General features: G+C 40.9%; 1 protein-coding gene across 3 annotated transcripts; it reads left to right on the top strand.

Moving 5' to 3' along the window:
* Positions 1-30,781: 30,781 nt before the first annotated feature.
* Positions 30,782-66,001, top strand: gprc5cl1.L (G protein-coupled receptor class C group 5 member C like gene 1 L homeolog). 3 transcript variants are annotated; one of them, XM_041577427.1, is made up of 5 exons: positions 30,782-30,930; positions 60,836-61,884; positions 62,729-62,823; positions 64,395-64,538; positions 65,709-66,001. In XM_041577427.1, exons 2-5 carry the CDS (start codon positions 60,843-60,845, stop codon positions 65,733-65,735), a joined length of 1,308 nt encoding a protein of 435 aa, XP_041433361.1. In that variant the 5' UTR covers positions 30,782-30,930; positions 60,836-60,842; the 3' UTR covers positions 65,736-66,001. The 3 variants fall into 3 exon arrangements, with proteins under 3 accessions (XP_041433361.1, XP_041433362.1, XP_018090550.1); XM_018235061.2 differs by lacking the exon at positions 30,782-30,930 and adding an exon at positions 31,306-31,541; XM_041577428.1 differs by lacking the exons at positions 30,782-30,930; positions 64,395-64,538 and adding an exon at positions 31,278-31,541.
* The last annotated feature ends 6,088 nt before the right edge of the window (positions 66,002-72,089 follow it).

The raw sequence follows: 72,089 nt of genomic DNA, 5'->3' as shown, positions 1-72,089 counted from the left end.
TTCTGTGCCAGAGATCCAGATGGTCCCAGCTTCGCTGCCAGTGGTCCCAGCTTCGCTGCCAGTGGTCCCAGCTTCGCTGCCAGCGGTCCCAGCTTCGGTGCCAGTGGTTCCAGCTTAGGTGCCATCACTCCCAGCTTCAGTGTCAGCAGTCTAGCCGGTCCCAGCTTCAGTGTCAGCAGTCTAGCCGGTCCCAGCTTCAGTGTCAGCAGTCTAGCCGGTCCCAGCTTCAGTGTCAGCAGTCTAGCCGGTCCCTTGAAAAAGGTCCCAACAGGGACCGAAACGTTGGAAATAGATACTATGTAATAAAAATTAAAATTTTTCACTAAAGGGAGTGCTGGTTTGGAAACCATACCATACTGCTATTGAAAAATGCCTTACCCTCTAAACAAAACAGGGATTGTTTGTCCATATATTGCAATATATTTAAGCTGGCCAACTACGTCAAAGTCATCCCATATCTGGCCAGTCCTATGCTCAATTTTCATCTGATTCATTAAGAATTCTATAGTTTCATTATACATTTTATAAAAGGGACGAATACGTTTTACCTGCAACTTACTCGCTGCTCTCAAAGTAAAACTCCCAAACTTGGCTGCCCTTTTATTAGACACCAGTGTATGCACAGAGGGCAGTTCAGGGTTAAGGAAGCTTGCAACATATCCTTAATCAGTTATCCATTCATGCTATCCCGAAATTCCTTTCATGGAGTACTCAGGTCACAGACAATCATAGGCATTGGAACCGGGGGGGGGGGGGGTGCCACGCCCCCCCCCCAAAAAATTTCTCCCAATTTTTTTTTTAAGAATTTCACTTAACTGCAGTGTGACCAGGTTTCCCACTAATGCGCACCAAAAACCAGCGCCATTATACTTTCTTTAAGAGAGAGAAGAGCCGATAGTTGTGATGTTTAAAATTGCCTATAGCGTTCAGCCTATTTGCATAATGGTGCAAAATGTTAGGCAGTAATAGGCTAACGTGTTTTATATAAAAGGCCTTTCCGGGTCTGGCTCGTTTCATATGCTGAAGATTCTAGCTTTGAGGGGAGGTACTCTACGATACACAGACAGACTCTACATAGAATGCATATATATATAGACGGAGCAGGAGAGAGTGGGAGGTGGGGCTGTTGCAGCTGGCAGTTCAGGAGCAGGAGGCAGCAGCGTACTGTAGTATGCAATCAGCATAACTTGAGTCCCAGGTAGTGAGGGTCGGGGTGATTCCCCCCAAGTCCAGACAACAGGGAGGGACTGGATTTAGGTAATTGCAGGAGCGGCGTGCATGGCTCTCTCCCTGCTCCTTTGCTGCCCCCTCCCTTCCTCCACCTTTAGCCCCACCTCTCTCCCTCTGTCTCAGAAGCAGGCAGCTCCAGAACAAGGCTCACATTAAGTGAAAATACGCTCCTCACCTCACATTGCCCAGCCGTTTGTGATAGCAGTTATCACAGCTCTGGCCCACTTGTAAAAAGAATAGAACGGCCCCTCTGGAATTTGCCCGAACTGACAGATTGCCAGCCCGAGCCTGCTTTCCACCCTGTCCAGCACATTTTCCTGCCCAGCTTTTTTTCTGGATTCCGGAGTGGCAGGAAATTTCATTGATAACTCCTTCGCCAAGTCCTGTGGTTTGAAACCCATACCACTCAAGATTCCTCTTTCTGCCCTGGGTGTTCTTTCTTCTGCCACAGCTCCAGTCCTTATCCGAGTGGGCAGTCTTCATGTAGAGGAGTTGACCTTTTTGCTCATCGACTGTCCTTAGACTCCTATCATTTTAGGGTTTCCTTGACTTCGGTTCCATAACCCTTCTACTGACTGGTCTTCTGGGGAACTTGGAGTCCATTTTGCCGTTCCAATTGCATTTCATCCTCTGTAATCCCTCTGGCCGCCTTGTCTTTGCTTCTTGCGTCTGATCCTCTCCTTCCTGATGTGTTTTTTGCAGATGTGTTTGAAAAGAGAAATGCTGTCTTACCTCCTCATCGTCCATATGATTGTCCTGTTGATCTGATTCCCAGCTCCATTCCTCCTAGGGGAAGAGCATATCCCTTATCTGTGCCTGAAACACAAGCAATGAAAGAATATGTTCAGGAGAATCTTTCTAAAGGGTTCATCAGGAAGTCCACGTCTCCTGCTGGAGCTGGTTTCTTTTTCGTCCAGGAGAAGGAAGGCACGCTTATACCATGTATTGATTATCGTGCCTTGAACAAGATTGCTATAAAGAATCGATATCCATTGCTTCTGATACCAGAATTATTCGACAGTCTAAGAGGAGCTAAAGTCTCCACCAAATTAGACTTACGGGGCACATACAATCTCATTCAAATCCGTCAAGGCGATGAGTGGAAGACGGCCTTCAACACCCAGGATGGCCATTGCGAGTATTTGGTCATGCCCTTTGATTTGTGCAATGCGCTTGCTGTCTTTCAAGATTTCATCAACTATGTCCTCCGTGACTTTTTACAGACTTGTGCCATAGTCTATTTGGACGACATTCTGATTTACTCTTCTTCTATATCTGATCATCTTTTCCAAGTAAAACAAGTTCTTCTCAAATTAAGGGAGAATAGCCTTTACGCCAAGCTCGAATAGTGTGAGTTTAACAAGTCCTCAATCTCTTTCCGGGATACGTAATTTCTCCTGCCGGTTTTGAGATGGATCCTGCTAGGGTGTCCGCTGTTCTCGATTGGCCAGTTCCTACAACCTTGAAGGCCATCCAATGTTTCTTGGGTTTTGCCAACTTCTACCGCAAATTCATCAAGAATTTTTCTCAGACAGTGGCTCCCATTACGGCTCTTACAAAGAATTTTTTTAGATTTTCTTGGACCCCACAAGCACAGGAGGCCTTTTTGACTCTTAAAAGATTGTTTTGCTCTGCTCCAATTCTTCTTCATCCTGATCCTGCCCGGCCCTTTGTTCTGGAGGTCGATGCCTCGGAAGTGGGAGTTGGGGCTGTCTTGTCTTAACGTGTGGAGTTCCAGGGGACTCTTTATCCTTGTGCCTATTTCTATCACAGACTGTCTCCTGCCAAGAGAAATTATGATGTGGGTAATCATGAACTTTTGGCCATTAAACTTGCACTAGAGGAGTGGCATCATTTGCTTGAAGGAACTGAAGAGCCTATTACCATCTTAACGGATCACAAGAATCTCAAATACATTTCCTCAGCTAGAAGACTCAATCCTCATCAGGCCCGTTGGTCTTTGTTCTTCTCTAGGTTTAATTTTTTCATCTCTCATCGGCCCGGTTCTAAGAATACCAAAGCAGATGCATTATCCAGATGTATAGTGCAGAAGGAGGGGGATCCAATCCCGCCCGCCCCTATTATTTCCCCTGACTTAGTTGTGGCACCTACTTCTCTGTATTTGCCTGGGAGGTTATTTGTACTGCAGTCAAGGGTGGCTCAAGTTCTCAAATGGGCTCATTCCGTCATCCAGGCGTCAAGAAAACTCAGGCGTTCATTCAAGGTATTACTGGTGGCCCTCACTCGTCAAGATGTCAAGCTCTTTGTTTCAGCATGCACGGTCTGTACATAACAAAAGAGTCCTCGCTCCTTACCTTGTGACCTTCTTCAACTCTTACCCATTCCTACTCAACCTTGGTTAGATGTGGCTATGGACTTTATTGTGGACCTGCCTAGATCTTCTGACATGACGACTATCCTAGTAGTGGTAGACAGATTATCCAAGATTGATGACTTTTCTGCCCTAAAGATCCCATGGATAGAAGAGTAGAATCTGACCTTAGAAAGGCTTTTATGGTGGCAGCGGCAGCAAGCAAACCAAGCAGTAGCCTTAAATTTGGTGGCCAAAGCCATGTCCTGTTGGATCGACTCAATCGACAAAGCCATTAATGAGGGGGCAGATGAAAAAGAAATTTCAGCCAGTCTGGCAGAGCTGAAGATCGCGGCAGGTTTCATTTAAGAAGGTGCAGTAGAACATAAGAGACTGTCTGCCTGCTCTATGGCTATTTCAGTGGCAGCTCGACAAGCTCTTTGGCTTAGGTCCTGGTCTGCGGATACTTTGTTGAAGATGAATTTATGTACTCTACCTTTTGAGGGTTCTCGTCTATTTGGAGCAAAACTGGATGAAGTCATAACTAAAGCCTCAAGGGGAAAGAGCCAGTTCTTGCCTCAAGATAAAAGGACACCAAGATATCAGCCATTCAGGTCAGTCATGTCCCGAGGATCGGCGGTGGCAGTGTCCTCCCACTATTCTTCTAGAGGAGCTAGTGAGAATTTCAAGATGTGATAAGTCCAGACCGACCCAACAGCCTAAGAAGTCTTCCTGACTATTTGTCGGCAGAAGGAAGAGTTCCATTTCAGACCAATGGGTTGTAGATAGTCTGACGAGGGGTTATTGTCTGGAGTTTTCTGCAGTCCCAGTAAAAGACAGATTTGTGGTGTCACCTTACCCGGCTTTGGGAGAGAGGAGAAGGGCCTTGGATCAGTATGTACAGTGACTGGAAGTAAGAGCAGTGATTCCAGTTCCAGCTCAGGAGTGGAACAGGGGAATTTATTAGGTCCTGTTTTTGGTAAAGAAGACTTCAAGAGGTTGGAGACCAATTATGAATCTTAAAGAGGTCAACAAGTATCTGAAGTTTCAGAAATCCAAGATGGTGTCCATCTTTTCCATCATTTCAGCAATACTACCAGAGGATTGGATTCTCTCTATAGACCTTCGAGATGCCTACCTCCACATTCCAGTCATAGAGGCTCATCAGCACTTCCTTCGCTTTTCCTTGGCAGGAAAGCATTTCCAATTCCGTTACCTGCCGTTTGGCCTGTAAACTTTTCCAAGGGTTTTTTCCAAGGTATTGGTAACCCTGATCGCGAGGGGTTACCAATTGGATTGGAGGTGATTTCCATATGGCATTACCTGAATTACATCCTGTTGTCAGAAAGGAGAATGGAGACCCTCATTTCTCATCGGGATCGAGTTTTGAATTTTTTTTTTGGTTGGTTAGTGAACTGGGAGAAGAGCCATCTTACCCCCTCTCAGTCACTACAGTACCTGGGAGCTATGTTCGACACCTTGGGGGGGCGGGACAGTGTTGCTTCCTCCACAGAGAATTCAATCCTTAATTTGCCTAACATCAAGTATACTGGAGAAGTCTCAAGTCTTGGCTCAGGTATTCCAGTCATGAAGTAGGCCAGGTGGCACATTAGACCAGCCCAGTGGCTCTTTTAACACCATCTGTGGTCTTGTGATAAAGGTGCCTTCCTGCAGAAGGTGCTTGAGTCTCTTAACCCCTGCACCTGCCCATAGTAATACATTTGGTAGATTTTGGAAGTGTGCTAGTGAGCTATTAAACCATAAAGCGGACTGATATGTTATTCGAGTGGGGGTCCGCTAGCTTCTGCGTCTGGTCCCATGCTTTCTTTGTAGCCGCTAACACTGGAATTAGAGGTTTTATATCTTTCTTTGGTCTATACAAAGTATTTTTAAGCCCCTGCATTGAATCAAATTATAGAGCTTCAAGTAACGTAGCTTTATTATCAGACTCAAAGTGTAGCCAGGAATGTGCATGGCACAGCTGAGCCGCTAAGTAGTACACATAGCAATTTGGGGCTGCCAACCCTAGTTTTGAGATTGGTGCATTTAGAGTGCTGTGTGATAGTGTGGGATTTTTATGGGCTCATATGAAAGGGAAGATAATCTTATATATACGGTGGAATAGTGTCTTTAGTACCTCTATAGGTGTATCACATAGTATATATGTAATCTTGGGTAAATATATCATTTTTATTATATTAATCCTTTCTATAAGGGATAGGGGCAGTTTATCCCTGTATGTTAGGGCTGAAGATAGTTCTTGTATTATTGGCTGAAGATTGTGTTCAATTAACATTAAGGGGGATTTTTCTATAGTGATTCCCAGGTATTTAAATGTAGTCACTATCTGTAGTGGGCAATCTGGAGGTAACATTATTGATATGTGTTCATCTAGTAGGAGACTTTGAGATTTACTCCAATTGATTAGAATTCCGGAGTACTTCCCAAATTCTGTTATTATTTGGAGTGCAGACTTCAGTGAGGCTTCGCCATCACCTAAGTGTGTCGTCCGCATAATAGTGTTTGGTGGTTTTTATAGCAAAGACATGTGATCTGTGGGGATGTTCGAATTAATATGGCCAGCGCCTCTATCGATAGGGAAAACAGGGGAAAGGGGGCAGCCCTGCCGCATACCTTTGTGGAGGGGGAAGGAAGCAGAGTAAATATCATTGACTTTGATTTGGGCTTTGGATTCTTTGTAGAGTAATTGAATCCATTTTAGTATATTAGGGCCAAATTCCACCCCCCATAGATACCCCCCCCCCACTCAATGGAGTCAAAGGCCTTAGCGGTGTCTAAGGACACCACCAACCTTGACCCAAGGTTGTCATGAGCCACTTGCAGATTTAGGAACAGTCTGCGCAAATTTATATCTGTCATTTTGGCCGGCAGGAAGCCTGACTGTCTATGTCTATATCGCCACGTCTTTTGCGCGACTATCTCCCCGAACTGCCTCAGCGTTTTTTCCCCATAGGCTAGAATGAAAAGTCGCCTGCGCTAATGCACACGCGGCGATGCGTTTTCAATAGTTGCCCAAAGTTGCCAGGCGACAAAATCTCCCCGAATCTCCTCGTCTGGCCTTACCCTTAGGGATGAAAGGACTGTGGCTAGCCAATTCGCTAGCGCCTTTGCCAGTATCTTAATTTCAGCATTTAGCAAAGATATGGGATGGCAGGCGTCACATTTAAGTGGGTCCTTACCAGGTTTGGGAATTATTATTATGGTGGCCTCAGTTGAGGACAGTGGTAACTGAGATTTGTCAAATGCTGAGTTGTAGAGTTTTAGTAGTTTGAGAACTAGAAATTTCACATTGTGCCAGTACCAGTCAATCGGCAGCCCATCAGTCCCCGGGGTCTTATGTACTGGCATTTGAAGTAGAGCTTGTGCTATTTCATATTCTGTAAGAGGTGAATCTAGATATAGTCTCTGGTCCATCTCTAGTTTTGAAAATTGAAAATTGAAAATTCTTTAGATATCCGTCTAGTTCTTGAGCCTTATATTGCTGTCTAGATGTGTACAGGTCCCTGTAGAACTGTTCAAATACTGTTACTATTCAGTTGTGGTCCGAGATTATTTATTTGGTCCATGATTCTAGGGATTGAAACTGTAGTATCCAGTGTTTTGGCGAGGTAGGCAAGCGGCTTACCATTTTTGTCGCCTAGTATACAATCTGCTTTTTTTGTAGCATTTCCCTAATGGCTGCTAGGTAGGTAGTATGGGATTGTGTGGAGGGATGAGGCAAATACTGGTCTTCTGCCTGCCTAACTAGGTGCTCTAGATTTTGGTCTTTTTCTTGCCTTTGTTCTTGAGAACTCGCTATAGCTGCTATAAATACCCCTCTGCTAGGTGCTTTGAAAGCTTCCCAAACCATTCCCAACTCCGCTGAACCTTCATTTTCCACCCAATATTAAACCATTGCCTCTGATTCCATGGCAATCTGCTGATCTTTCAGCCACATGGAGCTTAACCGCCAAGGTTTAGGAGATAGGAGTGTTAGTGAAAGCATTAATGGAGAGTGGTCTGAATGTGCTCTGGACAAGTAATTTAACTCTCTTACTTTTGAGAGCAGATCCCCTGAGGCAAAAGCTAGATCAATTCTGAATCTTTTATGGTGTGTGGAGGAGTAGCATGAAAACTGGACTTACTCTGGATGTTTCCACCTCCATATTTCGGTTAAATTGTGGACTTTAGCCCAGTCGGCTATACCACTGGGGAAGTAAGGGGATGCTGAGGTTCTATCTTTAGTTGGGTCTAAGGTACAATTAAAATCTCCCACTATACAGGCTGGAGCCGGCACCATAGTTGAGAGTCGAGATATTATTTGCAGTACCTCCTCTGTAAAGGGAGGGGGACATACACATTTACCTCTATCATACATGCTACTATAATAAATCTGCCATAATGGTCTAAGTGTAGATCGAGCAGTTCAAAGGGGAACCCTTTTTTCACTAGTATAGATGTACCTCTGGAGTGGGTCGAGTACGTTGAATGATAGGTATTGAATACCCAAGCTTTCTTGAGAGACAAAATCTTCTGCCCTGTTAAGTGTGTCTCTTGTAAAAGTAATATATGGGGTGTATGCTTTGGGAAATAATTGAAAATGAGTGAGCGTTTATACCTATCATTCAATCCTCTGACGTTCCAGGAGATTATACGTAGGTGGGACATAGTAATACTGGAGATATATAATTGACAATACCTGTTGTGACACTGACTCTCTGGTACATTATATGTGCTTTGTCTGCCATGAACATTAACATAACAACATTTGTTAAACTAGAAAAACATACTGTTAACAGTGATAACATAAAACATAGCCCATTTCCTTCCCCCCCCCCTCCCCACCCTGCCCAAAAGCGGGTGGGTCTTGACCAGGCCCGGGCTGGCAATCTGTCGGCAAATTCTCAAGGGGCCGCTCTATTCTTTTTACAAGTGAGCCAGAGCTGTGATAACTGCTATCACAAACGGCTGGGCAATGTGAGGTGAGGAGCGTATTTTCACTTAATGTGAGCCTTGTTCCGGAGCTGCCTGCTTCTGAGACAGAGGGAGAGAGGTGGGGCTAAAGGCAGACGGAGGAAGGGAGGGGGCAGCAAAGGAGCAGGGAGAGAGCCATGCACGCCGCTCCTGCAATTACCTAAATCCAGTCCCTCCCTGTTGTCTGGACTTGGGGGAATCACCCCGACCCTCACTACCTGGGACTCAAGTTACGCTGATTGTGCAAGGAAACTACAGTACGCTGCTGCCTCCTGCTCCTGAACAGCCGCAACAGCCCCACCTCCCACTCTCTCCTGCTCCGTCTATATATATATATATATATATATATATATATATATATATATATATATATATATATATATATAGTGAATAAAGTACCCCCTTTTGTAAAATATAGGGATATTATAAGTTACCGAGGAGTTTCATGACCATATAAAAACACGAGGCCGAAGGCCGAGTGTTTTTATACAGGTCATGGAACTCCGAGGTAACTTCTAATATCCTCATATTTTACAACTGGGGGTACTTTATTTATTATAATACACAAATTTCAATGAGTCATGTGACAGAAATGACATCAGAACTCACCGTTTATAACTGATGACATCAGAACTCACCGTTTATAAGGATTTAATTTACAGGATATTCATGGCTTTTGTGTATTATATATATATATATATGCATTCTATGTAGAGTCTGTCTGTGTATCGTATAGTACCTCTCCTCAAAGCTAGAATCTTCAGCATGTGAAACGAGCCAGACCCGGAAAGGCCTTTTATATAAAACACGTTAGCCTATTACTGCCTAACATTTTGCACCATTATGCACCATTAGGCTGAACGCTATAGGCAATTTTAAACATCACAACTATCGGCTCTTCTCTCTCTTAAAGAAAGTATAATGGCGCTGGTTTTTTTGTGCGCATTATATATATATATATATATGTGTGTGTATGTATAGAGCCTCACCCTAAGGTGTCACTGACTTCCAGTGGCGTAACTACTCGCTAGTGGGCCCTATATATACACATATACACATAGGTATAACCTTGGGGTAACTAATAATAATAAATTAATAACTAATATTTTACATAAATTACAGTTAAGCGAGAAAGGCAGCTCTTTATGCACATAATTTTTGCAGTTTTAAGCCAATATATGTATTTACATGTGGGCTGCTTTGATTTTTTTGCCCTGGCTGCTGTTTACTCCCAGTCTGGCTCCGGTCTTGACCCTTAACCATGTAAAGCGGGGGGGTGAAAGACTTGGGGAGGGTTCTCATACACTGTTGGCTCCCCCATTGTGACTATAGATTTCTGTGGCTATGTGGGAATCTTCCTGGTAGTGTTAGAAGTCAGGATTATAGACCCCCAGAACCCTTTGGATGATGGCCAGCTGTGCACAGCATAAATAATAAGACTGTGGAGTCCTGGGATTACCGATGTACTTAACATACCAGCGACTGTGGGTTTGTGGTAGTTAGATGGCTGGTCGGGACTCTGGTTGGCATCAATTGTGGTTGGCGTTGCATTACGCCCCTCTGGTGCACCTTGATTCTAGCCATTTACTTGCCTCTCCCGGTGCTGTGAAAAAATCCTGGACGAGCAGTTTAGCCAGATATATCATGGCGTACTTTAGGTCTATAACTCTTAGGCATCTTTTTACTCAGATGAATGAGCTGCATTGTTTCTGCACTCGTGTAGAGTAGTCCGGGTACAGGGAGACATTTGCGACATTGTACTGTAGCTGTTGTTCTTCACGCGCTGCTGACAGAGCTACATCCCGGTCTCTATAGTGTAGGAGCTTGATGAGAAAGGGACTCTGTGGGCCCTTTCCACCGAAGAGTGTTGCGTGAACTGTGCTTTTGGCGCCCTTCGCTCCCTCCATTAAGCCAACCACTCTGAAGTTATTTTGTCTCTGGCGGTTTTCATAATCATCCAAACGTTCATCCTGCTTCTGGATCTGTTGCTGAAGGTCTTTCATTTGTGCTGGTAAGGGACAGCAGGAGTCCTAAGGCGCCCACTCGATTCTTCACCTCGGTCATGCACTCACGTATCTTTTGCAGGTCTGTTTTTATTAGGGAGAGAACACATTTAATCTCGTCAATGCGAATGGAGAGAGTAGTTTGGCAGGTTGCTATTGCTGATAGTACTTGTTCCAGCACTTCATCCAGCGAGCAATTGGGTGGGTCTTGTGGTTGTTGTGAGGAGGCCGCCTCCTGCTCTAATTGTCCCGTGCCATCTTGTCCTGGTCAGCGCAGAAAGCGCTCAAGCCTGCTGCTTTGATCTTGCAGCTTTTTTTTGCCGATTTGCCGTCCCCATCATTTGCCAACCATACCTAAGTAATATGGGTGCTGATTTGTGGGGTTCTGTAAGCAATAAATTGTGCGGGTATACCCCTACAGGATAATTTGCCACGGAGAACAAGGGATCTGTGTCTTACTCCCTCAACATCCTGACATGCCTGGACAAGGAGGAGGTTTACCAGAGTAGCATCCCTATCATTTTGTGTCACTAGAAGGAAACAACCAAATAATAAACAGCTTGCAGAAGCACAATTAGCGCACCCTGAACAGGAAATCTGAGCCTGCACCACCACTTGAGAAAGGAGAAGAATGCTGGTACCTTCCATTTTCTGGTGTATATCACCCTTGCAAACTGGACCTTTGACTCAAGAGCTAGATATAAAGGTGTTTCCCTCAACAACCTTCTTCTCACTGGGCCTGTAAAGTTACTAAGGGTCTGACTGTGGGACTAATTTTAAAGGAGCACAAAGAGTTGGAAACTACAGATGAAGCCACTTGGATTTGTGAGATAAATGCGTCATGACTCATGGTTAATTGAAGAAACTGCGTTATCTAAAGTCATCTTAACTCATTTAATGCATTTAACCTTTCCATTAGCATACCAAAGCACCATTGTGAACAATGGTGAATGCTTTAATTAGATGGGATGTTGTGATGCAGTTTTCTGTGTTAAATGAGATAAATGGGATATCTGTGTTTAGTTATTCTGTGTCAAACAGACAAACCAAAGTGGCTGCATCTGTACTTGAGCGACATCAAGTGTAAATGGGAATTCAACCAGCCTCACTTACCTCACATGGGAGATGTTGTAGGTCATTAAAGAAGGTCCCCCCAAACTCTTCTTCAGGCCCATTAATGAACTGGTGCTTCTTCTATCCAAAGATGAGGATGCATCTTAAAGATATACATGAACTGCTCTCTTCTTGGCACCGTCTTCAGGACATGGCAACAAGTATTAATGTTAATGTTTGCATTATCCTCTTTTGTTTCTTCCCTTCCCTCTTGTTTTCAGATGCCAAGGACAAAGCGATGGCCATGCACATTAGGACTATTAACTAATGTTTGTCCATTATTTAAAATCTAAAGATTTCAGACTGGGAGTGTCATGTTACACATGCATCATTTGTTTTATGGTTTGCTTTAACTTGTTTTGGCCCATCTCTCCTCCTGTTGTCCTCTCTTATCTCTGTCTGTTGGTTTACTCCGCTTGTCTAGTATTATATGCTAGGCTCTGTTTTGAACTGCATCTATATTGCTAGAGTGTATAATTTTATAATCTTTTGACATATCAGGATGTTTACTGTTGTCAAGATCCTCACAGTTTTGAAATAAACTACTCAATGATCTTCAAGGTGCCATTCTGATTGAGTTCAGACATTCTGTTGACATTCCTGAGTTTGTAGACAACTTGATGATGCTTAGAAAGGGAGGCAGAACAGTTCCTAATCACTAATATGACCCCATATGACCCCATAAACACTGTGGGCAGATTTGTTAAGGTAAGAATAGTAAATTAGAATTATTTTTGTTTAAAACTCTCAAGTTTGAATTTTAAACCACCAACTTGAACTTGAATTTGAATGTGAAATGTATAACCTCTCAACCCTGGAAACAGCTCAAATTTGATATTTGCCACCTAAAACTTGCAGAGTTCATTTAGAAGTCAATGCCTTACTGACATTCGAGTTTTTTTTTCGGAGGAAAACTCTATTTGAATTCTCTTTGAATTCAGTTAGAATTTTCGGGTCATTCCTATTTGATTAAATGTGAGACGTTCTAGTTTTTTCATAAATAACCTCCCATTCAAGTGATTACATTCGAATTAGAGTTAAAAAAAATTCACATAACTTCGAAATTCGTCCTTCAAAAATAACCCTCTTAGTATGAAGACTTAAATTTTCACCACAGATGAAGAAAACATCTGCAGATGGAAGAAGCCAATGAACAATTGCACTTGGACGGGACTTGTGAACTTTCACTAATATGCTATACATACTGTATATGCTGTGTCAAAAGAGTGCAAAATAAAGTAATAATAACGATAAAAAATGTCAGAATAATACTGTATATAAAGATACCTACAGATCATGTTTAAAATTTTTCACTGACAGGTGTGATTTTGTATGTAATTCTTACTTGAAACACAGCACATTTCAAATACATAAAAAGGTTACATATATTTATATAAATATAAATTTATATCAATTATATATCCACTCAAAGGAGCCCTTCTATTGTTAGATACCCAAACAATGAGAGGAAAAATTGTGGTTGGGGGCTGCTAATCAGTCACCCAGTATATGTTGCCGGGCATATATGTCGTGTTTGATGAAAAAACGTTCAATACTGGCAAATGCTTGTCACCATAAGTGCATTGCCTAAGCGTATTGTAAAAGAATTGTGTGCTCTGTTGTAATGCTTACTGTGGTGTGCATAAGCGGTTTGTTTCTCATATGCTGTGTGCACAAAAAAAAAGATACCAGCCCCAGATATGCAAATATAGCTAACCATACACATATCTTTCATATATAGTAGATCTGATGTACAACTGATTTCCTATGCGTATTTGGCACACTCTGGGGCAAATTCAGGACAAATTGTTGCCTGTGAAGGCTTTGCCACACTTCGTACAACTTTGTCAGGCGCAAATGTGTTACCACTGTGCTAATTCACTAACACTGGTGGAGTTTCCCTAGTGTAAATTCGTCAGTGTTAGCATTTCATAGCGAATTTTCGCTAACGTTCGTTTCTGCCTAGCAAAACTTTCTTAGTACACTTACTTAGTGCTTAGCTTAGGTCAATCTGAATATGGCATGTACATATAGTAGGTCATATGTCTTTATTAGTGATGGGGAAATTGCTTGAAGTGGCCACTTATTATTAAAAAGGTTCACGGTTCCTCTATTGTCCTAGACATGAGGCCACCCTAAAACAAATGTGGCATGCCCCTCAAATGGTTAAAAAAAAGTTAAAACAAAAATTTTTGACATTTACAACTTTTAAAAACAATGTATGAAAAAACGCCAGTGATTTTTATTTTATTTTTTTATGACTTCAGCATACAGGACAGGATGTAGCCTTATCTTATCCGTTCGCCAAGTCTAAGCTGGAGAAGGGAACTTCGCCATCTTATTTCTGGCAAATTTTTGCTAGCGACAGCCACTTTTCCCTTTAGTAAATCTTCCCCTCTGTAGGAATCATTTACAACTACAAAGTCCCACAAAAACTACCCTTGCAGTCAAATAAAGGTTACAGGGAATACACACACTACTGTGGCCTATGGAATATACTATGGCCATTACTTTAGAACATAAATGCTTAGTGCATAGTACATAGCCTACTATAAGTTATAGTATATAGAATGCAGTATATGATAAGAACAGCAAGCAGATCGGCTTTTTTGTACCTGTTGTTAAACATCACCCTACTAAGCACTGGCCGTTTCACCTATGTAGAGTTCAACGGTCAAAACATTTTATTTTCTATATTATATGAACTGTGTGGGTGTATCTAAAACTTTTGCAAATTGCAATTTCTACCCACAATGCAGTTTTCCCAGAAATCTGTTGTAATGGCAAGCGTCCACAAAATAATATGAGCTTTTTTTACAGTATACCAATGTTCATGGCACCAGAAATGGCATAAATGTGTTATTAGGTACAAGTCAGAGTCAGAGTTGTGTGATGTGTAGGGGCAACAGGCAACAAGTAACATCTTTTCATCTAATAGATGTTATTCCCAGGGTTCCTTTGCACCCCTTCTATGTAAATAAATAAACTTAATCTAAACCAGTGGATTGACAAGGTGCAAGGAACATGTATTTGATATGGTCAAATACTTTAGTACAGTGGTGCCCAACTGGAGGCCTGCCATCCCCTTTGTATTGCTGCCTACATGAAAGTCTGCCTGCTGACTGCTTTGCTTGTGTAAGCTTTGAAAGGTACTGATGTATCGGTACTGAGAGTAACTGGCCCTGCATTGTTTACACCTCAAATTCAGACTGTAAACTCTTGTACTGTTCACACCTGTAACATCTCTACTGTTTACACACCTAAAGACCTGTACTGTTCCTATCTCAAACCCAGACTGAAAGTGTCCACATTGTACACCTGTTTACACCTCATACAAACTGTTGGAGGCGCACCATCATTGTGTCACTTTATGTAGCATAGTATGAACTGTTCATCTTAGAGTGGTCCTGATAAGTTTCCCTGTCTCCTGCCCTATGCTCCCTGTGTGTGCCATACTCTGCCTTTCCTATGCTCCCTGTGTGTGCCTGTCACGGTCGGCACCCAACACCAGAGCAAATGCCAAGTACCCTGGTCTCTGCTCGTGCTTCACCTGTAGTGTGACCGCCTTTGGCCACGGGAGGAACCCTCAGCTACTTGGATGCCACCAGGACTTAAACGAGAGGTGCAAGGCTAGAGGTTCTGGATAAGCAGAGGGGCACGACTGTTAGCAAAGTCTTTGGGGCAGAAGGTCATGGTACAAAGTGTCGTAGTCGGAACAGGCCATGTCGAGGCAGGCAGAAGAAAGCGTAAACAAATCAGGACAGGTCTGGGCTGGCAGCATTCAAAGCGAGGTCAGGCAGGCAAGGGTCAAAACCGTGAGATCAATCAGAAGGATTTAGCAGAAGGGATAGTTAAATTCAGGATACAGAGGTCAGAATCGTCAGGAACAGGCAGGGGTCACAACAGATAGTCAAAATCAAGCTCAGAATCCAGAATAGCAAAAGCTAAAGGCACCAGGAACAAACCTATAACGGGCAATGAAAACCAGTAAGATGGCCCTTTAAATTTTTGAATTTTCGCGCCATTGCACGCTGGCGTCAATACGCCAGTGTGCATGCGCATTGAAAAACAACAGAAGAGCGCCGCGCGCGCCCTTAGTTGACAGTTGCCTAGGAAGGAGGAAGAACACGCGGGGGGCGTCCCCGCCGAGGGGGGCGGCAGGCGTCCCTGCCGTCCCCCCACTAGACCACCAGGGTAAGCTGTTACAGTGCCATACTCTGCCTACCCTATGGTCCTTGTGTGTGCCATACTCTGCCTGCCCTACGCTACCTGTGGGACATAAGCCTGGTAGGATGTGTTGTTAGGGGCCCCTAAGGTGTTTAATTGTGTGCTGGGAGATGCTCCACAGTGGAGGAGGCATATGGATTTAAGGGTATGTTTTAATATGACTTAAATTTTTCACATATAAGTGATGAGTCAAGTCCATGCAGTAAGCACCAACCATTTGTTTTTGTGGTTGTGCTGCCACTATTAATGTGTATATGGTCTTAAAAGTTCTTGTGGTGTGGGTGTGATTTAAAGTGGGTGTGGTTAAAGTGGGTGTGGTTTTGTAAAAAACAGGGCATGGTCAACACAGCTTCCATTATCGGCCCTCCACCATGTAGGCCAGAAAATTTCCGGCCCTCACTGAACTTGGAACTCTCGCTTTAGTATATAAATTCCTGTTCTTTTTTTTTTTTTGCTGCTGTGTGTGCTCACAAGCTTACACTGTGCCGTCAGTGTACTTAAGTAAGAAGTAACGCATGGGATCGTCTTTTTTCCATCTGTGTAGAAGACAAAAGCAGATGAATAGCAGTGTACCACTAACCTTAGGCTCTCATCCATTCAGCACTGTATTGTACATGTGCTAATAATAGCCCTTAGGACAGAACTGAGCTGAAAAAAGCCGTTTTGTATACATGCCTGCCATGAATTGATTTGTACTGTTAATGAATAATCAACATGGCAACAAAACAACACTTAGGTTAGGTGGGAATTCTGTAGTATAAATTCTTTTTCATTCAGGGCTAAAAAGCCAAGTATAAAAAAGGATGTTTAAAAATGCAGGTGAAGTAATTCACAATAACATAATGGTATATAACATTGCTATTATTCCTTGTTAAAGGAATTGTGGCTAAAATGACTTAGGGTAATGGCACAGAGGGCATTTACCCAATATTTTGGAGTGAGGGCCTCATGAACATGTCGATTTTCACCCAGATATCCGACAGGTACGGGCAGATAAACTGCTTAATCTGTTTGAAGGGTCCACATCAACATCTTAAATCTGCCATATTAGGCACCTTACATTCAGCATCAGTCAAAACACCTATGCCAGCCATGCACTTGTAATCAAAGGAAAGCGCCCTGTCTGACGCACCTCTGCACAAGAAGTGAACCAATGATAGGCTATTTTCCACCAGAAAACAGAAAAAAATTGAAAATTTTTTGCCTTCCTCTTCTGCCTCTTTGCAGCTTTTGGTTGGAAGTCACTGGCCGCAGCAGCCAAAGTCAAATACCTATTGCAGGCAGGCCTGGACTGGCAATCTGTGGGTTATGGCAAATGCCAGAGGGGCTGCTATAAGGTGCCATAGAAAGTCAGTATTTAGCGGGCTGGTGGGGGCTGATTGGGCCTCTGTGTGGGCTGATTGAGCCTCTGTGTACCTGAAATAACAGGGCCTATTTTAATTCTCAGTCCGGACCTGATTGCAGGGCCTGCTTCCTCTAAAGTTACGCAGAAGATAAGGAGACAGAGCAGACCGGCACTCAAACAGATCCACAGGACCAGAGATATTCAGTTAAAAAATATTTTTATTAGTAGAAAAATTAAAAATATATCTGCATCTCCATCCACCCTACGCGTTTCGCACCTTTTACGGTACTTAATCATGGGCTAAAGTTACACCACCGACTGGTTGCTAGGGTAAATTGGATACTAGCAACTAGATAGCTGCTGAAATTCCTACTGGAGAACTGCTGAACAAAAAGCTAAACAAAACACAAAAAGTTCAAAATGCAAATCAACTGCAAATCTCAGAATATCACTGACTACATCATACTAAAGCTTTAAGAGCACTTTACCAGTCATCTAATACTTGCCCTTCCTTTATTTGTATAGGTCTCTCCCACCAGCATAAAACAGTTGTAACTTGCTGAATGTTTATTTCAACAAGGAAAGGAATTCAATAGATAGGGTGTGGTCCAGGTGAAGTCATGGAAATGTCAGGGAGAGACAAGGTGCTTATATCCATTATTCATCCCAGATCCTACAGAGTGCATACATTTTTATGCAACGTGCATGATTTACCCAGGATGCAGTTGCTTCCCTGTTTACTGACATGTGGCACCTTTGTGCATATGTTGCTTGGTGGAACTTGGCTAGAGGATAAGCAGTAGTTTTCCATGGGTAGAAATTACTTACCATTGCCGGGCCAGGACGGCCCGGCCAGGAACCCAATAGGTACATGTGTGTGGAAAAAGATGCGTGTGCGCAAAAATGACATGCATGCATGCTCTCAAAAAGGACACGCACACTTGCACTCAAAAAGAAAGCGCGCATGCACAGAAAAGAACGCAAAAAGCATGTGTGCGCATGAGCAGGCCCGGACTGGCAATCTGTGGGTTCTGGCAAATGCCAGAGGGGCTGCTTTAAGGTGCCATAGAAAGTCAGTATTTAGTGGGCTGGTGGAGGCTGTTTGGGCCTCTGTGTGGGCTGATTGGGCCTCTGTGTACCTGAAATGCCTGGGCCTATTTTAATTCTCAGTCCGGACCTGCGCATGAGGATGCAGACGCTAGCTAGAATGCAGAGACGGGACCGGACTAGGGGGTAGGAGGCAGAAAGGTGCGTGCATGGCAGAAAACAGGGCTATCCAGCACTAAGGTAGTACCTTAGGGGTACAAAATGCGTAAAGGCCTTAGGAGATGTATGTACACTTTTAACTTTGAAAGTTTTTTTTGATTTTTTTAACTGATATTTTGGCCCTGTGGATTCCTCTGAGTGCCGGATAGCCCTGTCTTTACTGCTGTACAATTCAGTTTGCTGCTTGAAGGTCTGGGGCTGGTGAGCTATTCACATTGCTATTTATATTGATATTCTGGAGCACCTTTTTTTCCCTTTGCCATAGAATATACTTACCTCCAGCTTTAAGCTTTATTATTGGGTTGTGGTCAATTTGTGTACCTTGCAGGTAAGTCACCAAACTGTATCCTGTATACTGGGTACGGTAGGCTAGTCACGCCTGCCCATTTGCCAAGCTAGAATTACCTACATGCACAGGGGGCTCAGCAGATATGTACTTTCAATGTTGAAATAATTTTCTTATAGGTTTGGGGGAAAGACTGCTCTAGAAAGATTGGTGAGAAGTTTTTGGTAACACTTTTTGTTAAGCTAATGTTGCCACTTTTCTGCCTCATTTCTAGAAAGATTGGTGAGAAGTGTTTGGTAACACGTTTGCTTTTAGTTAAGCTAATGTTGCCACTTTTCTATCTCATTTCTAAAGCCATGAGTCCTATGTACTACCAGGAGGAGTGTGCAGAACAACCGTCACGTGACTTGGGGCAGCTGGGAAATTAACAATATGTCTAGCCCCATGTCAGATTTCAAATTTGAATATAAAAAAATCTGTTTGCTCTTTTGAGAAATGGATTTCAGTGCAGAATTCTGCTGGAGCAGCACTATTAACTGATTCATTTTGAAAAAGTTTTTTTCCCATGACAGTATCCCTTTAATACAAGGGAATGCCAGTTTAGATATAAGGTATCTCTTTGATTAGATTATAAGAAAACTGGTGTTGATCCTGCTATAAAGTATTCATTTCAAAGGGGATTCTCATACAAATGGAGGGCTATGGGGGGGAGCAAAAATAAACCATTATTAATGTATTATTTGTAGGACATAAAATATATGCACGATGAAAAGTGAGCAGCTCAATCAAGCCAAATCATATATAACAACCACAACTCACTTAAAAGGCATCTATCTTAAAAAAATGGCTTACCCTGTTGGAGGTGTGGGCCCCCTCACAAGTGCTAAGTCACACACACACACACTGAGAGGGTTCTCCCAGTGGACAGCCATGTTGGGGCACACACGCATTTCCATAATGTGTGAGTGCCTCAGATGTATTGTAGAAGCTGTTGAGTGAGAAGAGGAATAATAGTTTGGAAAGTGGGTCCACGGTCTAAGGTTTTGTGGTGGGCCCCTAGCATCCCAGTCCGACATTGTGTATATGAAAGTCTGACCGAACTATTATCATAAAAACTCATTATAAACCATTTCTTAGAAATGACCTCCTGTACTTTCTGCGTGTACATCACTGCTGGCCTTTGTCAAAATGACACAAACTCTATTATAAATACAAATCTGGGTGGATCTATACACTGTGTACTTAGGAATTTACAAGGTATGAGGAAAACAATCTTTGTGTAAGTTGGGGCCAAATGTGACTAGGTAGATAAGCAGAAACCATGAGAAGAGAAGGGATGAATGAAGATTGCATTTTAATTGGTGTAAAGTGAGGTTTGCTATTAATATCAAAGTGAAAGTCCTGGAATTTTACTTGTTAAACATACACCAGCCCCCGTGATAAGTCTTAGCTTGGAGCCACCGGTCCGTACTCACCGCCTACCGGAACCGAATGAACCTTTGCGCACCGAAGAACATCGCGGAGATCACAGACTGCACCATCGTAAGCCCGATCCCCGCTGCAAGGAAGCATTCCGTGCTACAAGTAAAAATCTTTAAACGCTAATATTTCATTCAACACTCGGTGAGTACAATTAACCCTTAGAAAACATCCGAAAAACAAGGAAGTATCACACTATTGCAGCCATTCATTACAGGTTTTAAGACAAGGATCCATTCCAGCGGTTAACAAGTCTATTCAACGCCTGATAAGAATTTCAAAATTGTGAGTAGCTCTGAGTAGTATTCCTTAGCAAGATTATATTGGCCGTATTGCACTATATATTCTTTCTATCCTACTTAGATATTGGGGACAGATCGTCGACTTAGCGCACCAAATCCTTTTGCCTTCCTATTGTATTATTAATTTGCGGACCAGGTGGACCCGCATAAATCTTTTTGGTGCAGAAAGCAAGAATCTACACCTATTTGGGACTGAGCGCAGCACTTACAATCTTTTGATATACTGACTTTTTCCACACCCAAGTGCAGCTGCAACTTTCCGAAGAATGGACGCCTTCCAGGAATGGAGAAATAGAAGCATTGATATTAATCACATTTTTGATCATAAAGACGATAAAAATATGAATGGAGAATTTTTGATAAATGATTTATTTAAACTTTTAAACAAAGAAATGAGAATTTGGTGGGACACAGTAACTCTAGAAAAATATCTGGAAGTAGATTTAATTCCACAAGGTTTACTAATCCACAAACAACCCACATTTACAAGCACTGATCCAACATTTATAGAAAGATGGAACTTTATTTTAAAGAGAGCTTCGTTTGATTTAATGAGTCTGATAGTAATGGATCACAAAACACAGCTTAAAAAAATTGATTCGGAAATAAAAGAAATACAAAGCAAATTAGATCCTATTAAAAATATACCTGAATATAAAGAACAAGCTAAACATCTACATACAAAATTAGTTAAGAACGAAAAAGAATTAACAGATAGAAAAAGGGCTAAATTCTGGAGAGATAAAAACAGACCAGAAGGAGAACTAATAAACAAAAAAAAGGATTACACTCGTAAAACATATAACTATAGGCCCGATTATAATTCAGAAAGAACAACATATAATAGAGTTGTAGAAAATAAAGAAGATAGGAACTACATAGCAAAAAAGACATATATACCAAAACAATACTTACCATCATATCAAAACACTAATAGAAAATCGAACCAGGAACCTAGAGAATATGGGAAGGATTTTCCCTGGAGGAGAGAACGAGACAGAGAAAAGCGACCATACAAACAGATAGGAGAAGATACGAGAATAGGAACACCACACAAAAAAAGAAGAACCACAGAAGAAGAACGAGAGGTAGAAGAGGAGGAAGAAATTCAAAGATTTCTAGAAAAAACAGAGAAAAGGAAAATGTGGATCCCCTTTTAGGAATTTACAATTTAACAGATAAAAAATTGGAAATAAATCAGATTAAGGTATTACAAAAAGGATTAAAATTTGCCCCGACTAATCCAATTAATAAATTTCAAACCTATATCGATACGCACAAATTCATACGAAAATTAAGCCTTAAAAATTTTTTTTCAAAAAATACAGTTCATAACACTAACACACAAGAATACCTACAGTACATACTGATTTAAAACCAAAATCACTATTCAATCCTTCTTTCGCAAATAGCCATTTTATTAATACCTTTAAAGAACTGGTATTAGCAGACATAGAAACATTAGAAATCCCTAAAGAAACGAAGAAACATAATTTAACAACAAGTGAGAGAAATGCACTAAAGAATCTCCAAAATGACAAAACAATAGTAATTAAGCCAGCTGACAAGGGTGGAGGAATAGTCCTAATGACTAGAGATAATTATACTAACGAAATTAGGAGACAACTTTCTGATCAAGAGACATATAAAAAACTAAAGAGCAATCCCACTGTCGGATATAAGAATGAAATGATATGCCTTTTAGATAAAGCTAAAAAAGAAGGAATTCTAATTAAAAACGAATATGAATATCTAAAAGTGATTCATCCGAAGATCCCGGTGATATACATCTTGCCGAAAATACATAAAGATGCTCAAAACCCCCCGGGACGTCCCATCATATCCGGATGCGGTTCTCTATCCTCCAACTTATCAGAGTACATAGACCTGTTTTTACAGAAATATGTAGTAAAATTACCCTCATATTTAAAGGACACAATTGATACAATTCAGTTCGTAAACAACACCCCCTGGAAAGAAGGATACATCATTGGGACTTGTGATGTAACGTCTCTATACACAATTATCGATCACAAATTGGGAATTGAGTCAGTAAAATATTACTTGGAACAGGATATCTCTTTAAAAAACGTTCAAAAAGAATTTATATTGAAAAGTATAGAGTTCATACTCACCAAAAATTATTTTTGGTTTGAAGGGGACTTCTACTTACAAACTAAAGGGACCGCGATGGGAACGCGTTTCGCACCCAGTTATGCGAATTTATTTATGGGAATGTGGGAACAAAATAACATTCTACCACAACTAAATAATGATGTCGGTCTGATCACATGGAAACGCTACATCGATGACTGCTTATTTATTTGGAAGGGTTCGGAAAAAGACCTAACTACATTTTTAGAAGGTCTGAATAACAACAGTTCGAATATCAGATTTACCAGCAATTATAGCACTTTAAATGTAAATTTTTTGGACCTAAATATCTTTGTGGAAAAAGGCAAATTCGAAACCAGTTTATATAGAAAACCCACTGACTGCAACGGATATATCCTACGAACTAGCTGTCATCATAAAAAATGGTTGAAAAATATACCGTATAGTCAATTTAACAGGATAAAGAGAAATTGCAGCAAAAACATAGACTACGAAAAAGAAAGTGCAATTTTAACTAAACAATTCAAAGAAAAAGGATACGAGGATAACGTAATAAAAAATGCTAAGATATTATGCGATAAGAAAAATAGAGACGAAATATTACTGAACAAAAAAGAGAAAAAACGAACTAAATTGGATAATAATTCTATACAATTCATCACAACTTATAATAACTCTAACAAAGAATTGGAAACAATAATCAAAAAACACTGGCATATACTACTTAAAGACAAAGATCTCCACGACCATCTATCTGCTGATCCACACATAATCTATAAGAAACCACGCACAATTAAACAAATGCTAGTACCAAGCTGTTTGCCGCTTAATAAACAAAAACAACCACTAGATCCTTTTAAGACTGGAATATCTAATGGATTATTTACTTGTAGAACATGTAAAGGGTGCAAAACGAGCAAAGTAAATGAAAGAAATGTTACTAATTTTAAATCAAACATAACCAATGCAGAATTTGCTATTAAAGATATAATAACTTGTAACAGCAACAATGTTATATATTTATTACAATGTCCCTGTAATCTGCAATATATAGGAAGAACGAACAGACATTTAAAAACTAGGATTGGGGAACATATGAATAACATCAGAAAAGGACTAATGACACACAGTGTATCTGCACATTTTAAAGTTCATCATAATTCAGACCCTTCATTACTAAAATTCATTGGAATTGTCCAGAAAAAAACAAATTGGCGTGGAGGCGATATAGTCAATGCAATTTCGAGGGAAGAAACACAGTGGATACACAAATTAAAAACACTGACACCACTAGGTTTGAATATAGACATTGATTTAAAATGTTTTTTAAATGACTGAGCCACTATTCAATGTCCGTAACATTTTTTAACATAAATGTAATATATTTATCTAATGTATATATTTAATGTATGAATTCAATGTAATTTTATATGTAATTTTATATGCAATTTGCAATTAGCAATTCAGCTGTAACATAACAATCATGTAATTAAGCTAATGAGCAACTATGGAAGCTATTTATATTATATTAACTTTTTTGACTTCCTACCTGAGTAGCCTTGAAGAACCGCCGTCAAACCAACACGCCGAAAGACTCCACGCTGCAAACAAAGACGTGAAGAGCATCCAGAAGGGCACGATCGCCACGCCGACAGCCCCCGTGATAAGTCTTAGCTTGGAGCCACCGGTCCGTACTCACCGCCTACCGGAACCGAATGAACCTTTGCGCACCGAAGAACATCGCGGAGATCACAGACTGCACCATCGTAAGCCCGATCCCCGCTGCAAGCATTCCGTGCTACAAGTAAAAATCTTTAAACGCTAATATTTCATTCAACACTCGGTGAGTACAATTAACCCTTAGAAAACATCCGAAAAACAAGGAAGTATCACACTATTGCAGCCATTCATTACAGGTTTTAAGACAAGGATCCATTCCAGCGGTTAACAAGTCTATTCAACGCCTGATATGAATTTCAAAATTGTGAGTAGCTCTGAGTAGTATTCCTTAGCAAGATTATATTGGCCGTATTGCACTATATATTCTTTCTATCCTACTTAGATATTGGGGACAGATCGTCGACTTAGCGCACCAAATCCTTTTGCCTTCCTATTGTATTATTAATTTGCGGACCAGGTGGACCCGCATAAATCTTTTTGGTGCAGAAAGCAAGAATCTACACCTATTTGGGACTGAGCACAGCACTTACAATCTTTTGATATACACCAGGTCATGTAGTTTATATGACTAAAAGGGCACATCCCGCTTAACAAGATTTAAGATAGTCATGTGTTAAAGATATCCATGCATTCTTTATACAGCTTTGCAAACAAAGGTTATATGGGTTTTAACCAATAGGTTATACCCCATTAGCATGTGGCGGAGTGTGGTGTGTGGCTTTATCATACAATAATAAGAATGGTTCATTGGCACATAAAATCAGATGGGAACCAGGTATATACACCTTCTTCTGGCTTGCACACTTTCCACTGGCTTGCTTGTCACATCCAGCCATAAGGAGAAGATGGTTAAGGCCCCTAGAACACAGACCATTGTGTTGTCCACTGCCACTAGTCAGAGAACAGCGGTGGGCAAATGCCCCTCTCTGTCATCACTCTAAATACTACTAAATGGCAAAAGTCCAATTGAAAGCAGCTGTGACAGGAAGACCAACGCACCAATGTCTGCCTGGCTAAGCCCCTTGTGTGTCTGACAAGGTTCTTGTAATTCTGTAGTATTTGGAATGATAATGTTCAGAGATGGGTGTTTTGTTTGCTGTTCTGCCTGAGGGCCCCAATATGCCAGAGGCCTATTGGAAAAAATAACTATTATAGGCCAAAATAAATAGGCTTTGGTGGAATGCATGTTCTGCTTGTTTTCTCATATTTCATTTGACTTTTTAGAAAGTTAAAAATATTGTGATTTTTATTTTTAATGTGTGACCAGGAACCAGCAAAATGAAGGTGGTCCATACACACAGATACAATTGTATGAAACAATGTTTGATATGATTCGCTGTTTGTGCATACTGGCCTGCCAATGCACACCAATATCCATGTACTATGGATAGCACAAATGATTAAAACAATAGAAGGGCAAACATATTATGTCTTACCTATCGGCCAATTGATTCGAGATTGACCTGTGCATGGCCAGGGCTGGATTTACATAGTGGGCGACACTAGGCCCAATGAGGCATGGTGGGCTAGCGTCCGGTGGGGGCCCCTGCCGCATCTCCAGCGGGGGTGCCCATCGCATGGGTCCTGCTTCCTCCTGTGCCGGTTCCCCTATGGCACGTGTGGCCGCAAGCTTTCGGGTTTATGCACCGGTGTGATGACGTCATCGAACATTGGCGCGAAATTCATAAGTATTTAAAGGGATTTCAGTACTGAATACATTGCCCGTTGTTAGGTTCAATTTAGTTTGTTCCTGGTGCTATTTCTAAGTGAATCCTATTGATCATCTGTATCCCGACCCTTGCCTGCCTGTTTATTCTGACCTCTCCAAGCTGATCTGTGCCTCTCTGATTATTCTATGCTCTCCAATCCTGATTCCGGTCTGTCTCACAATTCTTAACTCTGCTTGTGCTGGCCCAGCCTGTCCGTCCATGCTGCATAGTCTGGCCTGCCTTCCAAGCTGTGTTGTCTTCCTTGGTGAAACGATCGTGCCCCTTTGCTCGTCCAGAACCTTTAGCTTTGCTCCTCTCTTAGTAAGAGAGGCATCCAATTAGCTGAGGGCTCCTCCCGAGGTGAAAGGCGGCTGTTAAAGGCAGAAGTAAGAGCCGAGACCAGGGACCAGGGACTAGCAGGTGTCAGGATGTCAGGCTGAATGGTCGGCCCTCATTGCAAAAAGTTTGGACACCCCTGCCTTAGACTCTACTTGATCACTTAGCCTTCTGCCTTAGCCTCTTTTTTCCAGGTCAAAGGAGGCGGAGGCAAAATATTCCCTCTACCCCAACCTTAACTCATATGCCACTAGAGGGCATACTAATTGCCATTGCATTTATTCATAATAGAGATTCCCTATGTTAAAAAAAAAAAGACATTAAAACTGGTACACCACCCCAGGAATTGCTCTATATGTGCTGCCTATAACTCTGGAAGAACTTAATGGAAATCAAATGTAGGGTTAAACAGAGAGGATTGAGCCCAGAAACAGAAATAAGAAATGAGGTATTACATATTAGCTATTTCGGATTACAGTGTATTAATGAACTATATCAAGCAAATGAGCTTTTTAATTGCTTCTGCGACAGTTTCTGAAGTCAGAAGCAGTGAAAATAACCAGCCATACTGCTCTCAATTATTACAAATAACTTTAAAATCACTTACATTTTTTAATTTAATATACTTTTGAAAGTTGTTAAAGTGATATTTTCTTTAATTATGCAAAAACAGTGTGGCGTTTTTCCCCTAGACCAGCAAATACAGACATCTGTTTGCTATAAAATATGAACACAATAGGTTAACATTCAACAAAGCATGAAAGATACTGTACTGTGTGTGTTGGCAGAGGGATAGCATGTCAAGGAGACAATAGCAGGGGAAAGTGACAAAATGCCATAAAAGAAAAGAGGACAACATAAAGGAACAACTATAGAAAACAAATGCACCAATTTCCTTGACTGAAGGGTGCTGTTTCACTTGAATCTTTACATAAGATTTTAAAAATACTTCCCTAGGCAGACAGTATGGCAGCTTCTTCTTGAGTGACTAATCCCAAACATAGATATAAATAATGAAGAATAATTGATGGCAACATGAAACATTTTTTAAGGTAATATTTTCTTGGTTTTTGAAAAACATAAAATGCACACAACACTACAAACAATTTCTGAGGCAACCAAGTACAGAACATTATTATATGGAAGGACATTTTATTTGGCCCATGTCACACCATGGCCCACTGTGTAACTATAGAGGGAGCTGTGTAGAGACTCTGTGATTGCGGGTGAGGGGTCAGGGAACAGGGGGCCCAGACTTCAGGGTCGGCTTTCTCTATGGTATTAAAACCTGCCCTCCCCACTGAACCTCTTTAAATTGTTGCACTTGTGCCCACATAAGAGTGGGAAAGGGGGAATGTGGCAAGGGTAGCTATGTGCGCTGGACCTCCCAGAAGATTTTTTTGGGCGAGGGGTGCCCAGCATGCTCTTACTACACCACTGACAGGGCCCCTACACCTTATTAAATTTGTCAGAGGCGCCTCTTATCTCGTAGGTCAGCTTGAAGAAGTAAACCAGTTTATTTATTAACTGTTACCATACCTTGAGATGAAGCACCAGTGTAAGGAGATAAAGTTGTGAAGCTAATGTATGTTCAGAAATGCCAGCAGCAACATGAAAACGTTAAAAAGTAATGAGAATAATTCCCAGTTATAAACTGTAAAATACATGTATTCTGCCTAGAGTAACATTACCTTGAAATTGTGTACCCTGTATTTGTATGCTCAAGTGGCATGTTTGCTGAATTCCCCTGGGGCATTCCAGCAGAGATTAGGGGAGGCATTTGCAGCACAACAGCAAAATACAAAACAAGAACAGATTTGAGCTAACTGTATGTAGTAAGGCAGGCTTTACTTGTTGGATAGAATTGAATTGCTGTTGTATATGCAGGCGTTTTGTATAGGATAAAAGGATCGCATGTATAGGAAGGTAGCATGGTGTCAGAGGGAATGGATAGTGTCCTTAGAAAAGCAAGATGGTATCATCTGAAAATTGAACGGCTGTTCAATACTAGAAGCACTTTATACATACATACATAAATACATTTTGGTGTTAGTAATAGGTTAAACTTGATGGGGGTGTTGTAATAAATGGTCCAAAGTTTGCTACTTACGTAAAGTAACGCAGAACAACTAATCAGCAGGTAGTATTAATTGGTAAACTGTTTTAAAACAAATTGGTTGCTATGGGTTACCATATGTAGGCAAAACTAAGACTTTTTATGACATTACCCTTACTAGTAATTCCTATGAGACATTTTGGGGGATTCAGGGGATTCTGAGAGGAATAGTTCAGCCATCGTGGAAGAGTCCCTGACTAATTTATACATAATGGGGCCTCACACCAATAGGGGCAGCTAGATGTTTATTTTGGTTTATAATAGCTATAGATCCCAATAAAGTACTGAAACTTGGATAAATAAATATAATGGCTGGTTCGGAGAGTGTCAGCCTGTAGCTTGGAATAAAAACTATGGGGCACATTGAATAAAGAGAGAATTGTATTTTTCTGAGCAATTTTCTCTAAAAAAACAATTCCCAGCAACATCGCCTATTTACTAAAAAAACGAGCAACACACTTTGCTAGTGAATTACCTTAAGAACTTTCGTTGCGTTCCAGGGGTTATTTTCGCTCAGGTGAACGATCCTGAGTCTGATAATTTATCAGAGTGTGAAAATTTTAATTCGCTACCCTTTTCACCAAAATCTATTTCGCCAGGTTCTGACTGGCAAATTAATAAAATGAAGCTACATCCTTAACATTATTATGTCAGTGACATCATATCCTGTATTCTAAAAAAGTTATAAGCACATGTCAAAATGCTGGCATTTTTTATATTTAAAGGAGACATATTATGTAAAAACAAACAAAACTGTAACAGTAGATTATACTCTTTTAGATATAGAAGTTGTGTTTCTGGTTACTTTATTGAAAATTTATGCAAAAACCCTACTAGTCCCAACCCATCTGTTCCACATCCTGCTGCCTCCATTCCCAGGGAGAACTGGCAGCACTCAGCAAACTGCAATGTAGGACTGGAATCAATCAGCAGCAAGGCTGATCTGATAGGGAACTGAAGCATGTCTTGCTTGTGTGACTGCAGGGCTGTGCTTAGCTGTCCCTCTCTTACTGTGTTTCTGGCAGGGACCATTAGGACACACCACCCTTCATTTGAAGGAACAGGGGGCAAAGAACATCTATGAGGCGCTCAAATAAAGGGGTTAATTTTGAAAACAATATTAATTTAGAGTCAAAAGTAACACTGTTAACATATAGTATATATTATATATATCAAATTTGGGTTTGTTATATTTATTCTATATGTCTCCTTATGTTTACGAGTTGTAACTATTAAAAATATCTTACCTACACTTTTAACAATTGAAGCCCATGCCACATTTGTTTTAAAGTGGGTTCATGGCCTAGGACACTGCTGTCCAACCTCTGTGGTACCGAGGGCCAGAAGAGGGCAGAAAATTACCACAACCCTTTTTAAAACACACCCACTTTAAATATCACCCATGTTACCGTTAGAACTTTAAAGACCATGTCCACATTAATGGTGAGAGCACACCAAAAACACCTAAACGTTGGTGTTCACTGCATGTGTATCACTTAGTACTCATATGTGAAAAACACAACACACAGGGGGCATAGGGCAGGCAGAGTCCATACCTTTGCCCCCCCCAAAATATGTAAATCTGTTGATTTTGTGGTAACGGAAATGACAGACCATATGGGGGTCTTCATTTTGGGGTCCCTATATGCCACATGCTTAGGTAAACCTATACATATTGGGCATCAAACTGTTCAGAGGACCCCAGGCTTACATATTCGTAAAACTATATATATTTGGTATTGCCACGTTCAGGAGTCATAGACCTTTCCAAATCAGCTGTGTTCTCGTACATAAAATAAATGATGTTTCTGATATACGTGATTGTTCTTTTTTCATTTTATTATACACTTAAAAAACTATGTTTTTTTTACAGAAGTAGAGTTACACCAAAATTCTTGCATATTTTCAAAGCTCAGGTTGTCCTGAAAAAAAAACAATATATTGTTTTCCTGGGTAAACTAAAAGACCGCCCCAGGAAAGGCCCCTAAATTGAAAGAGTACAAAACGTCTAAAAACTGCTTGGCAGTAGAGGTTCGCATTTAGGACATAACGGCTGGCAAGGAAAGGATAAGGGCACATTAAGATTCAGGAAGATTTAGTCGCCTGGTGACAAGTCGCCTCTTCTTTTTGGGGCGACTAATCTCCCGAAAAGCCTTCCCATGGGCTAGAATCTAAATTGCCGATTATGTGTGACTGTTCTGCAGCCCTCCCCTTTGGACTCCAGCTTCTACTTGGCTTCAAGCAAACAGGCTACGGGATTCTAAGCAGCAGCAGCTGGTGAGAGGGAGGGGAGGTGGAGGAGTAGGTGGGCTCTTGCCTTTCCTGGTTTGCCAGGCTAAAGAAGGGGCTGAGAGTAGAAGAGCTGAGCTGAGCAGCCGACTGCTGCCTGGGAGTGATGCTGCCTCCTCCTCCTTTACTCCTCAGCACGTCTGCTGCAGGTAGGGTTGTCTCTGTCTCATTTCCCTCACTTCCTAAAGCTCCTTCTTTCCTATACCCTACCTTCCTGGAGCTCCCACCAACACCAGCAGCTCCATTTCATGCGAGGAGCAGCTCACTTTCCCCAGTGTACAGCCCAATTTGTTTGTGTACAAATTGGGCTATTTTAAGACTACTTTTTAGCTATTTTTTTAGTCTTTGGCAGCTTTTTAAATGTAAACCTGGCAACCCTGCCCAGCCCTGTTACTGTATATGATTCATATGTAATAACGTCACTTTAAGCACAGATACCTGTTATCTTATCCTTGCCAAGCACTGAATGAGTTAAGGCGGGACTATAAGGAGTGACTGTACCTGTACCTCCTGAGGGGAGCCCGAATGACGTCATTGTGATGTCAGGAAACTCGGGCTTGACTAACCTCCGAAGAAGGAGGAGAGGGGTGGGGAATGAGCCACTAACGCTTTCTGCTAACGTGAAACAGAAGTCATTTATCTGCGGACCCTGTGCTGGTGGCTTAGCCAGTTAGCGCAGACAAGCGTCCACTTATACTCCCCGGCGCTTGGATTAACCCACGCTTCTTCGGGAAAACTTTTTGGAGAGCTCACGTGTCAGGTAAAAGTCTCCCTGTGCTGCTTTGCATTATATCTTTTGGTGCCACTGCCGTAAGGTGCATCCGTGGACATAGGCTTGACACGGATCTGCAGCCCTTTGACTTTCCGTGCCACCTGGGTATATAGCCATGGGGCAGATGGCCTCTCAGTGTTGGCAATAAGCCAAGCTTAATATAACTGAAAAAGGTTATGGGGAATTCGCAATATATGATTAGGGTTATTTTGCATACAGATATTGTTATCCTGGGCAAAAAGTATTTTTTGTGCATATTTAACTTTATTATAATTGGTAGGGGCTGTCATAACGCTTGTCCTGGTAAGGTAAAATGGAAATTAACAGTGCTAAATAGGAGTACAGGTTATCCAGAATGCTTGGGAGGTTTTCTAGGCAAGGGATCTTTGCATTATTACTAAATATAATTTAAACATTAATTAGTTAATAGGATTGTTGTACATCCAATGAGGACCAATTACAGTGCCTTGCAAAAGTATTCACCCCCTTGGCTCTTTACCTATTTTGTTACATTCAAACCTGTAATTTAAATGTTTCTTAATCTTATTTTATGTGATGGATCTGCACAAAATAGTCTAAATATATATAAAAAAGAATACAAAACGGAAGTGTCACATGATCTGTCAGTATAAACACACCTTTTCTGAATGGTTCCACAACAATGTTACCACAACAAACCTGCCAAGAGAGGGCCGCCCACCAAAACTCACAGACTGGGCAAGGAGGGCATTCATCAGAGAGGCAACATAGAGCCCAAAGGCAACCCTGAAGGAGTTGCAGAGTTCCACAGCAGAGACTGGAGTAACTGTCCATAGGACGACAATAAGCTGTACACTCCATAGAGCTGGGCTTTATGGAAGAGTGGCCAGAAAAAAGCTATTACTTAAAGTTAAAAATAAGAAGGCACGTTTTGAGTTTGCCAAAAGGCATGTTGGCGACTCCCCAAATGTATGGAGGAAGGTGCTCTGGTCAGATGAGACGAGTGGTTTAAGGGGAAACTTTTAAATGTGTTGGAATGGCCTAGTCAAAGTCCAGACCTCAATCCAATTGAGAATCTGTGGTCAGACCTGAAGATTGCTGTTCACAAGCAAAAACCATCCAACATGAAGGAGCTGGAGCAGTTTTTCCTTGAGGAGTGGGTAAAAATCCCAGTGGCAAGATATGGCAAGCTCATAGAGACTTATCCAAAGCGACTTGCAGCTGTAATTGTTGCAAAAGGTGGCTCTACAAAGTACTAACTTTAGGGGGGGGGGGGTTGAACAGTTATGCACGCTGAAGATTTCTGTTATTTTGTCCTATTTGTTATTTACAATAAAAAAAATACAACTTCAAAGTTCTAAGCATGATCTGTAAATGAAATGGTGTAAATTGAGGCAACAAAACATGAAAAATGCCAAGGGGGGTGAATACTTTTGCAAGGCACTGCGTGTCTTTTTTTTTTTTTAAGTACAAAGTACTGTTTTATTATTACAGAGAAAAAGGGAACTGTCTTTTTAAAAATTGGAATGATTTGATTAAAATGGGCTTTATGGGATACGGGCTTCCAGAAAATACTTTTGCTGTGTTGCTAGTAACTTCTAGTTATGCCACTAGATGACTGTGTGATCTCTGTCTATATATTACACAGGAGAGAATGTTTAAATCCATGGTATTGTTTTTTTCTTAGGAAATGACAGTTTTTTTGTTGGCCAGAGTTATTTGTATCTAATAAAGGGCACCTTCAAATCATTACAATCGTTTTTGCAGATAAATGGTTTACAGCTTGAAAAAAGTTATAGTCATAGTAGATGTGAAATTCCTTACCTTCTCTCCCAGATAAGCAGTTGTGTCATATTTTATAAAAGAGTTTTCTCACTCCATTTGTTTCAGATTCTGTAAGAAAGATGAACAAAGATACATTAACCATTGCAGACCAGTTATGGAATTATATGATACTTTATAAAAACTGCTTGGGAAGGGAAGTTTTTACATTGTATTCCTGATGGCTATTAGAGTTTAATAGAAATCAATTAGTAGAAGTATATCTGAATTCTGACATTCTATATATAAATAAGATGTTTTCTCTTTATATTATCTTTATTATGATCTTTCTGGGGCTTGTGACAAAAAATCTATTTCAAGAAAGCAGAAGCTAAATGTTATTTGTTTTGAGGTGTGTGTTCAATAAAGGTGTGCAGTGCAAGGGAGTGTCTCTAATTTACAGTACTTGTACTGTAGGGATTTGATAATTGTGCATTAGGCTTTGCTGCTTCCTACTTTTTGACTGCCAGGTTTCTCCACACTTAAAACACAGCATCGAAACATCCAAAATTGCCAGAGTTTCGCAAACATATTTGCTTAGAAATGCCTGTGAGGGCGGGTTTCACCTGAATTGTGAATTTACAACTGAGACTCATGTGAACATTGGCCATAGCGGTGTTTCTCTTGATTCCTATATACTGCCATAAGGCTATTTGTTGGTTGTTTTGAAAGAATGCAGCAGGTCGGCAAACCTCAAATAATGGTGAGTGTAATGGGCCTTAGGAGATGAGAACCATATATCCCTGATGTTCTGTTCAATTAAGTTAGGGATATGATGTTCTTAGATCTGTGTAATAAAGGTGGGTGAGTTGTAGGTTTCCTGCTAGCTCTGTGTATTAGGGCTTGATAACTGTGTATTGGTGAGGACCTGATCACCTTCGATGCCAGCAAAGCACAAAGTGCTTGATGAGTATAGCAGCACTTGGTTGTACAATGCAGAACAGTGTGCTATAGTGTCTGATTAGTAGGAGGTAAAAAATAAGCTATCACTGGAAGCTGGATGAGTATAAAGTGCATTGTGATGTATTTTATCACAGTATATGTACAGGACAAGATGTTTGACTGCTTCCATATGTGGTTTTTCTAGACAAATGTAAAGGCCCATTATCATTAATGAGCATTATTTAGTAAACATGAGCTGAAAATGCCCCAGAAACTCTTCCTTCTCCCATCTGCACAAATTGCCCCAGGATAAAAAGACTAGTCAGTGCTTTGTGGGCACATGGAGGGGTGCAGCTGTTACTGCTGCATATTCGAAGCAAGGTTCTTTCTTTAATTAGAATAAGAAAGGGCAGGAAGTGATTTAATAAAAAGCAGTTTCACTGTGACTAATTACAAGAACCCCTGGGGTCTTTAAAAGCTGGATAATGGCCACTTCAATAGACTTGTAAATGATTATTCAACACAGGAGCTTTATAAAGAGATTTTTCAGTAATAAAACAATAAACAGAATAAGTGTGTTTTCGTAGCATATTAAGTATCAGTTTGAAACATCTGTAGAAATAATTCAAATCAACTGGACTTGCTGTGTTTTATCAGTCATCCGACAGGCTTTCTCAATTTTGAATTGAGAACGTCTTTGCCATAGATAACTACCCTACCACCAATAATTTATGGCTAATGGGGGTTATATGCAACATGAGATTATACCACCCAACATAAGAAAATTAGGGCATTTTATGCTACACTCCCTATCCACTCCAGCCTTATTTACTTAACCAAGACACAGCCACATCTGCCTTAAAAAAAAAGTTCCCATTAAATCCCATGAGCAGGCCCGGACTGGCAATCTGTGGGTTCAGCCAGAGGGGCTGCTATAAGGTGCCATAGAAAGTCACTATTCACAGGCCCGGATTTGCGGCAAGGCCGCATAGGTCCGGGCCTAGGACGGCAAAAAAATAAGGGCGGCATGCCGCGCAGCCACATTATGGGGTCGTGTGCGTCCCCATTCAATTACAGCAGCTGCGCCGGCGTTTTTTCGCCAGCGCGCTGGGAAGGGGAGGTGAGGTGGGCGCTAGGCCGCGCGGCCGCCTGGTTGGACCGCGCGGCCTAGGGGCGCCTCTCATTGAAATACGGCGCGGACTATTTAGTGGGCTGGTGGGGGCTGTTTGGGCCTCTGTGTGGGCTAATTGGGCCTCTGTGTACCTGAAATGCCAGGGCCATTTGGAACAGTCTTGCATAAATCAGGAAAGTACAAATATCCAGAGAACTGCACACGGTAAGTTATATTTAATTTGGATTTAAAAAAAACAAATCCCTATGCTATAATTTCACTGAAGTGATTCAACCTATGGATAGTTTTTACCACAGCTGCTCTTTGGCAATGGACAAAATTCCCCTGGGCACCTGTATCTGCTCCTTATTCTGCTGAATGACAAGTGCCCCATTGGATTTATTTGGCACCATGGTCTAGCTACTTATATTCAGTTATATTAGGAGTGGTGGCAGGCAGAGCAGGCATTTTGAAGGCATTGTGTTTTTTTGGCGTATGTCAGTGACAGACAAATTGATGCATTTACAGTTGGCTTCAAATCATAAATGGGCTTTGTCGGTAGTGGCTGTTAGAAACCTGGTGCTCAAAATTCAGATTTGGTAAATCGAGAAAGATGTAATCCAGATAATTTAAATTCAAACTATTTCCCTGTTGCTGATCTCTATAAACACAAAGACAGTATTTTATATATAGAGAAATGTTTACAGAGGTATAACAATGGAGTAAGTTGCCATTTAAAATCATTATGCAGAAGCCAAAACCCATTCAAAATAGGATACAATTACTTTTGTTTGGAAGATATTATCCATAGCCCATCCCATACAGCCAGCTCTTCATACAGGTTATGTGACTTCTATTCTGGCTCTAACTAGCAGATCTTGTCTTTATTTACAGTTACCTTAGCATCACAAAATCAAACTTAACGCCAACACTGCTCAATCAGAGTCAACGTTCTAGATTAACCCTTTTAGAATCACTTCTAACAAAAAAAGGAATGCTGAGCGGTGTCTCCTTTTGATACAATATATTTGACTCATTTCTTTTAGGCTAGATATAAATCATCAGAAAACTTCTAAAGAGGCTGGCACAAGCCTGGACCCACGAAATAGTGAAGCCAGAGTCAGGTTGTAAAAGAGTTAAAAAAGCTTACATTTTATTTCCATAATTAAGAAATTAAGAAAGTTTTCTGGTGTTTGACTCCCCTTGCTGAAGGTCTGGGCCGTGTGCACCCGGGCCCCACGTTTACAACAGTAAGCTCATACAAAATGTCTTCGGATATAGCACATACTGGTTAAATAATCTGGCTAGTTTACATATAAATCAAACTAAAGAAATATTTTTTTTTCTGTGTGATTAGTCACATATTATATTGTCCATCAAGTTCAACCTTTTAACTTTTTTTAACCTTCCTAACTGCCAGTTGATCCAGAGGAAGGCAAAAAAAAACATCTGAACATGACATACATTTTCAAAAACATATTATTTACATTTTATTTCCATAATTAAGAAATTAAGAAAGTTTTCTGGTGTTTGACCCCCCTTGCTGAAGGTCTGGGGCGTGTGCACCCGGGCCCCACGTTAACAACAGTAAGCTCATACAAAATGTCTTTGGATATAGCACATACTGGTTAAATAATCTGCCTAGTTTACATATAAATCAAACTAAAGAAATATTTTTTTTCTGTGTGATTAGTCACATATTATATTGTCTCCTGATGAGAGAAACAAAGTAACAATAGTAAATTAGGTTGAAAAAAGCCACACGTCCATCAAGTTCAAAAAGGCTGCGAATAAATTTGCAAAACGGCTACGAATAAATTCGTAAAACGGCTGCGAAAATTTGCTTGGGTCAAAAAAAATTGTTGCCAAAAATGAGACGCTGGTGCCGTTTCGCAAATTTTGAGGGAAATTCGCAAATTTTTCGGCAAAGCGAAACGGTGCAAATTCGCCCATCGCTAGTCATTTGATCTTATTTAATCCTTTATGACCCTGTAGCGGGTAATACTTGCTCTGTTTAACACCTCTCATTGAGAGAGTTTATTTGACTTCCATCTTTAAGGAAAAAAGGAAGTGTCTTTTTTATTTGTTAAATTTGATCTACTATTGTTAATTCATAATTTACTGTTTCCAAATGTTCACAACCTGGTTTATTATTAGTATAGTTCTGTTTATGCCAGTGGATAATATTATTACTATGATGTATTTTCTGAATCTACATATACTCAGTTTTGATATTGAAATTCTCACATAAAATTGGAACATTATCCCTTGTTTCTTGGAATGTGAATGGTTTAAATCATTACTCCAAGAGAAGTAGTATACTTAAAAGATTAAAAAGTACTAAGTGTGATATTGCCTTTTTACAAGAGACACATCTTAACCCTGTAAGTGCCACATATTGTATAATCTACGTTCTGTGGCAAAGTAACTTGAAATGCCACAGATCGTAGATTCTACGTTCTGCAGCATTTGCAGGTTTGGGAACGGAGAAGCGGCTTGTAAAGCCGCTCGCTCCATTCCGACTTGTTCCCCAGCCCCTAGGCAACGAGCCTAGACGGGGAACAAGTGGCCCCTGGGTTGCGATCGCCATGGGGCCCCAAGGCAGCAGCAGGCACGTGCAGCATATATGCCCTGCTGCTGCCTGCACTTTCAGAACGGAGGAGTGGCTTTACAAGCCGCTCGCTCCGTTCTTAGTGTACCTAGCAGGATCCCCAGCCCCTAGGCAACAAGCCTAGGCGGGGAAAGATGGGCCCCTGGGTCGCGATCGCCATGGGGTCCCAATGCAGCAGCAGGCACGCGAAATGTACGTGCTCTGCTGCTGCCTGCATTTTCTGAACGGAGGAGCAGCTTTTAAAGCCGCTCGCTCCATTCCAACTTGTCCCCCAGCCCCTAGGCAACAACAGAAGTGGGGAACGAGTGGCCACTGGGGCACGATCACCCAGGGGCCCAAAGGTAGCAGCAGGCAAGGAAAATCTAGCTAACCTACTGCTGCCTGCGCTTCCTGATCCTCAAGCTCCAACTACTCACCAGAGCCAAAAAAGAAGACGGTCGCCAATTGTTGCAAGTCTGCCTCCAGCCCTCCTGGACTACCTACAGCCTGCCACCCCAGGTTAGTGCCCCCCACACACAAAAAAAAACAGTTATTGTACTAATACACTTACATTCACACTTATACACACATACATTCAATTTTGGGGGATCAGGGGGGGTCACACATATTCACAGCACTTGCACACACATACAAGCACACTTTTGCTTGCACACGCATACAACACACATACAACACACAATTTGCCTATTGTACACACACACATACACTATTTTGTGTTTTTTTTTTCTTTTATTGCATTGTCTGTTTTTTGCCTGTAAAAACTGTTTTATTGCCATTGCGAATAGCGTATTTGCTAATTGACTATATTGCAATTTCAGTGATATTGGTGCATTTTTAAACATTTTATTGCATGTTTAGCCATTTTATTTCATTTTCAATTTTGTGTAGGTGTTGTTCGCTTATTTCTATCCGTAAAACCTATTTAGCCATGCTAAAATAATCAAACTTTGATTCTGACTGCTAATTACATTAGGCTAAAAAATAAAAACATTGATTTTGTGGTTTTTTGGATTTTACTGATTTTATACCATTTGGCTCAGTTCTTTGTTACTTCATTTTGCCCATGGAAATTTTGTCTGTTATATATTCATTCTGTGCGCGACACAGTTTGTTTTATCTATGCATATCAGGCATCAACCTATTCAGTAGACCCCTGCCGTTCATACTTAGGATGCCTTTTGCTGGTACGTTACAAAATGTGGGGTATATAATGGGGTAAAATGCAAGCTTTCTGACTATTTTTAGAAATTTCATAAAAACTGTTATGTTTAGCATAGCTTTGCAGTTTGGCAGTTTGCAGTAGAAAAATGTTATTACCTGCTTTAAATTTGTCAGAATGTGTACTTTTGGAAAATGTTTAGTTTTCTAGGTCTCCATACTGTTAGGGGGTCATATGGTGCATAATACACATACCGGGTATTTTAGAAGTCAGAGTGTCATACGTGAAAATTCATATGTACTATTTTCATTTGGGGTTCTCTGTATGCCACCTAGTTTGGTAAATATTTTCATATCAGGCATCAAACAGTTCAGTAGACCCCTGGCGTTCATATTTAGGATGCCTTTTGCTGGTACGTTACAAAATGTGGGGTATATAATGGGGTAAAATGCAAGCTTTGTGACTATTTTTAGAAATGTAAAAAAAAATGTTGTGTTTAGCATAACTTTGTGGTTAGTTTGCAGTAGAAAGATATAATTACCTGCTTTAGATTCGTCAGAATGTGTTCTTTCGGAAAATATATGGTTTTATAGGGTCTCCATATTGTGAGGGGGTCTTATGTTGCATAATACACATTCCGGGTGCTTATATTGTAGCAGTCAGCGTGTCATACGTCAAAATTCATACGCCCTATTTGGATTTGGGGGTCTTTGTATGCAACATAGTTTGGTAAATCTATGCATATTGGGCATCAAATTGTTTAGTAGACCCCTGCATTCATATTTAGGATGCTTTGTGCTGGTAATGATACATGCACGGTACGATGCTGGAAAGTTGAAGCTTTGAGTCAATTTTAAGGTATTTCACCAAAACCACCAATTTTGGGAAAGCCTAGCGACTCAGTAGTTTGGAGCAGAAAGGCAAGGGTACCCATTTTAGATTCAGTAGAATGTGTACTTTCCAAAAATATATGGCTTGGTGGGTAAACATATATTTCTGTGTTTTGACCCAACAAAGAATGCAGTCAATTTGTTGATTTTTCAGTAGCTGAATATGCGCTAACTTCATTTTGGGACCTCTAAATGCCAGATACTTTGGTAAACCTATGCACCATGGGCACCAAACTGTTCAGTGGATCCCTGGCAATCATATTTAGGGTGCTTTTTCTTGGTACATAATGATTCATGGGCGATATGATGCTGGAAAGTTGAAGCTTTGAGGCAATTTTCAGATATTTCACCAAAACCGACAATTTTGGGAAAGCTTTGCTCGTTTGGAGCAGAAAGGCATGGGTACATTCGGTAGAATGTGTACTTTCCAAAAATATATGGTTTTGGGGGTATATATTTCTGTGTTTTTACCCCACAAATAATGCAGTCCATGTGTTGATTTTTCATTAGCTGATAGATTATTCAATTTGCAGGTGAGTGATTGCTCACCAAAGTTAATCACATCTCAAAAGAGATAATTAACTGTTTAAAATACAACTGCAGCTGGGGAGTCTGTAAAACAAGCTAAATACTCTCCCATGCTCAATGCACCATGCAGCACTTTCCAACTCAAGTCTCCAGTGGGTCTAGGCACCAAACTGGAATAAAGAGTTGCCACTGAGGTCTTTCACCCTTATTAAGCACACATCTCCAGATGGTATCATAGCAGGAGATGAGGGCAAGGAAGTGTACAGTGTGAAGCATTAGAGAGTACAGCAGCTTCCTTGTTATATCATGAAAGCATGTCAATGGAAAATTCTCCAACTGGCTCAAGTTGGGGGAAGGAGGTGCTTGGGTGGATTGACGGGTTTTGGGTGCTATTATTATGTCTGGAGGTGAGGAGTCTCCAGATTCACACTGCAGAGAACCCTCCAGAAGGCCTGAGCTCTTGGACCAGTTGATCCAGGCAGATGAGGCAGCAGCGTAGACCTCTTGACACTCTTGTGCCTGCTCAAGATCAACTAGGTCCTGGGCCACAAGAATTACATCATCAGCATAGGCTGAGAGAACCACCCTCATGTTGGGTTCTTTGAGCACCAGTCCCATGAGGCTTTTCCTTAGGAGACACAGGAAGGGCTCATTGGCCAGTGAGTACAGTTGCCCCGCATTCTTCCGGAACTCCTCGTCCAAAGACCAGAGGTGCAGTCAGAGACCAGTTGATTTTAACTAAACACTCTGCCTATAAGATATTGGTGATCTACATTGTCAATTGCCTTCTCTTGATCCAGAGAGAGAAAAGCAAGAGATAGACCAGTCCTTCTCACAAAATGTAGCAAGTCTCAGTTTAAAGACATTATCAAAAATTGTCCGACCGGGGACTGTATAAGGTCAGGATGAATCACCTCTGCCAGCACAGATTTGAGCCTGAGTGAGATAGCTTTTGCCACGATCTTATAGTCTGTACTGAGCAGTGAGACTGGTCTCCAGTTCTTAATAAGGCAGAGATCCCCCTTCTTAGAAAGTAGTGACAACACTGCTGGACAACACGGAAGTGGCAACTAACCTTTCTTGAAGGCCTCAATTAGGACCCTGTGGAAATCAGGGCCCAGAGTATCCCAGAAGAACTGGAAAAACTCTACGGTCAGTCCATCAAGCCGAGGAGATTTATTGTGGGGCATTAAACTGAGCGCTTGAGAGAGTTCATCTAGAGCGATTGGTGTTTCCAACCTCTCTTTTCTCCACTCACTGACCACTGGAACCCCATCCCATAGCTCCTCACAGGCATCTGGAGAAAAAAGGTTTTGATAGAAGGACCGGGCTCTGTCCCGGATAGCCCCCGGATCCTCAAGGGGGGTTCCATCCTCCGCAAAAAGGCACGTGATTTGTTTTCGGTTCCCCTTCTTCTCCAGAGCATAGAAGAATCGCGAACCACGATCCATATCACAAAGTAACTGCATCCGGCTTTGCACAAAGGCACCACGAGCCTGTCGTTGTTCCATGTTACGCAGCGCTTCTTTCCTTTCTAGGTATTCACACTGAAGGGCTTGGTCTTCAGAGCCTGATAGCCTTTATTCAAGATCAAGCACCTCCCCATTCAGTGCCTCAATCTCTGCATTGCGCTGCCTGCTCACACTTTTGGTATACTCTTGACACAAGAGCTTTAGGTGAACCTTGCCTACATGCCACCACCGGTTCAATGTGGCAAATTCATCCTGAAAAGCCCTCCAGCCTCTCCATGTATCCCGGACTGACTTTGCAAAACCCTCATCTTCTAATAAACTATTGTTAAAGTGCTTTTGGCAGAGATGGTGCGATTGACATTTTCGAGGATACACAATTGTGGTCTGAGAATGGTGCCAATCTAATGGTGCTTGACTGGGCTTGTGACATGAGATGGCTTGATATATATATCCTATCAATCCGGGATTGAGAAACATGACCATCTCTCATCCTGACATAGGTGAAGGCAACCGTCTCTGGGTTCTGTTCTCTTCAGATGTCAACCAGGAGAAATGAGCAAAACTGACTCAGACGAGTCCCTTTTCTTGGGTACATTGCGATCTCGAGCATCAAGGGTATAATTAAAATCACCCCCTATAATCAAGGCTTCATCAGAGTCAATTGTCTCCAAATAGGCTGACAAACTTTTAAAGAACCGTGGCCTCTCTGGTGCGGTAGTAGGAGCATACACATTCATTAGATTATATGTTCTACCTGACTCCTGGATCCGAAGATGCAATAGACGGCCAGAGGTAGCACTCAGGACCTCTGGCTGGAAGGAATCTGAGAAAAGGGTCACCACCCCACATGATGTCCCAGTGAGGTGATTAAAAAAGACCCTTCCCTTTCACTCCAGATTCCAGCTTGTTTCAAGCTCTGGAGTGGTGTGGATCTCTTGGAGGAAACTCACAGAGGACCCTCCTTGACGAAGAAAGGAGAGTACCTGAAACATTCGGAAAGGATTCCGACAGCCATTAATATTAAGTGTGCTTATACTGAAGGCCATTACTGAGTCTTAGGAAGTGCTTTAACCTTAATCAAGGTCTGATGAGATAAACATTTTTTGTGAAACTTCATTATACGGAGATATTCCGCTGTTCCATAGTTCTTGGCCTCTTTTATGACCTTAATGTATTGTATCACAGAATTGATAACCAAAGGCAAATCATGCTACTTCTCCAGAGCCATATGCAGCTTCTTCTCTAATTTAACACCAAGGGTACTCTCAAGAAACTTTTTGAGTTCCTCAGCAGGGATGATTGGGGAAAAAGGATTTGCCACTCCTATGTCAACCTCCTCTTCAATGTTCCCCTCATCCATGAGCTCTTCCTGGCTAAGGGATTGATCATTTCCCCTCTCCACTAGAGCTTTGAGAATCTCTCCACAAGATGTTGCAGGAAAAGGATCAGAAACACTTTTCTGGAGACCCTCCAATGGCTCAGGTGTTCCCTCAACTTCACCTGAAACACATTTGGAAGTGTTTGACACAGGAGCCACAGAACTAATTAGCTCCCCAGCAACAGGTGGAGCTTTGGAGACACGATGGTTAGCCTCTGCCCTCTCCACTGATTCCTGTGCTTTCTGGATGGCAATAACATTGGGGTCAGTGGAAGACAAGGGAGGAGACATCTTAGCATGAACAGTAGAGTTTGTCTGACTACCCTCATCCATATTCACAACTCCACCCCTCACCATCCTTCCCAGCAGTTTCATCTGCAGGGTCCTGTATGGGGGTTAGAACAATATTCTTCCCCTCCTGGAGTGAAATACCCTGAGGCACTAAAAACTGAGGCTGGTTGTACTTTCCAAATCTCAGCACTTCAGGAACACTGACTGCCCACTCTGCAGGAGTCTCATTAGGTGTCTCTTTACACTCCAAGGGAAGATCTTCCAAATGATTTTTAGTCAGATACTGCACCACTGACTGTGTGGGGACACCCACACTGCCATGTTCAAGGCCGTGCAGACCATTAACCTCATTATTCCCCACCTGGTCTGGAGGCAAGAGTGCATGGTCTGACACCGGTTGATCGTGACCAACAGTTGGGCCAGACAATGTCACCACATGAGGAGCAGATGTTTTGCTGCCCTTTTTACCCTTGGTTGGGGGTGCTCCATCATTCACCACTGATGCCCATTCCTCAGGTACCAGCCAGTTTGATTTAAATTCCCTCTTTTTCTTGGCATCTGAAGAGGAAAGGTCACTATCTGCCCCAACCCCAACAGGTGTTGCAATCATGGGTACCCCCACACCCTCAGGGGTGCCCATAACAGGGGTACAATTTTTTGTGGTAGGAAAAACTGTGGCCTGGGGGATGCATTGACATTATTTCCCCCTTCTCTTTTGCTGCAATTGTAAGACATGCTGCAGCCTTAGATATCTTCAGTGAAGGAAGTGGAGGCTTGGATGTTGTAGAGGTGGGTTGTGTAACAGCCACCTTAAGGTTCTTTAGTGAAGGAGATATCCCCTTTGAGGACCCTGCTGAAATAGTCCCAGCAGGATAAGATGTTTTATTTGAGGCACTGGGGGCAGGAACAGGGGCTGTGGTCTTAATATGCCCTTTGGGGCAACTCTGGTGAGTGTGCCCCAGGTTCTTGCAAAGAAAGCACCTCACTTCCTCTGTGCTGTAAAAAAATTTATACAGCACCCCTTCAAATGTAACCCCGAAAGACGCGTCAATAGTGTCTTGCCCGTGAGGTAAAAGTAGTTGCACCTGCCTTTTGAAGGAAAGGACGTTCCGTCACTCTGCTCTCATTACATCCCAGAGGAATTTTAGACATATATGATTTTAACTCCCCAAGGGTTTGCAGGTGGGGGTACAATAAGTGCAATTAAACACCAAGAAGAAGGACGGCACTCTGGTACAAAGGAATATAGATTTATTCCATACTCCTGTAAGGATCCAAAGCCCTATGCGTTTCGGGAATCACTCCCTTAATCATAGGCATCATAGGCATAGGTGTTTAATTGGATTTCAGCAGTGGGGACGCTGCGGACAGAGCACCCGACTGGAGCAGCAAAAAGGGAGTGTGAACCTTGAGCGGTCCTTTTTCGTTGAACCTAGGTACAATAAGTGGTCTTGCAGGAAGGGGGGCACATTAGATTAAACCACCCTTGTGCCCAATCCTTCTAGGGGTTCTACAGGGACATAACTCCCTCCCACTGTGATACCCCTCTCCACCAGAGCATGCACTGCAGTTAGCGTATGGGCAAAGATTAGCTTAGCTTTCCCATACATTTTACTTGCTGCCACTACTGCAGAGGGGCCCACCACTTCAGCTGCAGCCTTTATATAAGCCTCTATGCCTTGACATTAGGCATCTGACCCCATGCTTCCTTGTAAGCTTCTCTACCCCAGCAGTGAATTGGCTTGGGTTGCTGCCAGTAGCTACCGCCTGTGCAAATGTTTTAGCAGGGGTCACATTGGCTGCAGCAGCAGAAGTAGAGGCAGTGGGGCTTTTTGACATGGGCTCTGACTGGTTTCCTTGCAGAGCTACAGCTGGGTTTTTCAGATCCTTTTGCTTTAGAACCCTGAGGTGTTTTTTTATAACTTTAATTTTTATTCCCTCCCATTATTTTACAAAACACCACCCAAAACGAAAGCTTTATACTATTGATCAACAAAAAAGTGGAGAAGCTGTGGCAGAGAGAGGGTTAATATGAGCAGGTGCCTGGGATCTGCACTGCTGCAAAAGATTTTATATTTATACTTATATTAAATCCTTCTCCCTTTAGCTTTCTCTCCTCACAAGACTGAGTTCAAAATACCCACTCAATCTGTACAAAAAGTAAACAATTTGTGTTGAAACAACAGAAAAATGCAAATGAAACTGACACCCAGGTGCGGGGGAAGGGTAGGGGATCCAACAGTGAGTTTGTAGCCCAAAACAAGTGAAGGGAACTGGGCTAGGAATCACTCACCTTCAGGGTCAAAAGAAAAATCGATTTTTAGTAAAGAAAATCAACTCAAAACTTCCTAAATTTCACCCACCAAGTGGACAACGCATTCATACACCAAGTGAAAACAAAAAATCCTGTCTCAAACAGGGATTTGAATGCTTAATTCAGCACCAAACAGAGAGCTTTCTCCTGTGTGTTGATTTTGCATTAGCTGAAGTTACCCACAGGATTATTTGTATGCACTAACTTCATTTTGGGGCCTCTAAATGCCAGATACTTTGGTAAACCTATGCACCATGGGCACCAAACTGTTCAGTGGACCCCTGGCAATAATATTTAGGGTGCATTTTATTGGTAAGTAATGATTCATGGGTGATATGGTGCTGGAAAGTTGAAGCTTTGAGGCAATTTTCAGATATTTCACCAAAACCGACAAATTTGGGAAAGCCTTGTGACTCGGTAGAAAGGCATAGGTACCCATTTTAGATTCGGTAGAATGTGTACTTTCCAAAAATATATGGTTTTGGGGGGTAAACATATATTTCTGTGTTTTTACCCCACAAAAAATGCAGTCCATGTGTTGATTTTCAGTAGCTGAAAATTGTCCTGGACAATTTGGATGTTCTAACTTCATATTTGGGTCTCTAAATGCCAGATAAATTGGTAAACCTATGTACAATGGGCATCAAACTGTTCAGTGGACCCCTGACAATCATATTCAGGGTGCTTTTTCTTGGTACCTATTACAGTGTGGGATATGCTAAGCAGCAAAATAAAAACCTTTGAAGTGATTTTTCAGAATTTTGATACATTTTTATAAAAACCACTACGTTCAGACAAGCTTTGATGTTTGGTAGTTAGGAGTAGAGAGACATAGTTACCCATTTTGGAATCAGCAGAATGTGTACTTTTCAAAAATATATGGGTTTCTGGGGTAAACCTAATGTTTCAGGATTTTGTGGCCTTGGAATCTAAAGTATGCCGCTTTCTGCCTTGTGCTTTCAAAATTCGGTAATATACTGCCGGGAGTTTTTGCTGTACAGAAGTCCTAAATCTGACTAAAACTATACATATCTGGTATTTGCACGTACGAGAGACATGAGGCTTTCCAAATCAGTTGGATTTTGATGCGTAAAATGAAATCTTTTTCTGGTATAAATTCATATATTGTGAAAAATAGAGTTTTTTTTTTGTATTTAGCGCTGTAAATCTTTTTGCAGAGGTGGAAATACATGAAAACTCTAAAAAATTATTTAGAAAGTTCAGTTTCTCCCGAAAAAAACAATGTATAGTTTTCCTAGGTAAACTATAGGTTTCCCCTCAGAAAATGCCCCTAAAGTGAGAGAGCACAAATGTTTAAAAAACAGAACAAGAAAGAACTGACCCATGTATTTGCACCCTCCCATCAAAGCATGTCCACAAGCTCGTATTTATACACCATTAAAACTTAACTTTTATTACTGATAAATAAGATAAAAAAGTCCAGTGATAATTAAAACATGGTTAGGACCGGGGAGACGGATTAACTTGGGGTAGTGGGCTGGTGGTACGGATAAGTGGTAAATGTATGCTAGTGGAGGTCACCCCAAAAAACTGTTTAAACACTATTCAGTAATAAATATGGGTGTAATCAGGGTAGTAGATTACATGCAATGTTATGCAACACAAATTGCCCCCTTAGAAGCACATAACCCAAAGGGTCAGTGGGGCCTAAATCGTGGGGGTTGTGTAAGTCGTTCACTTAGTTAGCACCCCCGATGTGTACAACATTAGTATGGGTAGAGTTGCTGCTAATCGTTGGAGAGGCAGGCTTGGTAAATCCCAGAGCTTGCATCTCTATTGGAACAACCCCTGGTGTGCAGCCCTTGGTCAGCCAACCCCTTCACCCACAGCACAACCCTCCCAATTGGCGGATATCTGCTCTGATATGAGCGTTGAAGCTTCCACCTGAAGCAGTACCTTGTAAACCAACCCCTTCACCCGCAGCGTAGCCCCCCCAATTGGCAAAGCTGCCTTAAGTTACAATTGGCAAAGTTGCCTTAAGTTACAATTGGCAAAAGCTGCCTTAAATTGCGAGAAGATGGTGGTTGCAAAGAGTTGTAGTTGCAGGTTGCGTACTGCTATGCAAAATTAGTGGGAAATACCTGTAAAAAACACTTCCATACCAACCCCTTCACCCACCACACCATGCCCTCCCAGTAAGCGGTGTCAGCCCCTTATTTTTGTCCGTTCCGGCGCCCTGCCTAACCAATTTTAAAATTAATAGAGCGCGTTTCACCAAAATCCAGTGTCGGACTGGAACCCCAGGGTCCCACCCAAAAACCTTTGACCAGGGGCCCACCAATTAATTTTAGACAAGTGGCCCACTTTAAGTACTATTACTCTTCCTCTCCTCACTCAACCTCTATTCTCCTATTCTCTTCTTTACATACTATAATTTATTATTCCATCTATTTAGCCTCTGTGTTCTTATAGAAATAGGGAATGACCATGAAATAGGCCAAATGTTTAGCAGCATGAGGGCCCACTGAGACCTGGGCCCACCGGGAGTTTTCCTGGTATCCCTGTGGGCCAGTCCAACACTGCCCATGTCTAATGGGTTTTGTCAAATGTTTCAAAAACAGCTTCTAAAAAAACTTTTTTAAAAACTCCTTCTTTCTACAAAATTATGAATGACAAAATATCACCCTTTCTATCTAACTTATTTAATGATATTTTATTTTTTGATAAAAGACTACCCTCTAGTGAACTCTCAAACCTTAGAGTCATCCCAAAAAAAGACAAAGATTTATCTCTTCCCTCCTCCTTTAGACCAATTTCTTTATTAAATCAGGATATTAAGATACTATCCTAGGCCCTGGCTGAGAGACTTTCTTTAATTCTTCCCTTTATAATTTCTGAGGCCCAAAATGGGTTTATTAAAAAAAGATCAGGAGTCAAAAATATTAGGGCTTTGATTCATATTTTATTTTATGCCAAAAAACATAAAATTCCTTGCTCTATATTCAATATTGACGCTGATAATATCACATGGGAGCACCTTTTTTTTTGCCTAAATAAATTTGGTATTACTGGCCCCTTTTCCCAATATATTAAATATCTTTATAAATGTCCCAAAACCCAAATAATTTTTAGCGGTGCTAAGTCATCAGCTTTTGAAATATTTAAAGGTACAATGCAAGGTTGTCCTTTATCGCCCCTTTTATTTAATATTGATTTAGAACCACTAATTTGTTTTCTTGACTCCTCTAAGGTGATTAAGGGAATCACTATCAACAATAAACAAATTAAAGTAGAAGTAAATGAGACTTTGCAGACGATTTGTTGCTAATTCCAGAGTCTGCTTTAATTAATTTTGTATGGAATGGTAAAAAAGCAAAGATTGCCCTTCATAAGTTGAGGGCTCCAGTTAAGTTTGGTGGGCTAAAACGACCAAATGTTAGAGCTTTTAATTTATCAGCCCTCACCAGATATCTCATTGAATGGATCTCCCAGGGTAATTAATTTACTAATTCTGAAATTGAAGTTTTTCAAGAATCCCGTTTTGACATTTTATCTGTACTACATAGCAAATGGTGTAAGGTCCTCTGTGATTTAAAAAAAAATCCTCTTTTTCGAGACTCTATTTTTGTATGGAAACATTTATTTTCTCGTCATAGCTACAGCTATACCCAAACTCATTATGCCGGCTATGCTCTTACTTAAAAACCATCAGATTTTCTTAAACATGATACCTTTTTATTTTCTATGAAGGAAAAACTACTAGTCTTGATAAAAGACTTTTTCAACCCACTTAAAATGTCACTACTAATTTGGTCAGATCTCAAAGGAAAATATAATCTTCATGAGTCAGAACGATATTATTACCATGCCTGTCAATGTGGCCTCTCTTTGATACAGAATAAGAATAATTTAGTATTATCGGACCACAAACTAGCTGAGGTTTTGTCTAAATTTATTGAATTTCGTTCATTGATTTCAATCGACTCTATATCTCAAAAATTTTGGAATGATTATGGGTCAGGCCCACATCCATTACTGGAAGTTTCTTTAAAATGGTCTGAGTATTTACAATGCCGAGTATCCCCTTCTGACTTGGTGAAGTCATTAAGTAATTATAATAAATTAATCCTAGGAGAACACTGGAGGTTACAACATTTCAAACTAGTACACAACATTTTTCTAAAGATACCTTTACCAGTCCTTTTCCGTTTTGTCCAAAATGTAATGAAACTAATGTTTCTCTTTTCCACAATTTGCGGTCCTGCCCTAAAATTAAACTATTCTGGAGGGAGGTCACTAATTTGTTGAACAATAGATTGAAAATTAAGATACAATTATCTCCATGTTTTGCTCTATTAAATTTAGAGAGTGATGGTTTTTCTTTACCTTCCATGCCAAAATTTATATCCCATGAAAAAAAGACACTGACAAGTTTATTTTTAGCCTCTGCCAAAAAAGCTTTATTACATTTTTGGTTACATAAAGAGTGTCCCTCAGTGTCGGATACCATTTCTTATATGAACCAACTTAGCTGGCAGGAAGCTTTAAAAGCAAAATCAAATGGGAGGAGCTCTAAAGAATCCTTTAAACTTATATGGTCCCCTTATTTTGAGTCGTGTGTTTCTAATACCAAAGATCAAGTTTTAAAGGAACAGTAAAACCAAAAAATGTAAGTGTTTTAAAGTAATGAAAATATCATGTACTGTTGCCCTGCACTGGTAAAACTGATCTGTTTGCTTTAGAAACACTATTATAGTTCATATAAACAAGCTGCTGTGGAGCAATGGCGGAAATTGAAAAACGGCTATATGGCACAGGTTAACTAATGGATTATATAAACAATAATGGAGAATTGTTTCATACTTACCGTAATTCTCCTTTCCTGGTCACTCTCCATATCGGCATTACACCCAGGGTAGGCCCCTCCCATTCCTGCCCCTAGCTCAGATAGTCCCTCCCTCTTTAGACTTTAAAAGGTACCCCAGAACTCACCTCCTTGTCTAGTACCAAGTTTAACAATCTAGGGTGGGGAATGCTGTTATGGAGAGTGACCAGGAAAGGAGAATTACGGTAAGTATGAAACAATTCTCCATTTTCCTGGTCACTCCATATCAGCATTACACCTGGATATACCAAGCCATAATAAAACTAGGGTGGGAAGAAGAAAACATATCTCCGACACCAAAATATGCCAAAAAGAATTTAATTTTCAGATACAAAAGCCAGTTGCGATCCTGCTGCAAAAGCATGATTGCTGGAGGTCGAGACATCCAACGAATAATGTCTAATGAAGGTCTTAGCAGATGACCAAGAAGCTACTTCGCAAATCTGTGAAGTTGGGACCTCCGCCAATGCTGCCCAGGATGCAGCAATTGCCCTGGACGAATGAGCCCTCAAACCTTCCGGAGCTAGCTTGCCTTGAGACTGATAAGCTTTTGAAATGCAAAGACAGATCCACCTGCTGATCGTTGAAGTTGAGGCCGCTTGTCCCTTATGACATCCTGCAGGAACTAAGAACAGCCTGTCTGAGATCCTAAACGGACCAGTCATTTCCAAATAGCGAACCAGACATCGTACTGGATCAATCTTCCGCATCTCCTCCAGCTCTGCATAATCTGACCTGAGTCTAGGAAGAATGATCTCCTTCTTTAAATGAAATGAAGAAACCACCTTAGGTAAAAAAGTTTTATCCGGCTTTAGAATGACCTTATCATGTAAGTATAGAATATGACCTGGGCTACAGGAAAGCGCCTGTAGCTCCCCCACTCTTGATGCGGAAGCTATAGCTACCAGAAAAAGAGTTTTGATCGTCAAACACCACAGTGAAATTGATTCCAAAGGCTCAAATGGTTCTGAGGCTAACGCCTTCAGGACTAACGGAAGACTCCAGACTACCGAAGTAGATCTCCTTGGTGGTCGCAGTTTGAGAGTGGCCGTAAAAAACCTTTTCACCATAGGATCTTCCGCCCAAGATCTGTTAGTTAATGCTGAAATGGCCGACACATGGACTTTTAGTGTTCTATATTGTAGACCCTTATCCAAACCTTCCTGCAAAAAACCCAAAATATGAGACAGTGAAATCTCTACTGAATCATTCTGTAATTGTTTCCACTCCAAAAATTTTTCCCAAATTCTGTAATAAGTTGCAGAAGTAGAAGGCTTCCTAGATCTTAACAGGGTCTCAATTACACCTTCTGACAATCCCAAGTCCTCCAGTCTCTTGCGCTCAGTCTCCAGGCCTGAAGAGATAAGCTTCCTGGATCTGGATGTAGAATCGGGCCTTGACTTAACAGATCCCTCCTCCTGGGAAGAGGCCAAGGTGGAGCAATCGCTAACTTTGACAATAGCGGGTACCATGGTCTGCGCGGCCATCTTGGAGCAATCAATATTAACTCTGCCTTCTCCTGAATAACCTTCTGAAGAGTCTGAGAGATGAGAGGGACCGGAGGAAAGGCATACATCAGCTGAAACTTCCAGTTCTGTAGGAGAGCATCCGTTGCCTCCGCCCTGGGACAAAACCTTCTGGAAAAGAAAATCGGGCACTGGGTGTTGCTGTTTGATGCCATTAAATCGATCTCTGGGAGACCCCATCTCTCCACTAGCAACCGGAATACATCTTGATGCAGGGACCACTCGTGGACCGACAGAACATTTCGACTCAGAAAATCCGCCTTCTGATTCTCCACCCCTGGCAGATAAGCCGCTGTCAAAAGAACTAGATTTTTCTCCGCCCAAGAAATAATCGGCTGAACTTCCATAAGTAGAGACCTGCTCTTTGTTCCTCCCTGTCTCTTGACATAAGATACTGCCGAAGTGTTGTCTATCAACATCTTGACAGAGGATCCCTGAAGAACATGGGCAAAAGAGAACAGGGCATTCTTTGCTGCCCTGATTTCTAGGATGTTGGAAGGAACTCCCTTCTGCTGTGACGACCACAGACCCTGAATCCACTTCTCTTCCAGATGTGCTCCCCAGCCCCACGTGGATGCATCTGAGACTAGAATCCTCCAACTCGGTTGGACTAGAGGGAGACCCTTGCAGAGATTCTCTATTGACAGCCACCACCTGAGATAATGGATGAATTCCGGAGAAATTTGAATCTGTTGATTCCAATCCTTTGTCAGTCTGTCCCACTGATCCAGAAATAACCATTGCGCTGGTCTCATGTGCCACCTGGCCCATCTCGTGACTGGGATGGTTGCCGCCATGGAACCTATCAAAGACATTAGCTCCTGAGCTGAGACATGTGTCCTCTCCAGAACACCTGCCGTCTGACACCTCAAAGCCTGAGCTCTCTGAAGAGGAAGTGATACCATTCCCCCAATGGTGTCGAACATTGCTCCCAGATATTGCAGTGTCTGTGATGGAATAAGCTGACTTTTCTCCCAATTTATTAACCAGCCATGGGCTTGTAGACACTGCAAAACACGGTCTCGGTGGAGAATGAGAGACTCTCTGCTTTTTGCCGACATCAAAATGTCGTCTAAATAGTGCCATATGGAAATCCCCTCCAATCTTAAGGCTGCTATCAGGGTAACCAACACCTTGGAAAAGACCCTTGGAGACGTTGATAGACCGAAAGGAAGGCACCGAAACTGGAAGTGTCTTCCTGCCAGTGAAAAGCGAAGAAATCGCTGATGAGCCTGTATGACTGGAATATGAAGATACGCATCCTGCAGGTCTATGGACAGAAGCCAATCTTCCGGCAAGACTGCCGCAATGATGGAGAAAATTGACTCCATCTTGAACTTCTGATACTTCAGATGTTTGTTGACCTCCTGAAGATTCAGAATCGGTCTCCAACCTCCTGAACTTTTCTCCACTAAAAACAGGGTAGAATAAACTCCCCTTTTCAGCTCCTCTTGTGGGACTGGGACAACCGCTCCCACTTCCAACAGCCACTGAACGTACTGATCCAAAGCCTCTCTTTTGTCTTCCGAAGCTGGGTAAGGTGATATTATGAATTTGTCCTCTCGTGGGACTGAAGTAAATTCCAGATGATATCCTCTTCTCAGAATGTCTAGGACCCATTGGTCCGAGATGGTATCTTGCCAGACATGAATAAACTCCCCCAGCCTGGCTCCCACTTTTCCCTCTGCCAACGGATAGTCAGGAAGATTTCTTAGGCTGTTGAGTCAGCCTGGACTTATAACCTCTTGGAAAGGCATACTGACCCCTCTTCCACGCAAATGGCTTGAAAGACTCTCTATTTCCTCTAAAGGAATGGTGAGAGGAGCCTGCCACTGCCGCTCCCTGAGAGCCAAAAGACCTAAAAGGTTGAAATCTTGGTCTCTTCTTTTCCTGTGGCAAAAACTGGCTCTTTCCTCCTGAAGCCTTAGTAATAACCTCATCCAATTTAACCCCAAAAAGACGAGAACCTTCAAAAGGGAGAGTACACAGACTCATTTTGGATGAAGTATCTGCTGACCATGACCTGAGCCATAGTGCTCGTCTAGCGGCAACTGAGATAGCCATTGAGCGGGCAGACAGTCTTGTAAGATCCACTGCACCTTCGGAGATAAACCCTGCCGCTACTTTCAGCTCTGCTAGACTTGCTGAAATCTCTTTAACATCTGCATTCTCATTAACAGCTTTGTCTATGGATTCTATCCAACAAGACATGGCTTTGGCTACAGATACTAAGGCGACTGCTGGTTTACATGCTGCTCCAGCCACCATAAAGGCCTTTCTAAGATCCGATTCCACTCTTCTATCCATAGGATCTTTTAAGGCAGAACAATCATCAATTGGCAAGGTTGTCTTTTTGGCCAAGTGGATGACTGCGGGGTCTACTGATGGAGGTATGGTCCAGTCTCTAACCTCCGTCTCCTTAAAAGGGTAAAGTCTAGCAAACCTGGTGCCTGGAGAAACAAAGGAGACCTTCTTAGCCGCCTTCTGCCATTCTGCCTTAATTAGATCCGCTACCTCCCCAAACAAAGGAAAGGTCTGACGATTCCTAGATGGGGCAGGTAATACCTTGGGAGTTTTGGAAGACTCCACTTCATCCTCTACTCCAAGTGTGAGCTTCAAGGCCTTGATAAGTGGGGAAACTAAAGCAAAATCAAACGATTCATGCAAGGTTTCAGAATCCTCATCAGAGTCTGTAAGGATATCTACAATACTGGGAGACTGGCCTTCTTCTTCAGAAGAGTCCTCATTCGTTCCCCCTGTCTCATGACTGGACACCTGACCTTCCTCTAAGGTCTCTCTAGCTGACCTGCATAGGTCTTTGCAGCAAGCTTCACAAAACTTTTTGCCCACTAGAGGTGGCTTGAAACACCCCACACATTCGGACATAGGTGTCCCCTTAGTCTTGCGCTTTCTCTGAAGAGTGATATCAGGCAAGCTAAGATCAAGAAAAAGAAGAAAAAGAGAGAGAGATAAGATATGGACAAACCAGACAGAACAAAAAAACAAAAACCTTAAGGAGGGACTTACCTAGCTTGAAAGGCAGAGGCACCTGAGGCTGAATGATCCATCTCAACAATCCCAACAACGCAGCTAAAAAAAAAAAACACCAACACCAGATTACACTAACCATATAAACCACAATGACAAACTTATCAAACAACACTCACCTAGTAGACAGAACAGGTAGAAAACTTCCCACAGCAGATAGAGCTTGGACTAAAGGAAGCAGGGAATAACCAATACTCAAGATCCCACTATAAGTAAACTCCTACACGACTAAAACCTTCCCACAAGATGGCCGTCGCTAGCGCTAAAGTCCTAACTGAGCCGCCATCTTGGAAGAGGCAATAAAAGCAGTGGAATCGATAAAACTAATTATCCCCCAAGGAAGGCGAGCGCTTAACCAACTGGCCCGCCCCCCCTGACCGGATTCCGACCGGCTCACATATGCGCCTCACTTCCTCGTCTCCCTCTATTGCGCGACGAAGCGCAACCTAACCTGCTAGAATGCAGAACCCTGCCTGTGCGCGTCATCGACCAGCGCCAGTGTGGAAGGCGAACGGTGCACGTAGCAGCCGACAGGGAAGGGAGAGGCAGGGGAAAAACCCTGGAGACAAGCTCCGCCAAAAGAACTGTATATACTATAAAAGAGGGACTAGAGACAACCCTCTGTAATAATAAAAAATCCCCGTGCGGAAAAGACCCCTCTTTGAGGGGCCCCAGCCACAAAATCCAGGGAAAAAGGTATGACCAACCAACCTAAAGCTACGGATCATCTGTGACAGGAGCAACTTCACAAGCCACCCACCTGACACGCCTCTGGGGAACTGGAAAGGTGACTTATATAGTTCCACTATGTGTCAACCCTTCTTTCACCATTCCCTCTCCAAACCTTCACAAGGGACAGAGGAAGGGCTCCCTTTCTCTACCTATATGTTCTCCTGCCATGGATTTGCAATCGGAACAGGGAACCAAGCCAGCCCTCCTGCTATAGACAGAAACAGAAAAGAAAAAGACAAGGAGGTGAGTTCTGGGGTACCTTTTAAAGTCTAAAGAGGGAGGGACTATCTGAGCTAGGGGCAGGAATGGGAGGGGCCTACCCTGGGTGCAATGCTGATATGGAGTGACCAGGAAAGTAGTGTTTCTTAAGCAAACACAGCAGTTTTACCAGTGCAGGGCAACACTGCATTATATTTTCATTACTTTAAAACACTTTTATTTTTTGATGTTGCTGTTCCTTTAAGGTTTCTCCAAATCTAATTAGGATAACAGTACAATCTGATTTTCCTGAAACAATGGGCTTTTTCTTTCTTTCTTTCTTTCTTTCTTTCTTTCTTTCTTTCTTTCTTTCTTTCTTTCTTTCTTTCTTTCTTTCTTTCTTTCTTTTCTTTTTATTTGTCTTCACATCCACTGGTTTAGTTATTTTTTTCTGTATTTAACAATTAGGGGCCGATGCACTAACTTCGAGTGAAGGATTCGAAGTAAAAAAACTTTGAATTTCGAAGTTCTTTTTGGGCTACTTCGACCATCGAATGGGCTACTTCGACCTTCGACTAAGACTTCGAATCGAAGGATTCGAAGTAAAAATCGTTCAACTATTCGACCATTCGATAGTCAAAGTACTGTCTCTTTAAAAAAAACTTCGACCCCCTAGTTCGCCATCTAAAAGCTACCGAAGTCAATGTTAGCCTATGGGGAAGGTCCCCATAGGCTTGGCTAACTTTTTTTGATCGAAGGATATTCCTTCGATCGTTGGATTAAAATCCTTCGAATCGTTTGATTCGTAGGACTTAATCGTTCGATCGAAGGAATTATCCTTTGATCGTTCGACCCTTAGTGAATCAGCCCCTTAATGTTATTAATGTTTGAAAATGTCATGCCACTGTATTTAGTGCAGCACATTCTCTAAGTCAGCTTAATATATGCTGTCATATTGATTTTTCTTGTTTATGTAAAATCAAATAAATATATTTTGAAACAAATAAAGACATAATAAGGGTTTATAGGGTTTACATGTCCTTTAATATCAAGTGCTGCATCTCTTCCATACGATTTAAGGTGGCCATACATGGACTAATAAATGCTGCCAATGCGGGCCTTCGGAAAACAGATTGGCCATGCATCGTCAAGCTCAAGGTGGCCATACACTGGGCATATAATGGAAAAAGAGTGTTGGTGCCTAGTTCATAAGGATGGTGTTCTCTGGTAGCATCAAACTAGTCCTGTAACTGATTCCAATCATCTTAAGATCCACCAAGTGGGGATGGCCAAAAGGTGCTGAAACATCCCATTATAAGATCTCTGGGGAAGGGATATCTTCACCAATACATGCAAAAAATTGCAAAGCAGTGATCTTCACAAAATACCAATCATGCAGCACTGGCTCTCTGCACCAAGTAGGTAGTAACTTTGCTAGGATCCTGACAGAATTATTCAGTCGCTAGCTTAAACATTTTAATGAGCTTCCTTTGTTAATAACTGTTGTTGTAAACACAGGCATTTATAACCTTGGAAGCTTCAATTTCTTCTAATTTGCCTTCATCTGAAAATATACCCATTAATTCAGGCATGGGTTCTATTCTTTGGTATTCATTTTTGAGAAGTGTCCGTGTTGTATTTGGCTAATATATTGCACTTTCATGGTGCAATATGTCGGATGTCACTTAAACAATGTTAAACTGTAATAGAAAAAGATTAGCCGACATATCCTCAGAGGAGCTGAATCTGTCAGGATTCTGAGAATCCTTCCATGTGCGTTTTCAGTTTCTAAGTACGTCTCCTGGTAAAAGCTGTAAGATGACATGCAGCAGCAGATAGTGTAAAATAACTTTTTATTTTTTAAAAAGTAAAATGTTAAAATGCACTCACATGGTGTTTGTTATAAAAAAAGCATATATATGCCTCCGTCCTGCTGGAAGCTCCCCCTTGAAATGTCCGCACAGAGTCCCAGAGCTCATAAAGGGATTATACCCTTTGGACAGATTCTGAACTGTAACAATTTGCTACATTAGTTGATACATTTCTTAGATCCATCTGTAGAATATTGTAACAGCTGCCTTTAAAGGAAACTCCGGCTTCCAAACCAAAATAACACAGAAACCCCATCACAGTTAACTGTTTTTCAAAAAGTATGTATAAATGCCATTTTTTATGCTGAAATCCAGCAGTTCTTCTCTTTCTGCATCATTTGAAATCCTGGCAGGAAAGGAGGAAATAAACACTGATGTTACAAATTGTAACAATTTCTCCACAGTTTACAGTCAGCATGCAGGAGCTAAGTAACCCGAAATGCATTGCACTGTGGTGTTCCTTTTCTTATTGAAAGGGAATTGTGGGGTTTGGAGGATGCAGGCTAAAGACAGATGTCTGTTGATACAAAGTAACAGAAGTCAGCCAGCTCAGCAAAGTGGTCAAACAGATCAGCAGGAGAGCAGGGGTCTAGGCTTAGGGAACTGTCAGAAACCATTAAAAATCATGAAAGGCCTGAATATTTTTTATATGATATATATTGCAAAGTTGCTTGAAATTATGTTTACTTTTCAAAGTTATGTTTTTGTGAATTACCCCTTTAATGAAACTCAGGTATTCTGCTCAGCAGGGCCAAAGATAAGAAATGTATCAACTTATGTATCAATTCAGAACAGTTTAGAGAGTTAGTAAGACCCCCAACCAGAGCTACATAAGAAGGTGAAAATGAAACTTTCAACTTAAATATCAGAAAAAAGGTCACAAATAGAAAATTGGAAGTAACTGGAAAAAAGTCTTTATTTCTGGTGAACTATCTGAAACCAACTCAACTGAAAAAAGTGTGAATGACCCCCAAACCTCCCAAAACCAGATCTTAGTGCTGTCTTATTCTTACCCGAACCCCCCCACCAACATTCTACCTAAAATAAGTTTCATATGTTTCCTACATAATTAGACTACTTGCTTACAGAAAAAAGGAAACATGCAAGTAAAAATGATAAATCCTAGTTAGTTAGTTTAGTTAGTTGGTTTAAAAAGGCTAAAAGCATCTGGCACAGGAGTCATCATAGTGATTGAACCCAGGTACCTCTGGCTGTCAGCAATGTCAGGAAGGAATTGTGGTTCTCCAAAATTTTAAGATTCTTCAGTTGCCAAAGGTTTTTGACCATAGCATAGGCATGCTTTATAATGTTACTCACAGGTCTAGGGTGACATCAGGACATACTATTCAGAAATTAATTCTCAGCATGCCCTTTTACTGTATTACCTATGGATACTAATATCAGTGCTTTAATGCACAAATTTATTGATATAGTCATGAAAGTGAAGCACGGCTTTCATGGTAGGTGTGAATTCATTGGGCTTAGATACAGTCTAGTAGGACCCAGAATCAATATTTTTTTTGTTTACTAGAATAAACTATGTACATACAGTTCTTTTATTCAATGTAGTGTCACTGAATAATCTCCTAGTAACAAGTTTATTATAAATAATCATCATATCTTCTTCCCCAATCTACCCAGAATAGCATAATTCTGATGCAATCTTAGAGGATATTTCAAAGTTATAGTTGTGATTTCTTTAAATAAGGGAATTTGATTCCCTCAATCTTCATGGCTGCAGTTTAAGTGTGTAAATATGTTTTTATTTCACCTGTAATTTCATACTTGTCAATGGTCCCAAACTTTTGCAGACAGTAGTGGCTTTTGAGTTTTTGTTCCATGAAGCAAATAGCTATGCTTGGTAAATCTAAAACTGATTTTTGTAACCAAAGATTTAACAATTTTAGTGCAAAGAGTGCAGCTGTGCTCTCAGCACTATCATCAGGTCTGGGGATTATAGGTCCTTTATTTCCAATTATCAGTATTACAACCATTTTAGAAAACAATCCATCTTTTTAACACCTAGCATAACAGTACATTTTTTTAAAAAAAAACTAGTCATGTATATTTCCACAAGAGGCAATATTTGTAACCCAGAATATTGGCCCATATTTATATACTGCAATAAATGTTACATTTCACACAAACAGTGAGCAGTCCATAGCTTAAAGTAATCCAGAATGCAGCTATTTTTTATGAGGTTGCTTTTCTGTGTGGTTGGTGCAGCCTTCAGTGAAAAGCTAAAATCAGTTTGCCAGTACATGCACATTTAATATAACCAGCAAGATTAGGTTTAAGAGCAGGAATAAACTAGTTTCCAGGACCTACTTACTCACAGTATTGACTAAATGGCTGTAAAGTGCAGTCATGTGTTACAACCCAATGGAAATCTAAACGTGTTTTAAATATAACCCTTTTGAGTACCACCTAGATTTGCTGTTCATTGTATTTCACTGAGCTTACTTACTACTACTTGACTACTAAATAGAGAAAAGTATACTCTCACTGATTTGATAATATCTCGTGCACAGATTAATTGCTTGTTACTCATATAAAATTATATTTGCTGTATGTGTATTCTTCAGTGTTCTGGATATGTCCTTATAACTTTTTTTCTAATTACAGACTTCCCATGGCTTGTTTTTCATCATCAACTGGTTCAACCTGGACTTTTTTTACCTGTATATGGCTACTATCCAGTTTCTGCCAGTCAGCCAATGCTCAAACCACAGCAGTCCCATCTGGATGTGGGGCGGGCATAAATCCCCTATACTATTACTTATGTGACCTCAATGCTGCCTGGGGCATTGTACTGCAAGCAGTAACCAGTGCAGGCATAGTGTCTACTTTCATTCTCATGATTGTTCTAGTAGCCAGCACTCCATTTATCCAGAATAAGAAAAAGAAAAGTCTATTAGGAACCCAAGTCTTCTTCCTTCTAGGCACCCTTGGTCTCTTCTGTCTTGTTTTTGATATGGTTGTCAAGAAAGACTTTGCTACTTGTTCATCAAGAAGATTTCTTTTTGGGCTGTTGTTTGCCATGTGCTTCTCCTGCTTGTGGGTGCATGGAGTCAGCCTCAATTACCTTGTAAGGACAAATGCTCAGCCCAGTGGCTGGTGGGTCTTTGGCCTAGCTATGTGTCTTTCTCTTGTCGAGGCTATCATTAATACAGAGTGGCTAATTATCACCATTGTACGGACAGCAAACCCTACAAGTGACCCTTGCTCGATTGTCAATAAAGATTTTGTAATGGCCCTTATATATGTTATGTTTCTTATCCTTGCAGGATTTATGACAGCCTGGCCAGCTCTGTGTGGTCGATATGGCCACTGGAAAAAGCATGCCATTTTTATTCTGTTAACATTATTCTTATCAATTTCTATCTGGATTGTCTGGATTGTTATGTATGTCTATGGCAATGTGCAAGTTGGCAACCCCGTGTACTGGGATGATCCCACCCTTGCTATTGCTCTGGCCTCAAGTGGTTGGGCTTTCATCTTATTCTACATCATCCCTGAGATCTCCCAGCTGACCAAACCAGCTCTCGAGCAGTCGTTTGAGGAAGAGCCATACCCAATAAGAGGGGTGGGCTATGAAACCATTTTAAAGGAACAAAGTACCCAGAGAATGTATGTGGAAAACAAAGCATTCTCCATGGATGAGCCACCATCTGGTAAGTGCCAACTGAGTAGTGTAAAGATAAAACGTTGCATGAACTTGAAGGGGTAGGAGAAAAAACAGTTAAAAAGAAAACAAAAACATAACCTGAGGAGCTGATGGTGCAATAGATAAACACAACGCTGAAAATATCTTCTAAATTTGAAGCAGGGCTCTTTCATCAATATTTGTAACCAGTTATTATGCTGATACTTATGTACTATTTAATGTCATATGAGTGCTGCCATTGCAACAATATGCATGCTTTTACCTAGGTGTGACAATATTTTTAGTGAATTAATGCTCTAAACTTTAAGTCCAAGTGCTATGAATTAGCACTTGGAAAATGAAAATCGTAGTTTGCATAAATTTGTGTTACTATTACGGAAGTTTAGATAGCTAGACTGCAAGAAAAGTAAACTTGAATTTTGAATCTGATATTTTATACTTAAAATTGTTCCCTTGCTAGTCAGTGGTATTTGACTTGTGTTGATTGGTTACACAACTGTCTTCTTTTCTGCTTAATGGGGTAGTTCACCTAAAGATTAACACTTACCATGATTGTAGACATGGGCAAACAATTTGTCTTCAAGATGCAAGATAAAGACCAGTTAAAAAGTTACATAGAATAAGTCAATGTAACCTGTTAAAAATTAAGATACAGGTGAGCACTACCCTTAATTGTAGTTACAACTGTGACTTCTTTTGACCCACTCATTGAGGCAGCATGTTGTCACATGGAGCCAGACCCATTAGTAGCGCACAGATATAATTCTAGTACAGGTACTATAACCCAACTCGCTGACTTGGTCTGACCATATCACATAGGCTCTAAACTTTTTATTTTTTTATTTTAACAGCCAATAAGCCGGTTTCTCCATACAATGGATACAATGGCCAGGCAGGAAAAAGTGTGTATCAGCCAACAGAAATGGCACTGATGAACAAAGCTCTTGTAAGTGTCTCTTCCTATCTGTGACCAAAGTTAAGCATCTAATTTGCTGTATTAAAATACTGTTTATTTCTGACTGCAAAAGCCAGAAGGAACACTGTCTACTCCCACTGTAGAGAACCTGCTTGATTCCTACCATTTTCTTCCTTCAAATCTGCACTGTTTCAATATTTACATCTGCCCCCCCCCCCCGCAAAACCTCAGGAATATGAGTTACACAGTACCATAGTTACTTCTAGTAAAATAAAGATTCAAGGTCTTCAACTTCTGCCCATCACAGATTCCCTTATGTTGCTGTTGATCCAGGAGACCAACAGAAGGTCTGTTATAAAGGTTAGAACTTGATTGATATCCTGCTTATATATTTGTGTTTTGAATAACTATGTTACTGTGCACTTCATATTATTTTTGTAGGCTCAGTAACCTATGACTGCATATCATTGCCTCTTGGACAGCTACCACAAATGGTGAGACTGCATGTCTGTAATCTGAACAGAACAGAATATGTGCATCAATTAAAGTAGCCCTTTGTGGTTCTTTATTTGGTCAGGCTCCCTAGCCTCATAAAGTGGTTCCAGATATATAGATATTTTTATTCTCCCAGGAGTACCCACAACATTAAAAACCAATAAACTACCAAATCTCATCCTAGTTGGTTTAGATGGTGGACCCCTTATGCCCTTGAGAGTTGTATTGCCACACAGTATAAAGCCAAGAATCTAGTAAAAACTATATGAAACCCAAGAAACACCTCCCGTGAGGTATACTGCCTTCTCCCATTCATAACATATCAAATATCACTAACTTGGCACGGACGTTAATAGCTGGCGAATTTACTAGGTGGTTGTGCTCTGAATATAAGTCAGATTTTCCCATTCTGAGAACAAAAGGTCTTTTACACACTAAATATACATAATCACATCAAAGGGCTCTGTAAGATTAATATGCATTAGTGTTAGGGTACTTTTGTATGGACATTATGGACTCCTTTTCATTTTATTTAGTTTGCGAAAGTAAAACAGTAATGGTTTGTTTCCTGATCGTTTTGACTCATTGCTTAGAAACCAGTGTTGCTCTCAGTCTCTTTTGTGCAGTATGGCAGCATGGCTTTTCTGCCTATGAATTGCAGTGCTGCACATCTTACAAAGCCATGAACTAAGTAGGAACTCAGGCTTAGTCCATAATCTTCAGTTAAATATGAAAGTCACTTATTACAAGAAAGTCAGTGGTTTACAACTCATACAACACAGATAGATACCTGGATATTTTTAAAATGAAAGGAGGTTTATTCAGTAAAATGGTTATTTTAGAATTCCTAACTTAGGAATTATTCCTGACTTAGATTATTATTTACCCTACAATCTAACTAAATCTAGGGTCAGCATTTACTTCAGGTACCTTGTATTAATCAATAACAACAACAATCTTCAATTACAGCTTTGCCTAGTGCTTACTATAACATGCATCTCTGCTAAACACTTCTACCTCTGTTTAATATTATCTACATTACTGCATTTAACAAGTAGGCAACTTTGTACTTATTGGACTAACTTCTGTGTTCTTTCTAAAAACAGCCAGAGCTATCATATGATGTTGTCATTCCACGAGCCACAGCTAACTCACCCCCAGCTGCCAGCAGTAACTCCACATTAAGGGCAGATGATGCATATGCTGCGCAGAACTTTCACAATGCAAATCCTTCAGCCAATAACATACAGGTGTGATATTAATGGGCCAATGCTTAAGACTGAACTTTTAACTTGGTTGCTAAATGAGCCTAACACATGTTATCTATACATCATTAGCTATTGCAGTTGGGTCTGTATCAGATAGTTAGCAAACTTTGGGAAGCCTTTGCCAAAGGTCCACAATCGGCAGTCATCCATTTCTCTGGCAAAACCTTATGGCAGGTACACCCCTCCCACTGGTGGAATGCAATCAGAGAGCGTCTGCTTTGGCTAGAGAATGGTCAGGCAGTAAAAGACTTAAAGGAAAACTATACCCCCCAAACAATGTAGGTCTCTATTAAAAGATACTGAGTAAAACAGCTCATGTGTAAAACCCTGCTTCATGTAAATGCACCATTATCATAATAGTATACTTTTTTAGTAGTATGTGCCATTGGGTAATCATAAATAGAAAATTGCCATTTTAAAAAATAAGGGCCGCCCCCTGAGATCGTAAGATTCACTGTGTACACATACAAACCACATGTAAGGTCACATGAGCCAATTAACAGACAGAGTTCTGCCTTTTGCTTCCTCACTTCTTCCTGTTACAGTTAGTGTTGTAGTATTTCTGGTCAGGTGATCTCTGAGGCAGCCCAGATAGAGTCACGAAATGGTGGTTCAAGGCAAGAGATGTAAAAGGGCAATATTTATGTAAATATATATTCCAGTTTGGTAAGATTCTTTAATATGTCATTCAATTTGATATAAACTAACTGTTGCTTAAGTATTCATTTTGGGGGTATAGTTTTCCTTTAATTTGCCAAATGTGACTTGCATTTTAAACTTGTTGAATTTAATAGTGGCCATAAAGGGGCAGAAGTTTAGGTAACCCAGTTATTAATTTTAATATCTTCTATAAAAATTAGTGATACACCGAATACAGCATTAGGTTTGTTATTCAGCCAGGATTTGGCCGAACTGAATCCTTAAAATCATGTGATATTTTGTCACAAATCATGGAAGTAAACAATTTTTTTTTAGCTGCACGCTCCTCTCTTTTTCCCTTTCCTTTTTTTGGGATATGCAAATAAGGGTTCGGATTGGGTTTGGTATTCGAACAGATTTTTCATGAAGGATTTGGGGTTTGGCTGAATCCAAAATAGTGGGTTTGGTGCATCCCTAATGAAAATAAAATTACATTTTCTTTTGATATTCTAGTCGCAGTCTCCATACAAGCAATGGTGAGGTCGCAACACTACAACCACTACTGGAACCCTGGACCTAATCCCTAAAATTCCCTAAAGTGTTTATATAATCCTAATGTCTCAATTTTACCCTAACGTTTTAGTCTGTAACTCTAATCTCTAGGTCCTTCTAGCCCTATTGTACTCTGTAATCCTCGTTTGTTATCCACCATTTATTCCCTGTTTGCTATAATTGCAGTAAAGCACTGCGTATCTTGACAGCGCTATATAAATAAACGATGATGATCCCCTCTGCCTGCATACAAACCTGAAATATTTGTTGGAATCTCTGTAGTCTATCATGTGGTGCCTGGATAAAAAAGGGCTGTATTTTATAAGATAATATTCTGAGATGTGTTTTTATTGTCAGATGTGTTTAAAGGAGAACTAAGGCTTAACTAAATAAGTAGGCTAGAAATTTTGTATATTGTGTTTTGGGTTTCTTTACCCAACAACCACAACCCTGTAGCAGGTAAGATCTGTGTGTCCAAAGATTCCCCCTGTAGCTCCATATTCTTTTCTGCTGATTCACTGCACATGCTCATATACAATATGCATAGAATATAAATGTCACAATATAAGGCTGATTAGTACTTAATACAGATAATTACTACATGGCAGCACAGAAACCAGGGCAAATAGCATCAGAATTTAATAAGCAGCTTGTAGCATCAGCTTATATTACAGGCCAACTTCATTTTCTGCTTGATAATTTGCAACACCCCCTAAGCTTAGCTTCTCAACAGCTGCTCAGAGCCCACTGCGCATGTTGCAGACTCTTTCATTGTGACCCCCTGTGACAAGTTTGAAGTCCTGGATCATAGCTGCTATTGAGAATCTGAAACTTTAGGCTGGTGCAATAAGTTCAGTATATGAAATATGGCATTTTTAATCATATTCATTTTTAGGGTTAAGTTCTCCTTTAAGGAATTTTCTGCATCTATAGTGTATCTCCCTAACTTATCCAAAATAAGCATTTCACCAGGTCAAAAATGTGCATGTATACTCTTTTACTTGTTCTTTAAAGCAGAAGTAAAGTCTTCTTCCACTTGGGGGTGCCAAATGTTAGGTATATACTTGTATATACATACAATTAAAAATAAACAAGCCAGACATTAGATAATAGTTATTATACTCATCGAAAAGAATCCATGGAGTGTCCGCAAACTGCAAAGTTAAATATCAAACATGAAAAAGGAGGACTTAACCTCCAGGACTCTATCAATGAACTGAGTTCAACAGGATCCAAATAATTTAAAAAGGCAATATTTATTCACAACCATGCCCTGGGCATAGTTGTGAATAAATATTGCCTTTTTAAATTATTTGGATCCTGTTGAACTCAATTCATTGATAGAGTCCTGGAGGTTAAGTCCTCCTTTTTCATGTTTGATATATACTTGTATATACTTACCTGAAACCTGGGCCGGTGCTCCTATCAGCAGAAAACTGCACCGGTCCGGGGTTTTTCCAGTGAGCACCACTGAGTGATCCTCTGACGGCTTCTTCTTTCTTCTCGCGGCTGCGCATGCGAAGTTGAGCAGAAAGCCGTACTTTAACTAAAAAGTAGGCTATTTTGTTCTACTGCGCATGCATTTGCCTAGGAAATTTGAAAAAAGAAAAAGCCGGAAGAGGATCACTCCGTGGTGCTCGCTGGAAGAACCCCGGGCCAGTGTAGTTTTCTGCTGATAGGGGGTGCCAAGTGAAAGAAGACTTTTCTTCTCCTTTAAATATGTTACAAACAAAAAGACAGTTAAAAGGTTCATATACAGATAAAGTATTTAGGTAGTGTCCTTTAGGCATAAATGTGTTATATAACTAATAGGTGTGTAAGTGTAAATTAGTAAACCTTCTAGAAGGCTGATAGCTATAACAGAGCACTTACCACTTGTGCAGTATCAGTCAACATGCACAGGCCAATGCATGTTATTGTGACTGTAGTTTGGGGTATAGTGACCTTGACTACAGAGAGCAATTTGAGGGCTTAAGACACGGGAGAGGAGTTTAAGTTATATAAATATTTATGACCCTGTTTACTTATTATTTGGTTCTTGTTCTGTACTGATAACAATAATAGCCTCAGGCAGATATGGGGACAGATCATTATGGCGTTGCTACGTGGGGGGGGGGGTTGTTGTGGTACTACATTATGCAACCACAAGCAGTTTGATGCTTTTTGCACAGCAATGAAAAGCTGCAAGCCAGTTCTACTGAGTGCCTTTAAACAAACCAACATTATTGTATATATTTCACCCTTAAGCCAGGCACCTCACCAATGCAGATATGCATTGTGTAAAAACTCTATTATGTTTGTGTTAATATTAATTTACACAATATGCTGTATACAATTAAAGAGTGTTATTTTTACACTATGATCTGTGTAAGTAGGTGCGTGTGTTGAGTGAGTGTGTGTGTGAATGAATGTGGGGGATTAAGTTGCCACCAGTTCCCTGTAACATCAAATTCCTGCACTGGTCTCAAAGAGGAAAAAGGAGTTTCTTCAAATGCTCTAGGAACATTAATGACTGTCCTAAATTGAATGTGTTCTTATGACTTTCTGTTTGTTATGTAAATGAAATAAAACATTTATTTAATTGAAAATGTTGTTTTACTGTGCTGATTGCAAATATCTTACTTTCATTTATGAACATAAAACAGGTGCGATAAGAGTAGGGAATATTATATTAGTGTGATGAGTGTAATATATACTATACTGCTGTCTTAAATTGAAGGTATATGATACAGCAGCAAGGACTGTGGGGGCTATTACAGTTTTTGTTGTATTGCTATGGTAAAGGCATTTAAAAAATAAAAAATAAAGGAACATCCTATAGGGCTCATTTATGCTGAAAAGAGGTGTTGGTGCTAAGAGTTACAAATTTGTGTCACTTTTTGCTTGCACCCATACTGAACTGCCATGCAGCCTGCACTCTGGCTTTTGATGGATTAGGCAGGTGGTAAGTACTGGGCAGGCCCCAAACATCATCTGGCCCTCTATAGCTTGTGCATCTAAATGATGAGCAAGTTAGGGGATAGTCCAGGGGATGCCCATGTGTTACTTACCTAGCTGCTTTGTGGTGGTTTTTGTACTCCATCATTGGTAAGTGAGCTCTTATGTCTGAACATAGACAATAGCAACAATAGAAAGCAAGTAATTACTTTCCTATACATAGCATAGTAGACCATACACAACAATATTGGCTTATTCAGCATAGTGCTGCCCAAGTCATAGGCCAAATAGCCTCCATTTGATCATTCAGCCCTTAGACCAACTACAGAATTGGATCACATAGAAGATAAATGTAGATCTGTCAACTGAACACCACATCTAGGACACACAGGTTTTCCTAGGCACAAGCATTTTACATTTTACATGATCTATATCTTAAGGAACCCTGATTGTTTAATTGACTACAGAGGGCAATATGCTACCTACTCAGTAAAGAGTGGGCAGGTTGGCAGCCATTATATGCACAGGTACAGACATCTTCTGTACCAGCTCTAAGCCACCACAGGCCTTTATCAGCAAAGCTATGTGCCTCCAAAGATGCTTTTAGTATTTCTGCACCTTCCCCAATACATTTTCTGGGCTGCTGTCAGTTACATGACTTTTATTAATTCTGTTCACTGTTGAATTGAAAGTGGGTATCTGTGTTTGCTGATTATGTGGAACAAAACAAACTATTTAGGTAGTAGCATTTTTTTCAGGGGGATCCAGCTCTGAAGATCTGAATGTCATATGAGTCAGGGCAATGACATAAAGGACATTTTGTTGTACGTGTGAAATGCTAAGACACCTGAAAATTCCCTTCCATTTGCCAAAAATGTCTTTCAATGCATTTTGGCATCGTTTCACATTTTTACTAATATACCCCCAGCATCTGAAATGAACGGTAGTAGAAAGCCATTTTAGGTACATCATTGCTCATAGGTCTTGCATCTGAGAAATGGTAACTAGATTTGGCATACATAGGCTAACATTGGCCTTTGTGGGATAAGATCTTTGGCCCATTACAAGAAAAGTTTTGATGTTTATTAGCACAATATAACAGGTCAGTTTAAAAAAAATGAACATTAACCAATTTTTTTTTTTATTTGTATTTCTTTTATTAAAGAAAAAAAGACCCCTTGCAATCTGGATTCCGCCCAACACACTCGACTGAAACTGCACTTACCAAAGTAACCAATGATCTTCTATTGGCAAAGTCTAAAGGTCACTACTCCATTCTAATCCTTCTAGATCTCTCTGCAGCCTTTGACACAGTTGACCACACACTCCTCCTTGACTTTCTACACTCAGCTGGCATTCAGGACAGTGCTCTTTCATGGTTTACATCTTATCTGTCTGACCGTTCCTTTAAAGTTTCCTTCTCTACTTCTACTACTTTCCCCCTCTCTGTTGGAGTTCCTCAATGCTCTGTTCTTGGCCCTCTGCTGTTCTCTATTCAACTGCGCAACATTGCTCGAATACGACCATATCTCAGTTCAGAATCACCTAAAACACTGATTCAGTCTCTCATCATCTCCCGCCTTGATTACTGCAACTTACTCCTCACAGGTATTCCAACAAGTCACCTTTCACAACTCCAATCTGTTCTAAACGCGGCCGCTAGACTCATTCATCTAGCTCGCCGCTCAACATCAGCTGCTCCCATATGTATGTCCCTTCACTGGCTCCCAATCTCTTCTAGAATCAAATTCAAATTACTTACACTCACATTCAAGGCCCTTAATAAAGAAACCCCTCCCTATATTTCATCTCTAATCTCCAAATACACTCCTTCACGAAACCTACGCTCTGCTTCTGATCTTCGCCTCACTTCTCCTCTGATCACTTCTGCCCATTCTCGTCTACAAGACTTCTCTCGGGCTTCTGCTTTTCTCTGGAACTCTTTGCCACAAGCTGTCTCCTTCTTTCCAAACTTTCAAGCGCTCCTTAAAGACCCATCTGTTTAAAGAGGCTTATTCGATGTACCTTAATTAATGATTGCTGTATCAAAAATGACAAAATGTTTATATAATCCTAATGTCTCAATTGTACCCTAACCTTTTAGTTTGTAAACTCTAATCTCTAGGTCCTTCTAACCCTATTGTATTCTGTAATCCATTTTTGTTATCCACCATTTATTCCCTGTTTGCTATAACTGCAGTAAAGCACTGCGTATCTTGACAGCACTATATAAATAAATGATGATGATGATAACATAATGTAATTCACAGGAATGGCGGAGACTGGACAGAAGGAGGGAGAAAGGAAACTTAAAAGGGAAGTGAAGACACTATCAAAAGAAAATGCTGTCAAAACAAAGTAGCATTTGTTGTGGCGGAGATTGGTAAATTGTATACCAGAATCAGTAGGGAGGACAAGGGAAATATCAAGATTATAAATTGTGAATACTTCTATAAACCAGAAGTAATCTGGAATTCCAGACTTTGTCATGACGTTTCTGCTTTCCTGTGCGAAGGCTAGTTAACTTTTCAAGTACTAGCACGTTGTCCAGTTTGGATTTCACCATTTGGATGTCCAAAGTGGGAGTCTTCCATGCCTTAGCTATTATTTGCGGCAGAAAAGATGTGAGTGATTATTGCCCTTACGTTGTTGCCACCAGATATGTGTTTGTTGAGGAGAGCCTCCGCTGGATCTTTTCTTAGTTGGAGACATTAGTAATCATAGAATACACTCGGATCCAAAATCTCACCACTTTCGACCATTAACCAATTTTTAATAAAAAAAGAAAGCAGTCATGAAGGCAGTGCTTGTTTGGCAAGTGTATTTCAGGAGCAAGAGGAAATGTGCATACTATATAAAGAAACATAGTTGGACCTTCAATTGTATGTAGGGAAGGTTAAAAAGATATCACAATATTAACATTATAGTAAACAAACTCACTATGCCACACATAAATATTCAGATGTAGCACACACCCTCACAATATAAGCAGCCAGTAAAAGCATCCCATGTTCAGTGCATTCTAAAGAATAGCAATTTCTGCTACATTCTGAGACACTATATCGGACATTGAAACCTCTGGATATCCATATATTGTTGAACCACAACCATCACAATTTCACTAACAGGTTATTTTATGTGTGGAAGGCTGAGCTGTAGTTCAGCAGCATCTGAAGGGCCATAGGTTCCCTCTCCCTGGTTTCTCTTTCTGTATGCACATTTAGCACATACACAAGCAGGGCCCTGGTTCCAGTGAAAGCAAACCTTTACATTAATGTTTACAATTACATTCTGGACAATTCCCTGCTTCCTACTTTGTAACAACAGTTTGGCAAATGCCTTTTCCTGGAATGAATTGGAAAACTGTGAGTCAGTTTCAGTTCTCAAAATGAGTGTCCAATGCTC

The sequence above is a fragment of the Xenopus laevis genome, chromosome 9_10L (assembly GCF_017654675.1).
Source record: "Xenopus laevis strain J_2021 chromosome 9_10L, Xenopus_laevis_v10.1, whole genome shotgun sequence".
NCBI lineage: Eukaryota > Metazoa > Chordata > Amphibia > Anura > Pipidae > Xenopus > Xenopus laevis.
This window is presented reverse-complemented; position numbering and strand designations above follow the sequence as displayed.

Bases quoted from the DNA above. Each gene is read 5' to 3' on its own strand.
- gprc5cl1.L (XM_041577427.1), top strand. From the start codon at position 60,843: ATGGCTTGTTTTTCATCATCAACTGGTTCAACCTGGACTTTTTTTACC. The intron at 62,824-64,394 runs GTAAGTGTCTCT...TTCTAAAAACAG, and splicing joins CACTGATGAACAAAGCTCTT to CCAGAGCTATCATATGATGT. The intron at 64,539-65,708 runs GTGTGATATTAA...TTGATATTCTAG, and splicing joins CTTCAGCCAATAACATACAG to TCGCAGTCTCCATACAAGCA.